Below are 72089 nucleotides of genomic sequence, written 5' to 3'. Positions count from 1 at the left end.
AAATTATTAAAAAAGCGCGTTAATCGAAGCGTATTATCCGAACAATTAAGTCGGATCGTTGATTTACCGATGATCAACAATGCACCCGCAAAGAGTGTAAAAGGAGTGATTAGTGAGTCAATACACTTAATTAAAATTAAAGCAAATTCGTCAGATGAAGTTGACGTACTATTCGCTCAACACATACTTCAAAAATTTAACTGAGAGACTCTACAAATATAGGGTGGTCCATCTAGTGTTTGGAATTTGAATCACGTATTGTATGACAGTCAAACGTCAAATGTCATCCGTGACGCCATTAATAGTTAGTTATATGTTTGATATTTACGAAATGAGACGTTATTCGCTTTTATTATACCCTTGCAAAAGCGGTATATTAATTTTGGTCAGAAGTGTGCAACGCATAGAAGGAAGCATCTCCGACCATATAAAGTATATATATTCTTGATCAGCATGATGAGACGAGTTCATATAGCCATGTCCGTCCGTCCGTCCGTCCGTCCGTTCGTCTGTCCGTCTGTCCGTCCGTCTGGATCAACGCAAACTCCTCCTAGACCGTAAGAGCTACAGAGCTGAAATTTTGCATGTAGGCTTGTATATACTGCAGGCGTTGTATATCTCGGATTCAGCCGGATCGGATCACTATATCATATAGCTCCCATACAAATGACAAAGTCACGAACAGTGACTTTTCTTAATAACTTCGTTATTTTCTGAGCTATTGTCGTGAACAACGGAATCAACTGCAATCTAATATTCAAAGTTTAAGAGCTAGAATCGATCTTGAAAATGACCCTATTATATTAGATTGTCAGTCTCAAATTGTTGAGTCGCATAACAAGTTCTAATTAATATTGAGAAGCTAGATCCAGCAGACGCGAATCGGGCAGAGATAGAAAATCTTTTTATCGAAACAAAGGCAATCATATTACAGCGCATTGGCGCAAGTAAAAAGGAAAAACCAGAAGAACTTAGTTTCTTTAATTCATCGACTTATCATGGGGGACATCATAATCGGCTTCCATCCCTCAAATTACCTAAATTCGACGGCAAATATGGGGAATTCAAAAAATTTATTACTTCATTTACAAATATGGTACATGAAGACAACTCATTGTCCAATGTTGACAAACTTAACTATCTAATAAGTTGTCTATCTGGCCAAGCTCTAAGCGTAGTCTCGCCATTTCAAGTATCAGACGAAAATTATCCCAAGGCCCTAGATCGCCTCAACGAGCGATATGATAAGAAAGTTCTTATTTTCGTAGAACATATTTCAAGTTTATTTAACATTGCTAACATAAAAAAGGCAGACGCTGTTACCCTACGTACAATTTTGGATACGGTTTCAGCTCTACGCGGATCATTGTTGTCTCTTGGGTCTAAAGCTGATGTATTAAACGGAGTACTTATTGTCAAAAATTGATCTTGAATCCAAACAAGCATACGATCGGGTTCAAGAATACGATAAATTGCCAGACTGGGCCGACTGTTATCAAATTCTCAGTCGACACTGTCTGTATATGGAAGGGTATCTGCGAAACCGACAAAAGGAAAGACCCATCAGAGACAAAATTCATAGTACTTCAAAAGTATTTGTTGCTGCCCAAAGTAGATGCATTCAATGTCAGTCAACTGAGCATAGGTTAGCATTCTGTCCAGTTTTTAATTCGCTACCTTTTATTGAGCGATTTAAGATTGTTAAAACAGCGTCACTTTGTTTGAATTGCCTCAATAAGGGTCATCCAGCCTCAAAGTGTCCTTCATTGAATAGATGTCGTCATTGTGGAGGTCTACATCACACAAACATGCAAAAGGATTCAAATGTCCAGGGAAATTATCAACTAGATGGACCTACTATTCATAATCAATCGCAACAAATCATTCATAATACACATGACGAAAGTAAAACATTTGCAACATCAATGTTGACTCGCCACGCTCGGCGGGGATTACTTCCAACAGCAATAGTTCTTATTCAAGACAAACTTGGTGGGTTTCAGCTCGCAAGAGCATTACTTGATTCGTGCTCTGAGCTTACCTTTATAACTGAAGAATTAGCCAAAAGGCTTCAGCTTCTGTTTCGTTACGATCATTATGAGATTGCTGGAATCGGTGAAATACGTACACATATAAAACATTCCGTATCTACCAAAATTCGTTTAAAAATTTTTCCAGACGAATGGAATATGGAGGTTATCTTGACTAAATCTATATCTTTACGCCAACCTTAAAAGAGACTAGATTTATCGAATTGGTGTAAAATTCCAATTCCCAAAGAAATTGAGTTAGCCGACCCATTCTTTTATGAGCCCGGAAAAGTAGATTTATTGCTGGAGTTTGTTGATCTACTTAAGAAGGGTAAAATTAGTTTAGTTAAGGTTGGTCTTCCTCTTAGTGGAATCTTCATTAGGATGGATCCTCGGGGGTAAGATTGCTGAACCTCAATCAACTCAACAATACACTTGTAATTTAACGCAACACCAGGACCTTAACATATTATTAGAAAGGTTTTGGAAAATGGATGAAATACATGGAATTCAAAATGAAGATATTTCGTTAACCTCAGAAGAACAAGCATGTGAAACTCACTTTCAGGTGCACACACAATTTCTGGATTTAGGGCGCATGCAGGTTCGGTTGCCTTTCAAGGAATCTCCTGACCAACTTGAAGACTCGTTGCCCTGTGCAAAAAGACGTTTTCTTCAACTCAAAAGACGGCTTGCATCCTTAACACCAATTAAAGGAAATGTACATCGATTTTTTAGATGAATATCTTAAGTTGAATTACATGGAGGTAGCTTCGTTAGATAATTTGCAATCGGGAAATCGGGAATTAAATACTCAATGCTACAACAATTATCTCGTTCGCTGTAAGGCTGAATTTTATAATAACCCCAACAGATTTTACAACTTTGTCAATTCCAAAAGACGCTCTAATGTCCTGCCTTCCACCTTCAGACTTAACGACCAGTCTGCTAATAATGATTTAGATATTGCAGATCTGTTTGCTAAATTTTTTCAGTCGACATATTCTACTACTGTTTCGGATCCCACACCCTATCCCTTTTCAATCCCACATTTAAATTGTATGTTTTTTCCCAGTATTACTGAAGACTGTATTCTCTCTAGCTTGTCATCTATGAAGTCTTCCTTCGTTCCCGGGCCTGATGATATACCTAGTTGCATCCTTAAAATGTGTTCTATTTCCCTATCTAAGCCTTTAGCTCGGTTATTCTTTATATCGAGTGAGACTTGTAGATTTCCTGATATTTGGAAGGAGTCATTTATTATTCCGCTTTTTAAAAAGGGTAGCAAATCGGATGTTTCCAGCTACCGTGGCATTGCCAAACTTTCGGCAATACCTAAACTGTTTGAGAAAATTATTACGTCTTCTCTTTAACATCTATCCAGATCCACTATTTCTCCTTGTCAGCATGGTTTCATGAAAGGTCGTTCGTCGCTTACCAACCTTTTAGAATTGACTACCCTTGTACACCATGGCTTCCGTAAAAAGTGTCAAACTGATGTTATTTATACTGACTTCAGTAAGGCTTTTGATACGGTTGATCATTCTTTGCTTCTCGCGAAACTTAACATCATGGGTTTTTCACCAAAATTATTGGGTTGGTTAAAGTCGTATCTTATTGGCAGAACCCAAAAGGTGTCTTTTCGTTCCTCGATATCTAAAACTGTTCGAGTTACGTCAGGTGTACCCCAAGGCAGTCATCTGGGCCCACTATTATTTACATTGTTTATAAATGATTTGCCTTTGGCCTTGGCGCATTCACGCGTGCTCATGTTTGCGGATGACGTCAAGATTTGTTATTCCTATAATGATCCTTCTTTCCAACAGTACTTGCAATCAGATCTCGATGCGTTCTGTGATTGGTGCCACGTTAATAAATTACACCTTAATGCCTCTAAGTGTTCTTTTATGACTTTCAGTCGTTTGTCTCCGCTCCTAGCTCATTACTCTATTAAGTCTGTTCTGTTAGATTGTGTTCCATCATTCAAAGACTTAGGCGTTATGTTTGACCCTAAACTTTCATTTAATGTTCATATTTCTTCAATTGTCAACAGAGCAAGCTGCCTTCTCGGCTTCATTAAACGTTGGGCCAAAGAATTTGATGATCCCTATGTAACAAAGGTTTTATACACTTCGTTAGTTCGCCCTACTCTAGAATATTGCTCGCCAGTGTGGAACCCGCAATATGATGTTCACCAGCGTAGTATTGAATCGGTACAGAAGCAATTCCTTAAGTTTGCGCTACGCGGTCTAAATTGGGACCCGGGTCTTCGCCTACCTTCTTATTCTGATAGACTTCTTCTTATTAATCTTCCTTCACTTTATAACCGTAGGCTTGTTTTTGGCATTCTCTTTCTCCATAAACTAGTCAACGGCGAAGTCATTTCTACCAATTTACTAGATACGCTGTATTTTTGTGTTCCCTCACGTCGGACCAGAAACTTTTTTCCTATTCACCTTAGTAGATGTCTGACTAACTACTCTCTTCACAAACCTCTTCGTGTTCTTTGCCAATCTTTTAACAACCTTTCTCACCTTATCTCTCCTCATCTTTCTGTCACTTCTCTTCGCGCTATACTTTTTAATCATCTACAGCGAAACCAATGAAAATATTCTGGACTTGGATTGGCTGCAACTCATCCCTGGCCACATTGGCTGTGAATCGGGGCATAGCTGGCACCTTGTGCAAATAAAACACCTCCACCGGGCCGGGGATGTTTAGTTGTGTATAAAGCTAAGCTACCTTCTTCATTTAATTACTATCTGTCTTTAGCTTAAGCTTTTTCGTCGACTGCTGTGTTAGTTGACGTAAATAAATAAATAAATAAATAAATAAATCATTACATTATTCCTCACCATTATGTCCTTAGACCGCAGACCTCATCAACTAAACTTTACGTAGTATTTGAAGCTTCGTATAAATCATCATCAAATATATCATTAAATAATATTCTCATGGTTGGTCCTACTATTCAACAAGATCTAACATAACAAAAATGTACAGACAATTTCTCGTCGCACCTGAGGATAGAAGTTTCCAACAAATCTTGTGGAGAAAGTCTCCGCAAGAACCTATTCAATTATTTCAATTGAATACTGCTACCTATGGGATGTCGTGCGCTCCATTTCTCGCAATCAGGTCCTTAAAGTTTTTATCAGAGACGTATAAGGAGTTGTTTCCAATTGGAGCTGCTGTATTAGCTGAGGATATGTACGTCGACGATCTACTTTATGGAGCTGACTCAATCGAAGAACTCAATGCTAAGACGAATGAAGTTACCAAATTGCTCTCCAAGGCAGGCTTAGAATTGACAAAGTGGAATTTTAGTGGGGCACCAACAGATTATGAATATAATATCTCAATATTGACAATAGTGATGTCACCAAGGCTCTTGGCATGTCGTGGCTGCCAACTGAAGATCTTATATTATTTCGATTTGATCTTCCATTAACTGCAATACCAACAAAGCGAAGAAAAGTATCGATCATGGCCAGGCTCTATGATCTGCTTGGATTATTAGCTCCAGTCATAGTACGCTACAAAATCTTGAACCAAGACTTGTGGATCGAGCGCTTGGACTGGGACGACCCAGTTGCCAGAGATCTTACGGACTAGATGGCAACAACTTGAAGCTGATTTATCTAATCTTGACATGGTTCGCGTAAATCGATTTGTTAACACATCACGGATGCCTCAAATCGAGCGTATGGATGTTGCATATACGCAAGGGTCTTGGACCAAAAGCATTTTAAGGTGTTGGTGTTATAACCATAGATTGCTTTGTGTGTCGTTGTGATTTATATAGCTGGCAATGTTTGAAAATTTTGTAATTTTGCTAAGAATACACGTTATTGCAAGCTTTTCGTCGTCATTAATAATGGTTTTCAATATGGGAGTGCAATTTTTTATTTTGGATCCTTTAATTTTGAATTCCGTAATGCTGCAGCTGCTAAATAAACTAGCGACAATTGGTACCTTCTCAGACCAGTGCTATCAGCTACGCTGTGAAAAAAATGATCCAAGTCGATTCTTTCATTAATAGCATGGTCAAACGTGTTTGCCTTGTTCTTTATTATACCCTTGCAAAAAGGGTATATTAATTTTGGTCAGAAGTGTGCAACGCATAGAAGGAAGCATCTCCGACCATATAAAGTATATATATTCTTGATCAGCAGGACGAGACGAGTTCATATAGCCATGTCCGTCCGTCCGTCCGTCCGTCTGTCCGTTCGTCTGAGTTGAAATTTTGCATGGCTTTCATATACTGTAGGCGTTGTGTATCTCTGATTCAGCCGGATCGGATCACTATATCATATAGCTCCCATACAAACCGCAAAGTCACGAACAGTGACTTTTCTCAATAACTTCGTTATTTTCTGAGCTATTGTCGTGAAATTTAATATTGGTGAGTTAATTACACATATAAACACCTATGCCAAATTTGATCAAGATCGGGTGACTATATCATATAGCTCCCATAGGAACGATCGGTCGAAAACAGTGACTTTCTTCAATAACTTCGTTACTTTTGACGCGATTGCTTTCAAATTAAACATTTGTTAGTTTAATATATCTGTTAATGACTGTGCCGAATTTGATGAATATCGGGTTACTATATCATATAGCTCGCATACGAACGATCGGTGGAAAACAGTGATTTTGATCAATATCTTCGTTATTTCCTATGCTAAGATTGTTGGCCGTTCTTTTGCAAACATTAGCCTGTTTAGATAAAACGTTTTTCCACTTTGAAAAGGAAAGAATTACCTAAAAAGTTGCAAGGGTATACAAACTTTGACGCGGTCGAAGTTAGCCTCGGCCCTCTGGTTTTTTAATTAGTGCTATTTTTAGATGCTGAAATACAAAAGCACAGTCATCAGTCCAAATGAATTCGACATTTTTTTTACATAAATTTGTCAATACGCGTCCGTGTTGGGCAAAGTTTGGTACAAAACGTCTATAATAGTTACAAAATGCAACAAATCTCTTTACTTCATTTGGATCTTTTGGAGTTGGACAGTCTTGGATAATTTTATACTTGCTATCATCGGGAAGAATACACTTTGCCTGTACATTTGTGACCTAAGTATGAAATGAGAGCATTGAGAGAGAAGCAATCCAAAGTGATAGAAGAGAAGAGACAAACGCGTAGTGGCCGAACATTCTAGTAGTAGTAGAGAGAGCAGGGCATAGGATCACTATTAGATCAGAGGATGTAAGCCTCAAAGAACTACTCGATGATCTTCCCTTCCGCCTGTCCAACTTTCTCTACTTCATATCTTCCATGATTTTTAATTGCCGTTACTTTATAGGGTCCTAAATACTTTCCTTTAAGTTTCAGATGGCTGAAAAATGTACATTTGTCTGGATGAAGTTTTAGATCATATTTTCGGCATATATCGAAAACATCAGTCAAGTTTTTGAACATACGTTTTTTCGAACAGCGTAATATAACTAAATCATCCATGTATAAAAAGGCTTGGGATGGTTGTAGTCCGAAGAGAGCTAAGGTCATCATTCGTTGGAATTAATCCAGGGCTATTTTTTATACCGTATGGTAATCTTTTAAATCGATATGAGCCTTTATCTGTGGAAAAGGACGTTTAGTCTCTAGAGTCTTCATCTAATTCAATTTGGTGAAAACTTGAAGTAATGGCTAATTGATCAAAAATATCATCTATTCTTGGCATGGGAAGTTTGTCTGCAATTAATTTTTTATTCAAGCTTCTGTAATCTACCATCCATCTTTTATCATTTGTCCCCGGAAGAGATTTCTTTTGTACTACCAGTATACTATGGGTTGTGGAGCCATTTTTTGAGCATTTTATTCAAAAATGTATGTTAAACAATAATTTTCAGTCTCATTGCATTGCGTGAGGTAATAAAGATATTTTGCAATTATTTTTAGAGAAAATGGGCGTGGCATCTCGCCTCCACAGCCAAAAAACCGTATTTTGCCCAAAAAAGTATGCTAAGTATCTTATTCAACATAATACTTTTCATACAACCGTTGTGATTTTAATATTTTCTTAAAATTTAGGGCCAAGATTCAAAGAAAAATCTTGAAAATGTTCTTAAAGTTGATCAATATCACTATCAGCATAAGTAATTTAGACACTTTAAGCAAGCAACTGCTTCTGTCGGTCGTTGAATTAGAGAAATGCTTTTTTCTAGGCTTAAAGCGAAAATCAAGGGATCTGAACAACCACTTTTATACGGAAAGTGTTTTTAAAATATGCGATTCTGTTCTTCTTGGCGTGACGATTCGCCTTATATGTATAGTAACTAGGAACTGTGTATAACTCCTTACCACTTTCGGTAGCTAACCTTTTTTTCTGATTCGTTCTCCTCTTTGTGTATGCACAAATGAGACATTAAAGACGCGCAAACGTTTTTCGTGTTGTTATTGGAGCTATTTCCCATTATTCAAAAGGTCGTTTGCATCTGCCATCTAAAAAACTGAACTTAAAAACATTCGAATTGGTCCTAAATGTTTTGGTGCAAAAAAAAAAAAAAACGCCCACTATTCACTTATAATTTTGCATCCAATGCACCTGGAGCAATCTACACTATATGCGCCTGCAACTTATAAATATTAACTCCAAATACTTAATTCCTAATTCGTTGTTTTCTGATATATTAAAATCTCGTCCATATGCAGGAATATGAGGTTATGCACTAAAAAGTTAAATTGCAAAAAAAATGGTTGCTTGTGGATATTGAGACTTTTATATTTTACAAAGAATAATAAATTCTATCTAATAGTAAAAGTTTTAGACTGGACACTAGTAGACATTTTTTTAAAACTCTTCCTAAAGTTGAGATTTCGTAACAAGTTTTGTCTTTGAGAGTCGCTCAGAATTAGCCAGATTTTAAGAAACACACCTACATTTATAACAAAACAAATCTACTAACACATAGTACAAATCCGACTTTTTCAATTGCATCTTCAGTTTTATCCATAACATCTTTCTTTTAAAAGTTATATACACTCAAAGTTAAGCAACAATTTGCACCAAATGAAAACAGTTTTGTTTTGTTCCCAACACTTGTTTTCGACAGCGTTATTCTCACCAGTGTTGAACAATTTTGAAAAACCTAGTATGCAGAAATGTGATTTGATATTTTATCTATAAATTGGCATCAAAAAGTATGGGTTTCAGAAACTTTTTAAAATTGACTTAAGTGCTCAAAAAATGCCTCCACAACCCATAGTGGAGTGGTGCTATCTGAAGTCGGTCAAATATGGTAAGAGTGGTAGTGGTAAGAGCGAAAATGTTTCTTCAACATGTTGCTACCGAACGAATTGAGATGGATGGTGACCTACCGCCGTATTTGGAGAAGCAATGGGCTTTACCGAGAGGATGTACAGACACTAAACCACATGAAAATTCCAATGCATATTTTTGATGGCAAGGTCCCCACTACAAAGGAACTGCATACATTTGTTGATGCATCAGAAAAGGCGTATGGAGCAGCAGTTTATGTCCCAACCTATAAAAATGGCCAAATTTCGGTCAGATTATTGTGCGCCAAGCCGAGAGTGGCTCCCCTTGAAAAACAGACACTGCTGACTGGACCCGGCTGGAACTACATACATATGTGCAGCTGTACTTGGAGCTGAACTCACGGATATAGTTCGACAGGATCTCCAATTAGGATCAGAATGTGTGGAATCATTCCTCTGGTCAGACTCAACAGTAGTACTCTCGTGGATTAATTCACGGTCATCACATTTTCACACGTTTGTGGCTAATCGGTTGACCAAAATACATGTAATGTTGATTTAGCGATCGTTACTATATTTATTTATTTATTAATATTTGGATTGTTTGATGACAATCGAGTTCAATATATTGTTAGAATTTAAGCATACTTATATAAATAACACTGGACTAATTATGGACCTTGACGTGCGACTCAGTTGACAGTCTCTTTGCGAATAATCCACGGCCTCTTTAACTTGCTCTCTCACAACTTATATAGTGATCCTATGCCCTGCTCTCTCTACTACTACTAGAATGTTCGGCCACTACGCGTTTGTCTCTTCTCTTCTATCACTTTGGATTGCTTCTCTCTCAATGCTCTCATTTCCCACATTCGGCCCTCCTGACTGTACATTCGACCCGAATGACGGTCCCCACAATTTCATATATTCCGATACAGTTGATGTCCTATTAGGCCCTTCCGCCTGTCCAACTTTCTCTACTTCATATCTTCCATGATTTTTAATTGCCGTTACTTTATAGGGTCCTAAATACTTTCCTTTAAGTTTCAGACCAACGCCATATTGGGTACGCTTAATAGCAACCAAATTATTTATTTTGAATCGTTTTCCCTCTTTTCTCTTTAGATTAGCTGACTTCTTGTTCTCCTCCTGAATTTGTTTTATATTTTCAACTGCCTCCATTCGTATTTTCTTTCTGTGTTCTTCTAGTTCTTCGATTAGAAGATCATCGAGTAGTTCTTTGAGGCTTACATCCTCTGATCTAAGCATGTCATAACCGGTTAGGATCTTAAAAGGAGCTATCTTAGTACTTCTAGGTGCCGTATCGTTGATGATTTGCTGAACTTTCCCTACGTATTTATACCATGAAGCTGGATTATCTAAACTCATTTTAGCTAGCATTGGAATAACAATCTTGTGAATCCTTTCAACCTGCCCATTTCCTCGCGGTACTCCGGTGGTAATCAATAAATGCACGATGTCGTGATCCTCGCAATTCTTTTTGAAAATATGCGATGTAAAAGCCGCGCCTCTATCAGATATCAATCGTACTGGGTTCCCAAAATTTGTTGCTTGAACTTCTAAACACCGTATCACTTCATCTACGCCTGTGCTCCTAGTGGGATACAACCAAACGTACTTAGAAAAACCATCTATAATAACCAACAAGTAATTATACCTTTTATTTGTAAGTTCCATTGGTCCGACGTGATCAATATGGTAAGAACAAAGTGGTTTGTCACCCTTTTCTATTGAAGTTAGATATCCCTTTTTTCTCTCTCTCTCCAGCCTTTGCGTTAACAACAATACACTCCACACAACTATGTACCACACGAATAACCTTATCTCTCAATTCGGGAATATAGTATGATTTCTCGATCAAATCTTGCGTTTTCTTGACGGAAAAGTGACCCTGGGTATGTGCAAGTCTAATAATCTCATGTTCCATTGCCGAAGGCACTACAATCAACTCACAATTAGGGTCTTTAAAGAGAATCTCGTTCTCTATATAGAAGTCTTTATAACTTTCTTTTTCGACTAAGACAACTGGCGACGCGTACTCAGAAGTACTGGTTTTAATTATCTTATCTGCTAGCCATTCCTGAATTTGTTTATCAACAATTTCCTGATCACAAAGGGCTAAACGTCTCGGGTGCTGATGTACAGGTATTTCGTCGCTCAATATAATTTTCATGCTTGCTGGTGCGTTTGCATTTCTTTTTGGCTGGTAGTTTCGAATTAATTTCTCTACTTCCCCTTTTATCAAATGGCTCAAATGCGAAAGATTTATCTCTGGACTCTTATCCCTGTCTTCAATATTTGTGATGAAGATATTTCCAATATCTCCTGCCCACTGAATATCTGACTCATTTTGTTCTCTCTTTGGCATACTATGGGTGTGACAAACTTCTATATCGTTGCGCATAGCGAACTTAGATCCATTTGCTGTTACATTTATATTGACAGTGTTCAATATCGTTCGACCCAGTATAGCATCAAAACTTATGTCCTGATCTGGCACTACATGGAATTCTATGTTCATAACTAAACCATCCACTTTCACTGGTATTATAAAACTACCGAAAGTCAACACTTTACTGTTCCTGTTAAGTGTCTAGCTCCGCCTAATAACGGTTTCGATCCAATCATAAAATAAATATTTCTTCGCATAAGACATAAACCAGCGCCAGTATCTACGAGTCCTTCAAATATAACTTTAGAATATACGATGTCTTTAAGTTCTAACCCTGACGGAGTAAATTCGCTTGACGGCTGTATTACTACATCTTCATTTTCTACCACGTTTGTATTTCTCTCGTATTTAATTGGATTTTCTAGTTTGCACTGTGCCATTCGATGTCCTACTTTACCACATTTGAAACACTTTTGGTCGTTCTTTGGACAGTCTCGTCTGATATGTGTTGTATCACCGCAACCATAACATTTCCGATTCTTAGATGTATCAATTATTTTACCCTGATTAATCTTTCCTCCTGACTGAGCCTCAAACTTGTTTAACGACTTGTGTGAAGCACGAACTTTCTGATACGTTTCTATTTGAAACTTCAGTTCTTGTAGATTCCTGGCTTGAAATAGAATAGCTTTATTTACTTGTGAGTCTGGAAAGCCCTTTACAAAGTATTTTATCGAGCTCTCATCGTCCAAATTCGCTGGTTTGGCAATTTCCATTAAAGCATACAAATATTCATGTAAAGTCTCCTCTCTTTTCTGAGAACGTTGCGATAATATTATATGAATCTCAGCTGCTGATCGTTTCGAACCAAATTCTTTGCGCAGTGCTGCTTTTAATATCTCCCAATTGTTTATACCATGTTGACTCCGAATAAATGATTTAGCTGCCGCAGCTAACAACTGTTTGGCGTATATAAAGGTCTGTAACTTGTCCCATTGTACTGTAATAGCACACTCTTCTATCTCTTGTACCCACGAATCAATGTCGGGACTACCTGAGCCGGAAAAATAGGATACACTGCCCTCAACATCTTTTAAGGTGTACCAAGATCGACTACAATTGTTTATGGGCAATTCGCCTCTAGCTGTAACTACTGATTCTACTTCTTCATCCTCGCTATCTTGGTCTTGAATATCGTAATGAGTAAGAAGTCTATTCTGTAGATCACGTTTTCTTCCCACTGTGCTTAGGTTCAATTCGGCCAACTTTTTTCGCAAATCTGTGACTCGCAATGCCATAACCTCGTCAAGCTCCATATTACAATATTTTCTTTGTTCAATACCAATAATTAATGCTAAGGTTAGTTTTAGTAAATCCAATTTAGGTTAGAACTATCTACATATAGTCCCCAAAAAATTTACCCAAGTCCGCTCCTGTCCCACGAAGTCTTCGTTTAATTTCTGCCAGCTGGTTGTCTGTCCTCTTCTAACGTTTTGTCTCTTGTCGCGTTCAGCTTCTGCCTCTGCCGAGGTTTCACCTCGCGCTACGCCCAGCTTTGCCTCTGCCAACGGGTTGCCTCTGCCAACAGTTCGCCTCTGCCAACGGGTTGCCTCTGCCTCTGCTGACGTTTTGCCTCACGCTACGTCCAGCTTTGCCTCTGCCAACGGGTTGCCTCTGCCAACGGGTTGCCTCTGCCTCTGCTGACGTTTTATCAGACACTACGCCCAGGTTTGCCTCTGCCAACGGGTTGCCTCTGCCAACGGTTCGCCTCTGCCAACGGGTTCCCTCTGCCAACGGTTCGCCTCTGCCAACGGGTTGCCTCTGCCTCTGCTGACGTTTTGCCTCACGCTACGTCCAGCTTTGCCTCTGCCAACGGGTTGCCTCTGCCAACGGTTCGCCTCTGCCAACGGGTTGCCTCTGCCAACGGTTCGCCTCTGCCAACGGGTTGCCTCTGCCAACGGTTCGCCTCTCGCTACGTCCAGCTTTTCCTCTGCCAACGGGTTGCCTCTGCCAACGATTCGCTGACGTTTTGATTCACTCTGTCCAAATATTTCTAGACTGTTCTAGAAAAATTCACTGATCGCTATCCGTTACTAAACATGCTCGTGCGTGTAGTGTCTGCGTCGTAACGTATTTGGGCACCAACGATTTTATGCAACAAATTTAGCACAGCCTATCTCGCTTGCTCTTACACAATGATGCCGACACAAAAGTTTTTGCTTTGTAACTTCGAAGAACTTTATTTGTTGTCTCTTTCACTCACGCAGTGTTATATGCATGTATGTTAATTTCTTTAAACAATATTTCGGGCGAGCCCCCAAAAATGTGGCGTTGATTTAGCGATCGTTACTATATCTATTTATTTATTAATATTTGAATTGTTTGATGACAATCGAGTTCAATATATTGTTAGAATTTAAACATACTTAGCGCTCAACGCAGCTGATGTTCTGTCTCGAGGCATATCAGCAGCCCAGCTTAGCACACATACATTATGGTTGTATGGACTACTATTTCTGCATGGACCACAACGTGGCTGGCCAGCACCATTTAAGCCTTCAGAGCACACGATGGATACCGCTGATAAGAAAACCAAAGTATTCAGCATGGTGACTGTCACTGCAAACAACAAGAGTGAATGGATATATACGGTAAATCACAGAAATTCGTTTTACCGGCTACAGCGAATAGTGGCGTATGTGCTACGGTTTGGTCACAAGCCGAACAGGAAACCAACGGCTCAGTTAGAGTTGGAAGAGTTGGACCAAGCACGTAGAGTAATCATTAAGCAGATTCAAGAAACAGGATTTCCATATGAATTACGGCACTTAAAGAAACGACCTGATCAACCGCTAGATCGCAAAAGCACGGTGGCAACATTGCCACTAATACTGGATGAACATTCAATCATACGAATAGCAACTCGGCTACAACAACCACAAGTATCAACAGAAACAAGCCATCCATATCTCTTGCCGTATAATGATCCGGTGGTAAAAATGATACTACGGAAACTTCATGAAGAGAATCTTCATTGTGGATTTTAGGCACTACGCGGAATAGCTCGGCAAGAGTACCACCAGTCAAAATAAGCCATGAAGCAAGCGAGCACCTTTTGAATTCATGGGTTCACTGTACCATATAGTATTTGGCATCATGGATGCAGATGACAGAGTTCAGATGGAAGAGAACATGAGAAGTTTACTGACAAATCAGAAAATTTGAAACACCTAGAAGAAAAGCAGACATCGATAAGACAACTATAGATGAAATAAATAATAACTTTCGCAACATGAACAACCGGATTGAAAATATGACAAAAGTACTAAAATAAAGCTATTATGTATATAGAGAATCCATTCAGTTCTTCATGATTGTAAGGCAACTGAGTTCCGTGGTTGATGAATGATAAAAAATTCAGACAGGAATTATAAATCTTTTAATTGACATTAACCATGTTAGTTTAAACCCTAATATTTTAAAACCAAGCCAGATGAAGTTAGAAATAACGAAAAATAGGGACAAGTTGTCCGAAGCATTAGTACTACCAGGTAAAAGGACGGGCCAGTACCTGTCAACAGAGTATATATATAACTACTGAGTTAAAATATATCTTACTTTACTTAAAATATATCTTTTAACTCAGTAGTTATATATATACTCTGTTAACGGCCAAGGGTATTTTTATTGACAGAAAACTAATTATAAATGCAAAAATACCCCTTTTTGGTAGGTATCCGTCTTTTCTTATAGATAGTCAGTACTTATTATATAATTTTAAAATAGGGTCGTATCCTTTAATGTCTGAATCAGCTATGCAAAGATGTCGGAACTGGCAGTCGAACAGGAGAACATGTGAAGGAAGTTGGCCATGGAGTGATGCCAATCATAATGTCTGTAAGCTGACACCTTTTAAACAGAATACCAAATCTAACTGCTTATACACAACGATTGTGGAGACAAGATCTTACTGGATAGAATTAGATAGCAGCAGTAGTTGGTTGTTCAAGGTTCCACCTAAAACCAAGGCCAGAGTACAGAGTGCGGTATCGAGCAGCAGGAGGTAGTAGATATACCAGAACAAGGAATATTGAGCCTTATTAGGGCAGAAGATAAAATTTTAGTGGCTCATTAATGCGTCCAGTCAGAGTTGTACGTAGATATTAAATCGTCGCACGTAGGCGATATTACTAACATGGCAAGTATAGTATGGAATCCAGTAGAAGCAAACATAGTAAACCATTCGGCAGGAAGCCAGTTACAATCATTAAAGGAACATCATATTGAATAACTAGGTTTAAACTTCCATCATGTGACCAGTCATGCTTCCTTAATATTAGTATCTTACTAATTTTACTATTAAAATTAATTTGTATAAGACAACTTAAGCTTAAACGCAAATTTCTAAACATTTGGCCCTTTGCAGATGCACCAAAGAAATATACAAAACATATATAAACAAAATTAAGTAATAAAGATACATATGACAAGTGTTGCTTAAAACCAAAAAAAAAAATGTATCCACACTCTGTGGAAAACACTCAAGAATATAAGAACGGCGCAAGTAACCAACGCTGAGCATGAAATATAAATAATGTTCAACCTCTAAAAAACGTCGGTCATTAGAATAAGTATTTTTAATAACAATTGCCGCCTCCTAGATTCTACGAGTTCATTTATATACACAACCCTTTTTTTAAATAAAATTAGTTCATATTTCGAATTTAACGAATGAAGAGCGGGTTTTTTAGTTTTTATAGGAAATAATTTCTTAAATCATTAATACTTTTTTGATTATCTTCATAATATTCATTCTTAATTCCGTATTTATGTCTGTAGTAAATTGCTGTATTTGCTGCGATTTATTGTCCATAGTATTTTCTTAATGCTTTTTGGATTGAGCTATCGCATTTTAAAAAACATTTTGTGATTAAGAAGCTAAACATTTATAAATACTTATGCTTGAGCTTGTGTTTCCAAACTTATCAACAATCATATTTGATCTTGACTTTTTAAAATTGGATGTAAATAATTAAAATTACTTTCACTCGTTGCGAAGGACGGACGTGTTTTTTTATTGCGCTTATTAAATTTTATTTTTTTACAACTTATAACTTAATTTGACTTTTTATAACTTATAAACCCAATTTCTGCTTAACTAAAATTTTATCATCCGAATTTTATTTTTATTTCGCGATCGCTTACACTATTTTTTTAATACTTGCGAAATAAAATCTTCAACAATTCTAACATAAATTTAATTTTACTAAATTTATGTAATAGTTGCAAGAAATGGCGGTTAAAATTACGTGAAATTTATTTAAAAGATCTTCGCTGAAGATGGTAATAGGTGCTAGTAGTTTAGTATTAGCAAAAGCTCTCCTCGCAGTATTACCATCATTGCTATTGCCGCTTCCATTCTGCTTTGGCATGCTTACACGTGGACTCATTTCTTTCCAAAACTTTTCTTGAACATATTTTTTCCATTTGCTTATTTCACCTTTTATATGCCATTTTTTTATTTCTATTTTATATGATTCATTCAAGACAAATTCGAAAAACCGGATCCAGGCATGCAGTGGACCTACTCCAAACTGCAACGCTCCAGGCTTTGGTATAAAAAATTCCGAACTAAAATCTTTTATTTCTAATATTTTTGTTGGAGTGACACCACAGATTAGATAAACAAAACGTTTAGCACTTTGCCATCAATAAGTGTCATGTGCATTTCATAGGTTACTGTTATATCACGACTTTCGTTCAATTTGTAAACAAAAGGTTTAAGATTATTAATTTGAGAATCCAAACTGTCTTTTTCCATCATTATGTGGGCCGTAGTTTCATTTACTACTTCTATTTTCAGATGTCTGCAAAGTCGAATAGACTGCCGTGTTCTATTGTTCCTTATGTTGTGATTAAAAGTGTCTATAATTCTTATCGGTATAACAGAAGTTACAAAAACTCCATCTAAAAGATGTTCGCCAGGTGTTTCAGTAGCGAACATATTAGTTTGATTTCAGTGTGATCCAAAAGGTTTCCGTTCGGCTGCCGTTTCCGTTACTTTTATATCCACAGGACGGCATTGTAGTTTAGATTCCATTACTTCACTATAGGTTGGATAAATGTTACTGTGGAGACTTTTATTCATAAGTATATTGTTCACGTATTAGTTAGTGGAATGGGTCTTTGTATATCAAACAGTTTTCAAACTTGTCCAAAAACTTTAAAAAATATTTAAAACATGTAAAACCAGAGGGCCGGGGCTAACTTCGACCGCGTCAAAGTTTGTTTGCGAAAGAACGGCCTACAATCTTGGCATAGGAAATATCGAAGATATTGATCAAAGTCACTGTTTTCAACCGATCGTTCCTATGGGAGCTATATGATATAGTAACCCGATATTCATCAAATTCGGCACAGTCATTAACAGATATATTAAACTAACAAATGTTTAATTTGAAAGCAATCGCGTCAAAAGTAACGAAGTTATTGACAAAAGTCACTGTTTTCGAAAGTTCGTTCCTATGGGAGCTATATGATATAGTAACCCGATCTTGATCAAATTTGGCACAGTCGTTTTATGTGTAATTAACTCACCAATATTAAATTTCACGACAATAGCTCAGAAAATAACGAAGTTATTAAGAAAAGTCACTGTTCGTGACTTTGTCATTTGTATGGGAGCTATATGATATAGTGATCCGATCCGGCTGAATCCGAGATATACAACGCCTGCAGTATATACAAGCCTACATGCAAAAGCTCTGTAGCTCTTACGGTCTAGGAGGAGTTTGCGTTGATCCAGACGGACGGACAGATGGACAGACGGACAGACGGACGGACGGACGGACGGACGGACGGACATGGCTATATGAACTCGTCTCATCATGCTGATCAAGAATATATATACTTTATATGGTCGGAGATGCTTCCTTCTATGCGTTGCACACTTCTGACCAAAATTAATATACCGTTTTTGCAAGGGTATAAAAAGAATTGGGCAGATCAGACTACTATATCATATAGCTCCCATATGAGCAATCGGTCGAAAAAAAGTACTTTATATGAAAATTTTGTTTGTTTGTTGAGATATCTCAACCAAACTCACACGGCATGTGTATGATGTGGATTTAGAAACCCTGACCAAATTGAAATGCGACTACTATAACATATAGCTTGAATCAGTGATTTGTATGGAAATTGTTCGAGTTTTTAGAAATATTGCAAACAAACTCGCGCATTTGGCGTAAGTACGACGTTCGAGCCGGAATCGGATAACTATATTATATAGCCGTCATAGGAACAATCAGAAAAAAAACCAACATGGCTCTAGAAAGTGTACGGGATCTTCTCTTTAGCCGTTCTTACTTGCTTTTTATAAAAGAGGAAAGAAATGTTGGAAGAAAATATGTATTTTCATGAATTAAAGAACAATATACATATAAAAAAAAAAAAAACTAAAAAGAATCTTCTAATAAATCAAAAACAGATTTTAACATGGTTGATTGTATTTTTTTAGGTAGTTGTCCTTACCCTTTAATAAATGGATTTGATCTTTAAATTAAATTAAAATTTAAATCAATAACATCTGTATTTGATAGATTGCGTGAAATTTTCCTACTATGTTGAAGTCTACATTTTTATACCCTTGCAGAGGGTATTATAAAATTGGTCAGATGTTTGTAACGCACAGTAAACTTAACGTTTCCGACCCCATAAAGTATATATATTCTTGATCAGCATGAGAAGCTGAGTCGATATAGCCATGTCCGTCTGTGCAAATCAATCGGATAAATATAACATAAGTTACAGTCAATATAAATCGGTTCTACTACGTCATTGCTTGAAATCCACAGAGCAGCTAAGCACACGCATACGCACACAGACGCACCGCTACGTAAACTGTATGTGTATGCATGTCAATCGCAGCATGCAGCATGAGGAAGAAGAAGAAAAAGAAATGGAAATAATATTTGAAAAGTTTTGTATGTGCATTAATGAATTGATGATACTGACAATGAGTTTGGAACATGTAAACATATTATGGCCAAGGACTGCAAAGGTATATAAACTTCGGCACAGGCGAAGTTAGCTTCTTTGATATTTTTATATCTTTGTTATTGAACTCGGCAGCTTCCTCTGATAGCTCTCCAATCGACACTAATGCGTACTGTATTACAGTAGAACCATGTACTAACACCTTATGCACGGTCGCCGGTAAATAATACCATGGATATGCAGTTATTAAATACTCAAAATGGGGGGTGTTGCAGTATCCAGTGCGTAATTTTGAAACTTTTCTGCATTGATTTTACATCCGGATCCAATGGCTTGTAATATAGTCGCACATTTATGAATTAATTTGACATCAATACCAGTGATTTCGGAGCTCAATGCTGCATTTGCAAAGAATTTCCTAGCGATATTTCCATCGTTGGATGATCCCCTGCCTCCATCTCTGGGTTTGTCCACAATTATTCCCATCTTCTTTCTAAACTCTTTTTGAATTTTTTTTCTTGCTAATACAGAGATCTCCATTTCTGCATCTCTCACTTGCCACTTTTTAACCTCTAGTTTATATAAAAAATGCAAGAAGTATTTAAAGAAGCGTATGTAAGAGTGTCGTGGAGACAGGCCAAAATAAAACAAATTTTGTTTAACTTCTTTACTTAAGCATTGTCCGACGTCGTTCATTTCCTTTGGCTTTGCTCCGAAAATATAGCACTTTGCCGACGATGATTCAGATAGGGCGCTGCAAACTTTCCCATCTACCATAGTAAGATGCAAGCTATGTGTAATCAGAATTTTACTATTGCAAATTGATATTGGTTGGTCTTAATTGGGTTATTTTTTCCCTAAAATATTCTTTTTCTTTAATCGACAGTTCGGTCGTTTCTTTTTTGAGCTGGAACCGGATCGGACGACAGTATCGAGTAGAGGACGGTCTAGGCTTTTTCTAAATAGTTTAACCATCTATTTGCGTAACAAGCTGCAGAGGAACAAACGATGTTACAAACAAGCTCCTGTCGTCCAACTCAGCGTTTGAAAACTTTTGCTTGTATTCGCTGTGCCCGATGCTTCCATCAAATCCCCATTTGCCGATTAAAAGTAAATTTTTAATGGAGTCTTCAGTGACCGTTGCAACCACATCATCTTGAAGCTCTAATATGCTCGAGACTGTGCTATCCAATAAACTTTGAAGATCGACTTCTGCGGAGGATTCGTCCACAGATATGTTGTCAGGATATCTAGCTTTTTTGGAGCTTAAAATGCATTGATAGCTCGGAAAAAAATGCAATAACACTTTGCTGTTCACGAAATTCCGTATCAGCATATATTGATGCTTTTTCATTCCGGTCTCCATTAATAGAGAATTTACTTCTGTCGGATGCGCTGGCAATACATTCCGGCTTTGATTTTCATTGAGTAATGCAGAAACAGCGGTCTCATCAACTTCTACCAGCTGAGCTAAACGCCGACGCTTTGTTCTCGTGGAAGATTCCATAAAATTTAGTTTTTTACGGCCACGTGGAGCACTTTCCGTATTTTTCTGGTTTACATTTTTCGTATTCAATAAAATTGATTCCCTTGTACTCAGCCAATCAGATTCATATTGTAAAAGGGAAGATTTCTTACGTTTATAACGCATCCATAAAACAACAATTTTTTTTTACAAATGTTCTCAATAGGTTGAATAAGCGCATTAAATTCTTCTAGTAAACCGTTGTTTTCAAAATTTCGTTCTACATCAGAAATTACTTCTCGTAATTTTTCAGCGTTTGTGCCTTTTTTGGAGCACCAAAAATTAAGAATATGTAGGCGTGCCAACACACACTGACATATGTTGCCTACCAAATTCTTAAATAAAAACTTGGATTAATACAATGAATATAGATTCAACCGGGGAATCGCGGGGGAACACAACTAAAACTTTAAGTAAACATAAAAGTTATGCACAAAAAAGGAACAAAAACTAAGGTTTCATAAAACATTAATTTTAAAAGGACAAACACAAAATAGTTTTTAGTTATTTACAAAAATAAAATAAACACCTTTAACTTCGAAATCCATTGATAAATTTTTAAATATTGACCACAACAGGAATATGCGAATCACTTCAAATTGACTTTCGCATTGAATGTTTTTGCGTTTACTTAGCTTTACTTTAAAAATGAACACGTGTTTATGCGTTTCGTTCTATTTTTAGAAAGTTAGGTATATAAACTTCGGCACAGGCGAAGTTAGCTTCTTTGATATTTTTATATCTTTGTTATTGAACTCGGCAGCTTTCTCTGATAGCTCTCCAATCGACACTAATGCGTACTGTATTACAGTAGAACCATGTACTAACACCTTATGCACGGTCGCCGGTAAATAATACCATGGATATGCAGTTATTAAATACTCAAAATGGGGGGTGTTGCAGTATCCAGTGCGTAATTTTGAAACTTTTCTGCATTGATTTTACATCCGGATCCAATGGCTTGTAATATAGTCGTACATTTATGAATTAATTTGACATCAATACCAGTGATTTCGGAGCTCAATGCTGCATTTGCAAAGAATTTCCTAGCGATATTTCCATCGTTGGATGATCCCCTGCCTCCATCTCTGGGTTTGTCCACAATTATTCCCATCTTCTTTCTAAACTCTTTTTGAATTTTTTTTTCTTGCTAATACAGAGATCTCCATTTCTGCATCTCTCACTTGCCACTTTTTAACCTCTAGTTTATATAAAAAATGCAAGAAGTATTTAAAGAAGCGTATGTAAGAGTGTCGTGGAGACAGGCCAAAATCATACAAATTTTGTTTAACTTCTTTACTTAAGCATTGTCCGACGTCGTTCATTTCCTTTGGCTTTGCTCCGCAAATATAGCACTTTGCCGACGATGATTCAGATAGGGCGCTGCAAACTTTCCCATCTACCATAGTAAGATGCAAGCTATGTGTAATCAGAATTTTACTATTGCAAATTGATATTGGTTGGTCTTAATTGGGTTATTTTTTCCCTAAAATATTCTTTTTCTTTAATCGACAGTTCGGTCGTTTCTTTTTTGAGCTGGAACCGGATCGGACGACAGTATCGAGTAGAGGACGGTCTAGGCTTTTTCTAAATAGTTTAACCATCTATTTGCGTAACAAGCTGCAGAGGAACAAACGATGTTACAAACAAGCTCCTGTCGTCCAACTCAGCGTTTGAAAACTTTTGCTTGTATTCGCTGTGCCCGATACTTCCATCAAATCCCCATTTGCCGATTAAAAGTAAATTTTTAATGGAGTCTTCAGTGACCGTTGCAACCACATCATCTTGAAGCTCTAATATGCTCGAGACTGTGCTATCCAATAAACTTTGAAGATCGACTTCTGCGGAGGATTCGTCCACAGATATGTTGTCAGGATATCTAGCTTTTTTGGAGCTTAAAATGCATTGATAGCTCGGCTTGAAGCTCTAATATGCTCGAGACTGTGCTATCCAATAAACTTTGAAGATCGACTTCTGCGGAGGATTCGTCCACAGATATGTTGTCAGGATATCTAGCTTTTTTGGAGCTTAAAATGCATTGATAGCTCGGAAAAAAATGCAATAACACTTTGCTGTTCACGAAATTCCGTATCAGCATATATTGATGCTTTTTCATTCCGGTCTCCATTAATAGAGAATTTACTTCTGTCGGATGCGCTGGCAATACATTCCGGCTTTGATTTTCATTGAGTAATGTAGAAACAGCGGTCTCATCAACTTCTACCAGCTGAGCTAAACGCCGACGCTTTGTTCTTGTGGAAGATTCCATAAAATTTAGTTTTTTACGGCCACGTGGAGCACTTTCCGTATTTTTCTGGTTTACATTTTTCGTATTCAATAAAATTGATTCCTTTGTACTCAGCCAATCAGATTCATATTGTAAAAGGGAAGATTTCTTACGTTTATAACGCATCCATAAAACAACAATTTTTTTTACAAATGTTCTCAATAGGTTGAATAAGCGCATTAAATTCTTCTAGTAAACCGTTGTTTTCAAAATTTCGTTCTAGTTTTTTACGGCCACGTGGAGCACTTTCCGTATTTTTCTGGTTTACATTTTTCGTATTCAATAAAATTGATTCCTTTGTACTCAGCCAATCAGATTCATATTGTAAAAGGGAAGATTTCTTACGTTTATAACGCATCCATAAAACAAAAATTTTTTTTACAAATGTTCTCAATAGGTTGAATAAGCGCATTAAATTCTTCTAGTAAACCGTTGTTTTCAAAATTTCGTTCTACATCAGAAATTACTTCTCGTAATTTTTCAGCGTTTGTGCCTTTTTTGGAGCACCAAAAATTAAGAATATGTAGGCGTGCCAACACACACTGACATATGTTGCCTACCAAATTCTTAAATAAAAACTTGGATTAATACAATGAATATAGATTCAACCGGGGAATCGCGGGGGAACACAACTAAAACTTTAAGTAAACATAAAAGTTATGCACAAAAAAGGAACAAAAACTAAGGTTTCATAAAACATTAATTTTAAAAGGACAAACACAAAATAGTTTTTAGTTATTTACAAAAATAAAATAAACACCTTTAACTTCGAAATCCATTGATAAATTTTTAAATATTGACCACAACAGGAATATGCGAATCACTTCAAATTGACTTTCGCATTGAATGTTTTTGCGTTTACTTAGCTTTACTTTAAAAATGAACACGTGTTTATGCGTTTCGTTCTATTTTTAGAAAGTCCCGTTATGTTTCTAGAAAAATCCGGGTTGCCATTGTGAAGTATGAACATTTGGAGACAATTTGCATCAAAATTTTTTTTCTACGTTGTTATGACTTTTTTTGATTTTTGGCTTTTGGCGGAACCACTATCAGCACGGATCAGCACGTGGAAGATGAAGCAATGCCGGAAGACCAGCAAATACTTTTGTAACAATTAGAGGACGAAATGTGCCTCGAAAGAGAATACCTGCGCCGTAAGTACGCCCTACTCAACCCGAGAGTACAGCCAAACGGAGAAGCGAATGACTGAATCCACAACATGCTGCCGGAATAATCCGACACATAATGATGACGGATGATAGTGCCACCAGCACTCCACAGGCGACGAGTACCAGAGCGCAGATCCAAGAGAATGGCCACTCCTTATAAGCACCTATAAAACTAGCAACCGGATCGGTGGATACAGCAACGAGGAGAACGCAATCCGCCTGCAGAGATGTCTAAAAGGTAGGGCACTTAAAGCCGGGCGAGACAGCTTACTGCTCCCAGAAATGCTGCTGAACGTAATAAGTACTTTGAGAGTGCACTTTGGACGCCCGGAACACAAATTAAACTGTTGATGGAGAATGTGCAAAATTTGCCTCCTCCAAAGGGCAAGCTAGAACCGCTGATGGAGTTTTCATTTGCGATGAAAAATATGTGCGCTAGCATTAGGGCAAGCAAGCTAGATGAGCACCTGAACAACATCGAGAAGATGGGACCGTATATGATGCTTAACTGGGCCCTACTTTCAAAATCCATACCCTACCCGAACATGCAGCACCTAGCGGATTGGTTGTTTGAGTTGGCTGAAGCGGCGAGTCGCGTATCCACGCCAAACATATTACTAGAAAGTGAAAAGAATAGAATCAACAGAGCAGTGATGCATACACATACCGCAACGCACACTGAGAACCATAAACACACCTTCTTTGCAATATGCAAAGGACACCACAAACCAGTGTCTTGCGAAAAGTTGTTATGGATGTCAGTCGAAGCCAGATGGAACGCGATAAATAACCATCACCTATGTACTAAGTGCCTCAAAAACTACAAGGGAGCCTGTTGGAGTCGCGTAGCTTGCGACATAAATGGCTGCAAAGTGAAACATCATCGTCTTCTTCATAAGGGGGTGACGGAAAGCGCCCTGCACCATTATCATGGGTCACTAACCAACCAGCCAGAATGCTTTGTTCGAATAGTTCCAGTCACCTTACACTCTAATTCGAAATATGTCTATACCTGTGATGACGGGTCGACTCTAACACTTGTAGAATTAGTTGGACTGGCTATTTTAGTCGGCAGAAGCCAGAATCCAAGCAGCTGAACTTGAGAATCTCAAAACAAGGACAGGCAAATAAATTATTTAAAGTAAATTAAGTCTGTACAGTTAATTTCATTGCACTTTCAGCCGAGAAGATGATAGCAGAAAGGATTCACAAAGATATCCGCATTTAAAAAACCTGCCTATCCCGAGCTTCATTAACGCTATGCCTTAAATGATAAGTGGCAGTAATCGAATCTCATAGCTTCGCTAAAGGTGCGCGAAGGAAAATGGCAGCAACCAATTGCTGCAAAAACGAGTTTAGGATGGACTATATATGGCGGATCGGGACGATCTAGTGGAAGACTCAACCTGCATCGGCGTCAATGCGATCTGGATTTGCATGGTTAAGAAACATTTGCTAACGGAGGAAAAATCAACGCCGATGTTTACCAAGTCTCCAGATAAAGAGCGATCACTACAGATTCTGGAGGACACTGATAGTTGGAAAGACGGGTCAGTAGCAAAACGATGACTGTTATGCATGCAAAAGAAAATGGCAGCAGACCCTCCTTTTGCAAATGAGCTACACAGTCAATACAAAACCTTGTCCATTTTTACCGTACGAAATCGACATAAGCCGGACAGGGACAGGGACAATCATCGGGAGTAGCCCTAAATGATTCTCTTCTAAAGGAAACCGATTTACTCGTGCCCTTGCTGCAAATTATGTATAACTTTAGAATGAGAGCAATTGGCGTGAGCAATGAGATCACCAAAATGTTCCATCGAATAACAGAAAGAGACGAAGATCCTAAAGCACAACGAGCCCACATCAAGATGGCACCTACGCACTAACGTTTGTACGCCCTAAGCGCAAAATAATAGCGACAAAACTCGTACCAACCAAGGGGGAAATTTTACAAGTTTAGATGTCAGTTTTTGAGCCCACGCGCTTTGTATCCTGTATAATAACGTATCTTGAAATACTGCTCCAACAAGTTTGGCGATTGAAGATTGATTGCCACCCAATCTGCAGGATATGTGGCATGAGTGTCCTTCTCACTGATGAGAAACATAATATCGCAACATGAAATCGACTTTGAGAAATGTTACTTATGGACTGACTCGAAAACGGTACTAGCGTGGCTCAATGGAGACCCTCGACGATGTCAACAATATGTGATGTTTAGGATAGCCGAGATATGTAAGCTCACAGAGGCCAAAAACTGGAGATGGGTACCAAGCAAACTAAATGTTGCAGACATCGCCACCAAACAACAACACAAGCCTGAAACATACACACAATGGTTCAAAGGACCCAATTTTCTGAAACTACCACCGGCAGATTGGCCGCCGGAAACTACCAATGAAAAGACAGTCACTGTCACAGCCTCTTTTCCTTCACATGCGAAAGGAATCAGCAAGAATCAATTACGAGTACTTTTCAAAATGGAATCGATGACAAGGGCAATTGCATGCTGGCTTGCCTATAAGAGGAAATTGATGAAGAAAATACGTAAATCAAGTCAACTGGCATCCCAAATTAATGAAGCCAGAATGTTTCTATCCCGAAACATACAACAAGAATGTTACAACGAAGAGTACACAGCCATCGAAAAAGGCCACCACGTTTGCCGGCTTCGGACTGCTTAGTCCGCTATGGAAGTTATAACTCTTCTTTAATGACCATGGAAAATTGTGTGTATGCGATCGAGCCAGTCGCTTTGCTGAAGGACGTATCGCTATACCCACCCAACACTGGGCTACAAAGCTGAAAGTCCGGCACTACCACGAAAAGTATTATCACACTAATCATGAGACAACAGTAAATGAGGTGAGGCAAAAATATTTTATTCCAAAACTAAGACCTCTCCTTAAAGGGATTCGTCGAAATTTCCAGCAATGTAAGCTCAGTAGTGCCCGACCCATTGCACCGTTAATGGCGCCCCTACCGTGGGCTAGAATGGTTGCTTTCAAGCCAGTGGATTATTTTGGGCTGCTAACAGTTATCGACGGAAGAAAGTCATTGAAAAAAGTCACAATGCGAGCCATAAGCATTGAGATCGTGCATAGTCTAACCACAAACTCATGCCTAATGGGTTTAAGACGCCATATATTTCGACGAGGTACACCAAAGGAAATATATTGCGATAACAAAACTAACAGGAAATATCGTGGTCCTTCAATCCACCATCAGCTCCTCACATGGAAAGAGCCTGGGAGCGCCTGGTGCGTTCCGTCAAAACCGTGCTATACCATATAACACTAAATCAAAAATTCTCAGATGAAAGTCTGCTTAACGCCATGACAGAGGTGGAAATAAAGGTCAACGTAAGGCCCCTGATATACGTGTCCCTGGACGACGAATATCAAGAAGCTCTTACGCCAAATCATCTGTTGCTTGGCTCATCAAATGGAGAAAAACCGATTTGCGATCCTGAACAAATGGACAAATCCTTGACTATAAATTGTCGCTCAGCCAGAGTGAAATGTTCGCCAACCTATTTTGGAAACGCTGGGTCAAAGAGATGCTACCAAACATACCACGAAGGTGTAAGTGGCACAAAAAGGTAAAGCCAATTGGAGTAGGCGACATCGTACTTATAGTGGACGAAAATCAGCGTCGAAATACCGCAGTGGATGGTCAAGTCCGCCAGGCGAAGGTACAGACACAACTAGGTGTCCTCTCCAGACCAGCAGTCAAGTTAGCAGTCCTCGATGTCGGAAAAGATGAAGCAAGCTCCAGTGACTCGCTTGCTGGGAGGGGAATGTTGCCGAAATTCGGGCCTGCAAAACTTTGTACCACTGTAAGACAAAACGGAACTCTGTCCGAACAAACAAAATGACGCCCTTTAAAAACTTTAAAACTCTCCTCATCTTACTGTTGCGGTACTTTATTATATATAAATAGACACATAAGCGCGAAAAATACACAGCTGCATTGATCTAAGTACATATGTACATAAGAACCGTGTGTTCAGTTGTTTTTTCATAGCCAAGAGGCCAAGACTAGAGTAAGTGACATGAGATTGTAAAATTATTAGTTATAAGAAATCTGTAAAACACCCTGAAATTACTTGCAGAATTAAAAAGTTTACCGCTGACCTTATCGCTTACCGCTTAGGTTATATGGAATTAAATATATTAAATTGACAATTACTTTCACTCGTTGCAGAGGAAGGACGTGTTTTTTTTTGCGCTTATCAAATTTTATTTTTTTCTCGCGATTAAATACTTTTCTATAACTTTTAAATTCATTATCGGTTTAATAAAAATTTCAGCATCCGAATTTTATTTTCATTTCACGAATTCTTGCTGTCCCTTTTGTGTTTTTGTTTAAATTTAAATAAAATCAAAACTTACAAGAATACTTGCATTAGCGGTGTTGTTGTTTTACTTATATCTTTTGCTTTTGTGTCTTTACCGTTTTAACTAACTCTCGCGCTCTTGCGTACAAATTGTTTTTGCATGTGTTCAATTTGACGCGCTCTCCCGCAATTTCCTATTATTGTTTGATTTGCGCTCTCGTCTTTTGCCTACCCGCGACTCTGTGATACGTGTTTTTGTTTTTGTGCAATCTTTCTCTTTTAATTCTTTAGTTGTGAAGGCTTACTCTGCACATTAACCCTTGTGTCAGAACTGGTCAGTATATTCCTATACACAGATTTTTTACCTTTAGAATTTTAATTTTTTATTTTTTTGTATTTCCTTTTTTTATTAAATTAAACTTTTTGATAAAATGGTTGTCTGCTAAAAAAATAATTGCATAGTTGCCACTAATGCGGATGACTCCCATGATTATATTTTCTGTTGGTTGCGTGACAATGCGGTTCACATTAAGTGTGCAGGTTACACAGGCAGAATCAAGGAGTTTATTGCTAAACGTGGTGGCTTAAAATATGGATGTGATGCTTGCCGGGAGGTCGAGAATGAGATGCGCTCTTTCATGAGGCGGACTATAGAGAGTTTTGACACTTTAAGGACAGGTTTTAACAAACTCCAAGCGGAGTTTACTGCGGTGGAGACTCAGTTCAGAAGTTTATCGCTTATGAATGAGTCTCCGAAACGTAAAAGGACCAGTCCTTGGGGTGTTTCTGTATCTGTAGATCCGCCAGCGTCTCTTATCGTCCCCGACCGGTCTCATGCACCGTCCACTCCTAATGTAGCCCGGTTGTGAATGCTATTAGTAAGGAATTACCGGTATCACCTGGGAATGATCTTTTAAAAACGATGCCTATTGTAGTGTCCGATGTGTCCGGGCATTACCCATTCCTATGGAAATTGCCGATAGTTCTAAAAGTATCGAGGGCCCCGTAAACAAGTTGACTGCTGCAGTGGGTGACTTGTCCAGCGTTACTGCTGCGGCTGACCGCGGCCTCTCGTTGGCATACCACCAAAGAAACATATATTTGTTACTAGGGTAGACCCTGTTGTCACATCTGATGATGTAATATCATCTCGAATATTGCGATGGAGAAGTTTTAATTTTCTTATTCTCGGGACATTACGTCCTTTAAAGTTAGTGTTTCTGCCAATATCTTCGACACTATATGAGGAGAAGATTTTTGGCCGAAACATATAATAGTTAAGGAATATACTGTAAAAAAGAAAAATCGGCAACCGATTCGTCAACCAACAACAACCAACAACAACAACTAATACTATTCCTGACACATCAGCATCTCTTGGTGTGTCAAAAAACTAGCTTCGTCCCTTAACTTGGGTTACCAGAACGTTAGAGGACTGAAATCTAAACTTCCTAATCTCTATGTGGATAGTCTTTTTTTTGATCATAACATTCTAGCTTTTACAGAGACGTGGCTAAAACATGATATTGCTGATGCATCGGTTTTTTCCACAAACTTTTCTATATTCAGACGTGACCGGATTTCGCGCATAGGTGGTGGCGTTCTGATAGCTGTAGCAGGTCACCAACAGATGAATGTACCATGTTGCTGCCCTCTTTGTCACATGACTTTATTGATGGCCTTCTAGGCTTATCTTTATCCCAAGTCAATCCTGTCTTAAATTCTAATGGAAAATCGTTAGATCTTATTTTTATATTGGATTCTTCTTATTGTGATCGAACCATTTGTTCTTCCAGAAGAAAAATTTCATCCTCCATTAAATTTAAAAATTTATCTGCCCTTGCTTTCACCATTACTTGGTTCAAATGAGTTACCTCTAACTAGGTGCTTTCGTAAGACTGACTTCGCCAGCTTTAAAGAAAACATTACAACTACCGATTGGTCTTATCTGTACAATTGTAGAGATATAAAGCTGTTCGTTTTTTCTATGATGCTCTGAATTCACTCTTTGATATTTGTGTGCCTCTTGGTAGGCTGGAGCGGCTTAACAAACCTCCCTGGTTCTCTCGTGAGTTATCCAATTTGAAAAATGTGAAGAACCGATATTATAAAAAGTTTCAAAAAACACGTCGTACATCAGATTATGCTCTGTATACAGTCGCTCATTCAAAATTCATGATGCTTAATACACAATGCTATAAGAATTATCTTCAGCGGTGTAAGCTTCAGTTTTCTTCTGACCCTAAACAATTTTATAATTTTGTTAATTCTAAACGTAAGACCTCTGTGCACTCATCTTTTTTGTCTTTTCAAAATAAAAAAGCAAACACTGATCAGGCAATTGCCGATATGTTTGCGAGTTTTTTCAAAACAACTTATTCCTCAACGGAATATCGAGCAAGTCCGTATCCTTATCATTTAAAAAAGGCTAATTGCATTTTCAATCCAGCGATTGATGAAAGTTATATTTTTAGCGAACTTAAATTAGTTAAACCTGTTTATTCTCCGGGGCCAGATGGTCTTCCTGGATGTGTACTCAGGTTCTGTGCAAACGCATTATGTAAACCCATTTTAAAATTGTTTCTATTGTCTGTAGAATCTTCCTCTTTTCCATCTATTTGGAAGGAGTCGTATATTATTCCTCTGCATAAAAATGGCAAAAAGTCCGAAGCCTCTTACTATAGGGGTATCTCAAAATCGTCCGCTATTCCGAAAGCTTTTGAGAAAATTATAACTTCTCAATTGCAACATTTTTGCAGCTCTATTATTTCGCCATCCCAACATGGGTTTGTGAAACGTAGATCTACAACCACTAACCTTTTAGAATTTACATCAATAATTATCAAGGGGTTCAAAAATGGTAAACAAACTGATGTCATATACACTGACTTCAGCAAAGCTTTTGATTCCGTTAATCATATCTTATTACTTTTCTGCTTTTCTTACTATTCATTAACTATCTTCCATGAGTCATTGTTCATTCGCGTGTGCTTATGTATGCTGATGATGTCAAGCTTTGTCTAACTTATAAAGATACAGATTCATTTAGTCGGCTACAAGCTGATCTTAAAAACTTTCAATCCTTGTGCCAGTTTAATCTACTAAATCTTAACACTACCAAATGTAAGGTAATGACTTTTTTCGTAACTCTCCTCAACTGGTCACTTATTTTCTAAACAATAGTCCTTTAGAACGTCTAAATAATATGAATGATTTGGGCGTACTTATGGACCATAAGTTAAATTTTAACACCCATATTTCCACCACTTCGCAAGGGCCATGAGTGTCCTGGGTTTCAATTAAAGATGGTCAAAACAATTTGATGACCCCTGTCGTAGCTTATTTGTATCGTAGTAAGAGGCCTGGATTAATATCGATACATCTAGTATTTTAAGTTTCGATGATTTCAATGTATTCTCAGTTTAACAAGATACGGCCACACTCGAAAAAAGACCACGCCGACAATAAGAACATGGTAAAGCATACTATTAAGAAAAAATCAAAATAATGTTTATAAGCGTCTAAAATATAATTAACATAGTGGTCCTTCGAGCCAAAATCCAGTCCATAATCAAAACAAAAACCATCTAATCAAAAATGTGGCAGTGGAGCAAACAGCAGCTTGGCCGCATTGATTCGTGGAAATCGCAAACACTACGAGATGTACATTTTGCAATCTACCTGAAATTTGTTACGGAAACATTGATAAAACGACAGCTTCGTACATTCAAAGTTTTAAATTTTAACAATGCTGAAAAGGTAGAACATGAGCAGGCAATCTCAAAGAAACTTGGCGCAAATGCTTTATTGCGCGTCTGTGAGTTTCTTGACATCGGCGTCGATGAGAAAGAGACAAAAAATGATTTGGCGGCAAAAATTGTTGACGCCATATCATTTGTCAGCACCGGAGACTCTGATGGGTCTAATGCACCAGTTCTGGAGCAGCGACTAGTTATACTGGAACAAAACAAAATGTGGATACAGCATACGTAGACGTCAAGCGTAAAATGTGCGAAAAGGAGACAAAGCTTATAAACAACAAACGGATACTGTCAGAGGCAGATAACAACCCAACTGCAAACTAAGAGATAGATTTAACTAGTATGCACAATGAAATACTTATAGTTTAAAGGGAACTAGAACTTCTTCAAGCGGAAAAAGAAGCACGGGTAAGTAAGAAAAATGTTCTGAAAACCAAAGTCTCACTAAAAGATTGTTCTTCCCGCATGTCCGAACGATTTGAAACATCTCTGCGAAGTCAGCGAACTTCAATGTAGGTTAGTTAGTCATAGTCAGATGCTGGTTCGGCAGAGCTTTAACAGCAAACACCTGGAGTTTGATGGTTTATCAGCATTGAATTGGACACACTTTATACAAGAGTTCAATGCTACGAGCAAACATTGAGGATTCTCCAAAGAGAAAGATGTTCAACGACTATCAAAAGCTCTAAAGGGAGTGGCTAAGGAAAAGGTTTCATTGCTACCAATCTCTGCAAAAGATCCGGATAAAATCATATCGATCTTAGATAAAGCGTATGGTGGAGCCGAAAATATTGCAATAGTCTTGATGTCAAGAGCGTGCCAAGTAAAGCTGGTCAATAATATTGACAATTTCAAAGAATTTAATAATACTGTTCAAAACATAAGTTCTGATTTGGAATATACTGACAACTGGTTAATCGACACACAACGATTACTAGCTATGATGATCGGAAAACTGTCCGAAAACTATCTACGAGAATGGGGCTCGTATCTACGAGATGCAAACGAGCGCGCTTCATTCTTCATTTGACAAGCTAGCTGATTGGGCACAAAGACAAGCAGATCTAATCCAAGATGTCTCATTGTTCAAAAAGGTTACATCAATTAAGCAGCAGTTGTAATTCGCAGAGCAATTTAAAGTGAGCCAATCCCAACAACTGGAAATAGAGGCGGTAACCAACCAAAGCCAAAACCAAAAGCATTTTGCTTTATTTGCAGCGAGGAAAAACACCCTCTAAGCAAGTGCAACGTATTCTTAAAAGCAGATATTAAAAAGAGATGGGATTTAGCTAATCGTAATCGTGTTACAGCTGTCTAAAATTCCATAAAAGCCAATGCAGTGAAAGACAAGCCTGCAAAATTGACAATTGTGAAAAGTTTCACAACCCATTACTGCACAAGAGACCCATACAAGTAAATCTAGCAGACACCACAAACGTCACAGGATGCGTATCTGATTCACCAAAATCTGCATTACTCAATGTTTATGCCCAACCGGGCAACACAAGGGTTAAAGGAGGCGGAAGCTTTCACCTCGCGCCGCTCTCCCGATGGTGCCCATCGCTCTCCCCACGAAAGAACTCCCCACACTCCGCTCCAAGCGGGGCTTGGTGCCCTGCTCTTAAGCTAAGCTAGAGTTAGTTGAAGTTTATACCTGAATACATCAAGTGAAGTGAAATTTATCTCTGCGTGTCAGAATTTACTGGGAGGAAAAACAGGGAAAAGGAAAAGTTCACCTAGCTGCCATCAACCAGAAGGAAGTTCGACCCCCCTACATAAACATTTGGTCCTTCGAGCCGGATATTAAGATCCTCTCGAACCACTAGCATCGGTGGAATTTCATCCATATTTCAAGCTAAGTAATTTTTTTTGCAAATTATAGGTATATGAGTACATGTACATGCCTCCAGCATCCGTACCCATACTCACATACATATAATTGTTGCCATTGATTCTCCTAATCCAAGTAAAAATTACTTTCGCGCAAATTTTTCCTCCTCAAAGGAGAGAAAATTTTGGTCCCCAAATTTTCATACATATATATGTGTCCAGTACATAAGGCGCCATATTGGTTCGCCCACTTCAAGTTTTTTTTTCTCGCACTTTGGCATATATAGGCCAAGTATATAAGGCGCCATATTTTATTTGCCTATTTCCAATATATATTTTTTCGCAATTTCAAAAAAATATTAACACATATGTATGTATGCAGTGAATCAAACCTACGGAAAAAGTGATCTCCTACATATAAAATATATATGTATATATGCAAGCAGAGTGTGTGAATGTGACAAAAATTACAAACATATCCAGTGCTACATTAAATCCAAAAATAAAGGTTTTGTGCAAATACAGTCCACTCCTGGGAAAAGTGTGCGCGCAGTGAAAGGTGGTTCCAACGAAGAGAAGAAAATTTTGAATACGAATAATAAAGATTTTTAAAAAAAAAAAAAAAAAAAACGAAAGTGAACCACCCTCTCACATATAAAAGCCACACTTAGACATTTCTGGTGACCAGACACCCTATAAAGTTGGGGGCATATCGGTTAGACACAGCAAAAAAATCATATTAAAAAAAAAAAAAAAAAAAAAAAACATTAATTTATATAAAGAAATCCGATCCATTCACACCTCTGCATATCGCCATTCCATATTTTCATATTTAAAAAAAAAAAAAGAAAAAGAAATTTTTAAATACATATATATATACTCCAACATTTGACATATCCATACACATACATATATATACATATTTTTCCATACATAAAATTTTACATATATATATTCACATACATATATATACATATTTTTCCATACATAAAATTTTACATATATATATTCATATCCATATACATATACATATTTTTTTTCCATACATAAAATTTTACATATTGATTCTCATATACATATCCATACATACATATATTCCACAAAAATTTCTAATTTTTTCGCACACAAATATATTTTTCCATCACCGCGAACAAATCCCGCTATCCCTTGCAGCCTATATACATACATACATACGTGCATACATAAGTACCGCTTAACTGCAGTATACCAGCACAGCTGCAAGCTCATGTGCCAAAGACCGGCACAAAGCAAACGACCAAAAGTAGCTGTGCTGTATACCCTAGGTTGGCAGGCACTTTGTGGGGTATATATGTTGAAGGGTCACGTTGAGGAAAAAATCGAATAATATTTAATTGGTAAAAATTTGTGTTCCGCGTTTTTTGTTTATTCTATTCCCACGCGTTCCAAGTCGTATCTTTGGAGTTAGATTCCAATTCCAAAGTGTTTCCACGCGTTCCAAGTCGCATTTTTTGGAGTTATATTTCAATTCCAAAATATTCCCACGTGTTCCAAGTCATATTTTTGGAGTTATATTTCAAGTCCAAAATATTCCCACGTGTTCCAAGTCGTATTTTTGGAGTTATATTTCAATTCCAAAGTATTCCCACGTGTTCCAAGTCGTATTTTTGGAGTTATATTTCAAGTCCAAAATATTCCCACGTGTTACAAGTCGTATTTTTGGAGTTATATTTCAATTTCAAAGTATTCCCACGTGTTCCAAGTCGTATTTTTGGAGTTATATTTCAAGTCCAAAATATTCCCACGTGTTCCAAGTCGTATTTTTGGAGTTATATTTCAAGTCCAAAATATTCCCACGTGTTCCAAGTCGTATTTTTGGAGTTATATTTCAATTCCAAAGTATTCCCACGTGTTCCAAGTCGTATTTTTGGAGTTATATTTCAAGTCCAAAATATTCCCACGTGTTCCAAGTCGTATTTTTGGAGTTATATTTCAATTCCAAAGTATTCCCACGTGTTCCAAGTCGTATCTTTGGAGTTAGATTCCAATTCCAAAGTGTTTCCAAGCGTTTCAAGTCGTATCTTTGGTTCTATTGCAATTCCAAAGTATTCCCACACGTTCCAAGTCGCATCTTTGGAGTTATATTGCAATTCCAAAGTATTCCCACACGTTCCAAGTCGTATCTTTGGAGTTAGATTCCAATTACAAAGTGTTTCCAAGCGTTTCAAGTCTTATCTTTGGTTCTATTTCAATTCCAAAGTGTTTCCACCCGCTCCAAGTCGCATCTTTGTAGTTATATTTGAATTCCAAGGTGTTCCAAGCCGTTCCTAGGGGTTTTTGGCAGTGTTCCAAGTCATTCCAAACGTACCAGCTCGTTTTCTGGTTTTTTCAATCTATTTCAAGGCGTTTCAAAGCCGTTCTTCAAGTGGTTTGGTAGTGTTCCAGTTTTTCCCAAACGTTCCAGTTCGTCTTTTTGGCCAATTTTCAAGCCGTGCCAAGCCAGCTCACCACTTTATAACCGCCACTCTCTGGGGTTATGAGCACGAGCCCGTCAAAAGACGAGAAAGCAGCTGAGAACACTGCAGCCCCGAGCAAATCCTCAATTGCTGCTCCAGGTCAGCGCCAGAGGAGTACCAGCCCTACTACTCCTCCTTCCCGAGCATTTCAGACCCTCTCTAGTCCACTAACTCTCAAGTCCGCACCATCGAGCACGACCTTTCAGCAAGCCACGTCAGAGCCACGACGAGCAAGTCAAAAAGAGGTCAAATCATTGGTACCACTTCCACAGATTTTGGTAACCGCCCCAAGAGTCACTCGGTCCGAGACCAAAAGGGTTTTAGCTGCTTCCACCATGGCTTTGAAGAAGTTTGGTTCCATTTGCGATAAACTAAGTCAGTTTGAAGTCGACACCCACGTCACGTCACTGTCCGAGGTCAGCGTATTTACGCTCCAAGTCCGTCGTGATCGAGTTCAAGCGTTGTGGGAGAAGGTCGAGCAGGAATATGAGAAATGCGAGGCACTCATAGATGGTAAAGACGATAACTCTGAAGATTTAGCCATCCAAGCTAAATATGACAAATGCTATCAAGTTTACGAGCGATGCACGGCTCGATTAAACGAGCTTATCCATGAAGGGTCTGCTCCGACTCCTCCGAACCGTCATGCGCCTATCTGCACCAGCAGAACGAGGCTGTCGATTGCCACCCATTGACACAGAAGTCTTTACGGGAGATTATTTAAAATGGCCCACGTTCCGTGACTTGTTTACAGCCATCTACATAAGCGATTCGCGAATTTCCCCTGTTGAAAAGCTGTACCATCTCCTAGCGAAAACGAGGGGTGAAGCCAACCTCATTGTAGCAAAATTCCCGCTTACAAATGATGGTTTTGAAACGGCATGGAATGCACTTAAACAGCGTTTCGAAAATAAGCGACTTATCGTGAACAGCCAATTCCGAGCACTTCTTGACCTGCCTCAAATTTCCCATGAGTCCGGAAAAGCATTACAGGATCATCAGAATGCTCTGCAGGCATCCATTCGCGCTTTTGAGCACTGTGGCCTGCCAGTAACCACTTGGGGAGGCATGTTCGTATTTTTCTGTTCCATCAAATTGCCAAAGAATACCCTTTCATTATGGGAGCAATCTCTGGGAGACAAGACTGCCATTCCAGAGTGGCAAATGATGGACGATTTCCTCACTGAGCGGTTCCGTACGCTCGAAGCGGTGGAAAATACAACTGCAATGGCTATTTCGGTTCCCACATCGAAACCTCCACGAAATCCGATTCCAGCCACCCGAAAGGCTAATACATTTGAAGCCAAGGTGACCACCAAACCAAAATCCTGTGATCTCTGTATGAAGGAGAATCACCCGGATACATAAAGAAAAAGTCCCTTTGTCTGAACTGTTTCGCAAGAGGACATCAAGTAAAAGATTGTCCGAGTCAGCACAATTGCTTCACGTGCAAGGGGCGTCACAATACGCTCTTGCACAAGGACGCCCGACCGGAGAATAATCCAACGTCGGTCCCAGCTCAGCCCAGTTCGCACAATATTGTCCGGACTTACTTTACCTCTGAGGCAAGGTCCTCACGAGATAAGTTGCTAGGTACAGCGATCGTGGACTTTTGGCACAAGGGCACTACTTATGCTTCACGGGCGCTATTAGACCCGGCTTCTGAAGCCAATTTCATATCCGAAAGAATGTTCCGACTCATGAAGTTACCATTCCAAACTGTCAGGGCCGAAGTGACAGGCATTAACGGAAAGGTCAATAGAACCTTGAAGGTCTGTCACATAAGCATTCGGTCATCGCATGGACCTCCAGTCCAGATCGAGATAGAAGCGTTTGTCTTGTCCCAAGTTGCTGATGATTTGCCGTTATGTACGATAGCCCAAGCCACACTGGAAGGAATGCCCAATATTCCTCTAGCCGACCCCTCCTTCAGATTAAAGGCAAAGATCGATCTACTCCTTGGCATTGATGTAATACCAGCGGTGACTCTTTCCGGCATCCAGACCGAAGTGTGCGGATCTTTAATGGCTCAAGAGACGAGATTCGGTTGGGTCATTTCAGGCCCGTTGCAAGGGGTCCCCGTCAGTTCATGTGCCGCGTTCACCACGAGGGTCGCAGTTAGCAGAGAGGAGGGACTTGAAACTCTTCTCACAAGGTTTTGGGAGGTGGAGGATCTACCGGGCAAACCGGTAGAAGATTCTGACTCTGTTTGCGAGGTCAATTTCCAGAAGACCACAAGAAGAGATGTTTCGGGGAGATATACGGTCTCACTTCCGTTTCGAGATCCAACCAACATCAACCTTGGTCATTCCAGACCAGGGGCATTGGCTCAGTTCCTAAAAAACGAAAGCCGACTCCTTAAAAATAAGCCGGCAAAAACTGAGTATGACGCCGTCATCCAAGAATATTTGGACTTGGGCCACATGCGTCAGGTTCCATTTGACGGCACTAATAACAATTTTTATTTGCCACACCATGCGGTTTTCAAGCCCGACAGCACCACAACAAAGGTACGGGTAGTTTTTAACGCCTCTAGCAAGTCCACCAACGGAGTAAGTCTCAACGACATACTTTACCCTGGTCCGGTACTTCAGTCCGATCTCACTACTCAGATTCTCAAGTGGCGTTTTTTCCGAGTAGTTTTCAATGCCGACATCACAAAAATGTACCGCCAAATTATTATTATATTCATGACCCAAATTCCGACATCCAATTCCATTGTTTTTGCGATGCGTCACAGCGGGCTTATGGTGCCGCAATTTACGTGCGCGTTAGCAATGACCAAGGCATATCATGCTGCCTTCTTGCAGCGAAATCTAGAGTCGCCCCGGTTAAAACGGTTTCATTGCCCCGCCTTGAATTATGCGGAGCTACACTTTTAGCGGAACTGGCAGCTGCAGTTCTTCCGCAACTTCCAGTTGATAATGCGGAGGCTTTTTATTGGTCAGATTCCACCGTCGTACTGTCGTGGTTAAATAAGCCACCCTGCACATGGACAACGTTTGTCGCAAATCGGGTAGCAAAGATTGTGACGGCAACAAATGACGCCCCATGGAATCACGTTCGTTCAGAGGACAACCCAGCAGATCTCCCTAGCCGCGGCCTGAGTGCGCAGGAATTGGTACACAAGGATTTGTGGTGGCACGGACCACCATGGCTACGGGAACCACAAGAGTCCTGGCAGCGAGCGACACCACTCCCACTAGACACTGCCTTGGAGAAGCGGGTAGTGAAGGTCCACGTCGCGATCGCTAAGCCAGCCAACGAGATATTATCTCGTTTTTCCAATCTGGCACGTGCCTTACGAGTGATAGCATATGTGATCCGTTTCGGCAGAAGGTGTCGTAAACTTCCAAACGATTACTCCGGGGAGGTGACCTCTAGCGAGATCAATCAAGTACTCCAGGCGTTGATCCAAGTCACTCAGCGTGATTACTTTCCGACGGAACATCGGTGTCTACAGCAGAAGAAATCTCTGCCCACGTCTAGCACCATTCTCAATTTGAATCCTTTCATTGACGCATCAGGTGTGATCCGAGCATGTGGGCGCGTGCAACAAGCAGCGGCCCTTAGTTACGATGAGCGTAACCCCATTCTGTTGCCAGTAGTAAGTCCGTTGTCCCGGCTGTTGGTGCTTTTCACGCATCAGATCTCTCTCCATGGGGGCAGCCAACTGGTAGTCCGTCTCATCCGACAGAGATACTGGATTCCAAGACTGCGGAATCTAGTAAAATCGGTGGTCAATTCATGCAAAGTCTGTGTGATTTATAAAAGAAGGCTGCAATCACAGCTAATGGGCACCCTTCCGGCCCAGCGAACTACTTTCGCACGACCTTTCACGACCACCGGGATAGATTTCGCAGGTCCTTTCGACATCAAGAGTTTCACCGGCCGCGCTTGCCGCATATCAAAGGGATATGTGTGTGTCTTTGTTTGCTTTTCCACCAAAGCCATTCACCTTGAGGCAACTTCGGATTTGAGTACCGAAGCATTTCTGGCAGCATTCGCTCGCTTTGTATCGAGGCGAGGGTGTCCCCAGCAAGTGCAGTCCGACAACGGAAAAAACTTCGTAGGTGCATCCAGAGTGCTTGAAAAAGATTTCCTAAGTTCTACCCAGCAGAAAATATTATCCCACTACAGCCATCAGAATCTGTCCTGGCATTTCATCCCTCCCGGGGCACCACACATGGGAGGGTTGTGGGAGGCTGGAGTTAAGAGCTTTAAAACTCTGTTCTACAAGGCCACTTCCAACCAAAGGTATACTTTTGAAGAGTTCTCTACGCTGCTGGCTAAGGTAGAGGCGTGTTTGAACTCGCGGCCGATTTCTCCTATGTCTGAAGACCCCACCGACTCTTTAGCTTTGACCCCAGGCCATTTCCTAGTTGGCGGTCCATTGCTATCCGTGACGGAACCTGAAATCAAGGATCAGGTACCGTCTATCATTAACCGGTGGCAGCGTCTGAAGGCCGTGAGTCAGCATTTCTGCACCCGATGGAAAGACGAGTATCTGAAGGAGCTACATAAGCGCAATAAGTGGCGATTCCCTTCTAAAAATCTTGAAGTGGGCGATCTGGTGGTACTCAAAGACGACAATCTTCCATTTAATGAATGGCGTCTCGGGCGAATCCACCAGACACACCCTGGCAGTGACGGCAATGTCCGCGTCGTCGAACTGCTTACCGCTCGCGGTATTGTGAAGCGTCCCGTCGCAAAGTTGATCTTTCTTCCTCCAGAAGAAAGAATTCAAACCCATTACGTAAAACTACAGTAGCGTCCAGCATTTGGTCCTTCCTCCCAAGTAAGAACGGCCGAGCTGCCAGTAGTAATATGTGTTCTATCGTCCTACATTAATCCGCTTTCTTCATTATTTGTCCCGGCAGCTTCCTGATATTCGTCAACCTAGATCCCGTGTCCATGGCTCCGAGACCGCGTTCAGTACAGGCATCGAAAGAGGAGCGCAGATGTTCGCGAGGAACTGAGTCCTTCCGTTGCCGAGTCTGTCGCGGAATCCATCCTCTGAAGCGATGCCGTCGCTTCCTGCGGCTGAACGTGGAGAAGAGGATGAGGGCAGTGCTGGCGAATAAGTACTGCGCCAATTGCCTGGCCCACCAACATTCCGGAGGAAGCTGCTTAAGCGGTGATAAGTGCCGAATCTGTGAGGAGGATCACCACACGCTGCTTCACTTCCATGAACAGCCACGTCGACGCACTCCAAGCTCCGTCGTACGCCGAGTCACCCCCGAGTCCTCCAGACGAAGGGTCGCGCCAACGCCAGCCTCCGATCCGAAACTGACCTTGACCACACTGCTGCAGCACCGCAATCCGCATCTGATGCCCACGGCGATGGTGCGTATTGAGACGGAGGGAAAAACCTTCGACGTGAAGGCCCTGGTGGACCCTTGTTCTGCGGTATCGTCGATGGCGACGTCATTGGCCACGGCCTTCAAGTTGACAGCCGTCAATATAGGGGCAGAGAAAGCGGTGGCAGCAGTGATCCGGTCCCCAATCAGTGAAGGATGGCGATTGGAGGCGATCCTGAAGGTGGTCGATGGCTTGTGCTGCCGCACTCCAAGCGCTCCGGTGGACCCACAGATCGCCAAAAAGTTTGAGGGCGTCGTCCTGGCGGATGAGACGTTCTACCGACCGTCGTCAGTGTCTCTGGTCCTGGGCGCGGATGTGATCACGGAGGTCATGCTAGAAGGGAGTCTACCTGGGGTTGGCGGGCGGCCGATTGCGATGCGCACAGTTTTTGGCTGGACCCTGTCCGGAGCGTGCCATTAAACTGCCTGGGTCTTGCACTCCTGCAAGGGGGGGAGCATGTTTATGCCCAACCGGGCAACACAAGGGTTAAAGGAGGCGGAAGCTTTCACCTCGCGCCGCTCTCCCGATGGTGCCCATCGCTCTCCCCACGAAAGAACTCCCCACACTCCGCTCCAAGCGGGGCTTGGTGCCCTGCTCTTAAGCTAAGCTAGAGTTAGTTGAAGTTTATACCTGAATACATCAAGTGAAGTGAAATTAATCTCTGCGTGTCAGAATTTACTGGGAGGAAAAACAGGGAAAAGGAAAAGTTCACCTAGCTGCCATCAACCAGAAGGAAGTTCGACCCCCCTACATAAACACTCAAAATGATACCAATCACGGTACACGGCGAAAAAGGCTCGAAAGAAACTGTCGCATTTTTGGATGACGGTAGTACCTCGACAATCATGGAAATGAGCTTGGCAAAAGAAGTTGGCATAAAGGGTGACGCAAAACCATTTTGTTTTACTTGGACAGGTGGTGTCTACAGATATGAGGCAGATGCGGAATCGGCAACCATTAATAAAAGTGGAAAAAACGGTCCGAAACATCAGCTAAATGGAATTTGGTTAGTCAACGATCTAAAAATACCAACACAACAACTTGACTATAAGAAGCTAACAGAATTTGTACCAAAAAATATGGTAGACTACATGAAGTTGCAGGATAGGCAACCCATGGTATTGATAGGACAACGCCATGCTAAATTAATTACCGCACGAGCCGTTATAGATGGCAATGAGCATCGGCCAATGTTATCTAAAACCAAATTAGGCTGGGTAGTACATGGACCAGCACAAACCAATCTACAAGCATCACATTTTACAACAAATGATTAAGCAACAATTCAGTATTGAAAAAATTTCGGTGCCTGTACAATAAAGATCGACAAAACACGGTCTGTGGATGAGCGGTTAGCAATAGCAAAGGCAGAAAGTTCAATTAAACAAAAGGGTTACTTCTACGAAATTGGATTGGTATGGAAATCGGATGACATAAAACTACCGACAGACATTAACGTTCTCAAGTCTCCAAAACTGTTGTTTTTACCACATTTTGCTGTTATCAACCAACAAAATAAGCCCGCCAAGGTTCGACTTGTGTTCGACGCTGCGGCTACTTGCAACGGTACGTCCCTCAATAGCAACCTGCTTACTTGCCCAGACTGGTCAACGTCTATAATAGGAATTTTGATACGATTTCGGCTACATGAGGTAGCAGTCGTAGCAGACATTCGCGAAATGTTCAATCATGTGAGCATTACAGAATGTGATACTGCAGCACAATGTTTCTTATGGAGAGATCTTGACCAAAAAAGAAAGCCATCAATATTTTAAATGCAAGCAATATTGTTTGGAACTACTTGCTCACAATTTCTGGCTTAATTTGTTAAAAATTACAAGGCTAGCAAATTTATAGATGAGCAACGAAGTGATGCAATCCATTTCCAAAACTCTCAGAGCGAACAAGTCTACAGCAATGATAGGGGAAAAAATGCACGTACAACAAAAGGTACTAGGAGTATTGTGGGACGCAAAAGGCGACTTCTTCACGTACTCCACTACGGCAATGCATAAAGTTACAGATGATCTGCTTTCTGGCAAAGTTACACCAACAAAGAGGAATGTATTGTCAGTAGTTAATTCGCTATATGACCCATTGGGACTCATGACACCAGTCACAATTAAAGGACGAATCATTATGCGAGATGTATGGGAGTCTGGAATCGGCTGGGATGACCAAATCATGGGAGATCTAATAAACAAATAGCGAAATTGGATAAAGGCATTAATAGCAATTGACGGCACCAAAATTCCAAGGTATTATAGCTCTAATCTGAACAATGCCGACCGCGTTGAAATGCACATATTTAATGACGCAAGTGCAAAAGCATATTCTTCAGTTGCCTATATCAGATGCAGCTATGTTAAGGAGGATAAATGTCAATTTGATGTGTCACTAATTGCATCTAAGGCAAGGGTTTCTCCAATCAAACATATAACTATTCAGAAACTGGAAACGATGGCCGCCGTAGTGGTATGCCGTCTGGCTGAAATGATAAGCCACGAATTACAAATCAATATAGATCAACGTTATTTTTGGACTGATTCACGTACGGTTCTTACCTGAATTAACAGCGATAAACGTATGGACGTTTTTGTCGCAAATCGAATAGGTTAGATTTGTGAAAAATCTGTAAGATCAGAGTGGCGCTGGCTATCAACAAATGAAAACATCGCTGACGTCATAACGCGTGACAACATATCAGAGCATAAACTTCATTGGTGGTTGACGGGACCCGATTTTTTTCAAAGACCCGAATCCATATGGGATCTTCAAAAACCCATTATAGAAGATACGACCAAACAGGGGTCGTAATGGTACTTCAAGAGATGGAACATCCAATGGATATACTCATACAAAGAATTTCCGGATACAATATATTGATTCGCAGTACTGCCTGGATTGGGAGATACATAAATAACTTAACGAAACGGTTAAAAGGTAATCGAAAATTGAATGAGTTAACTGTCGGCGAAATTGAATGGGCGGAAACTGTCTGGTGGACGGTTGTACAGCAACAACTATTTCAGGACGATCTAATCAGCCTAAAAACCGGAAAGCCTTCTTTAATATTGAGGTTGTCAAAATATTGTGTATACCTGGATGACAATGGCATAATGCTAGTGGATAGCAGAATAGAACGTGCAAAAGAGGTATCGACATATACCAAAAGCCCAGCTGTTCTCGATGGCAAACATATCTTTACTCGGATGCTGATCAATAAAATTCATGTCGACGCACAACATGTCGGAACACAGGTAGTAGTACATCAGTTCAGGAAGGCATACTGGATGCCAAAATTAAATAGAATCATCAGAACGACGATCAATGCTTGTGTTTGGTGTAAACGCAAAAAGGCAAAACCACAAACACCAAAAATGGGATTTCTGCCCGAAGAAAGGTTTTTCACCCACAAAAAACCATTTACAGCAACAGGCGTCGATTACTTCGGTCCATTTTACACCAAAGCAGAAAGAGGAACTCGAGCCTCAAAACACCTCCTCAAGCGGTACGGAGTAATATTCACATGCCTGACTACCACAGCAATCAACGTGGAGATAGCCCACTCCCTAGTTCGTAGCATGATGGCTCGACGTGGACCTATACAAATCATATGGTCAGACAATGGCACAAATTTTCGCGGAGCAGCACGAGAGTTACAAGAAGCCCTAGAGGACCTGGATGAGTGTGCCGTGAAAGAGTATTTGGCAAGTATTAAAATAATTTGGAATTTCATTCCAGCAAATGCACCAAATTTCGGAGGCTACTGGGAGCGACTAGTAGGCTGTTTTAAACGGGCAATTGAAGCAATTTTAACAGTAAACGCAAATCCCAGCGATGAAACGTTGCAAACAATTTTTATGCAGGCAGAATATCTGGTCAACAGCAGACCATATATACTGGAATCTGATGACCCCGATAACGAACTTGGTCTGTGTCCAAACGATATTTGTATCCCGCAAAGCTGCATACTCCATGGCCCAGGCAACTTTACTTCTAATATGATGGAAAAACGAGCTTGGAGAATCTCGCAGTACGAGATAGACTCTTTCTGGAAACGTTTCATTAAAGAATATCTTCCCACACTTATACATCGGGAGAAATGGCATAAAGATATGCCAAACTTGGAGGTCGACGACATACTTGTTATGAAAGACAACACCCCGTGTGGCGAATTGCCGCTCGGTCGAGTTATGAAAGTTTTTCCAGGTGAAGATGGAATGGTACGCGTAGTCGAATTGAAGACGGCTAAAAACCCGTATCGTCGCCCGGTCAACGTCTATGCAAAATACGAGTCAACCGCTACGATGAGAAGGATCGAGCTCAAAAAAGGGATTCCGCACTAGGGGCCGCTATGTCGATCAATATCGATACATCTAGTATTTTAAGTTTCGATGATTTCGATGTATTCTCAGTTTAACAAGATACGGCCACACTCGAAAAAAGACCACGCCGACAATAAGAACATAGTAAAACATACTATTAAGAAAAAGTCAAAATAAAGTTTATAAGCGTCTAAAATATAATTAACAACCCCTATACAACTAAAGTTCATTTTACTTCGCTTGTCCGTCCTATTTTAGAGTATGGATCTTGCATTTGGTCACCTCAATATGAGTCGCACCATCCGTTCAAACGCAGTTGTTGCTATTTGCTCTTCGTGGCTTAAGCTGGGATCGCAATGTCAATTTGCCTTCGTATTCTAGTAGACTTCTCTTGATTAACCTTTCTTCCCTAACTAGCCGTAGAATTATTCTTGGTGTTATTTTTATGCACAAGCCCCTAATTGGTGATATCGACTCGCCTGAGTTATTAGCTCAGGTAAATCTGTCGGTACCATGTAGACGGAGTAGACATCCTTTGATACCTTTATCCCTTAATCCTTGTTCTTCTAACTATGCCAGCATGAACCTTTTAGGGTCCTCTGCTCTGATTACAACCTTCTATACCCTGTAATCGGCTCAGAGTTTTCTATTAATATGCTTAAAACATCTATCCTATCCCATTTAGTTAATAGATAGCTATAGTATTATTTGTTTGTCTGTTTTTTGTATTGTGTATTTGTCCACGCGATTCGTGCCGTGCGTTATACGGCTGCACCCCTCGGTCGGTCGGGTGGGAGGTGGGCAGCTATCTGCTGGGGCTCGCCCATTACAGGCTTTGTCCTGGTGTCGTAGGGGCCACTTGAACGTACTGCGCATAGTATCGTCAACGTCCGCTATAAATTTTATTTTAAAGAGCAACAATTCTTTTTAACTTCTATTGGAAATTAAATTTACTCATTCGTAAAAAATTTTGAGCAAATTCTTCTATTCCTACTGTGTAGTAGAGCTACGAAGACCTAAAGAGGAGGGACTTTCACAAATCCCAAGGAAAGAACAAATTTAAATTTTACCGCGCGTAAAATTACGTAAATACATGGTAGCGATAGAAATATATCTAACCACGAACCGACGATTGACGGAAGCCGAACTGGTGTGAAGGGATTGTGTTCTCCGATGACAGAAATGAGTTTAGTCGGATCTGCAGGACCTTTTCAAAAAGCTTCGACTAAGAATGAGAAAACCTTCTTATCTGTCACTTATGTACCTAAATTATCAGAAAGACTATCACATTCGGAATGTTATGACAAAGATCGAAAATAAATAGCACACAAACCTGACAATACCCTCAAACATATATTCAACAAAACAAAATCCAAGATAGAGATGACAAATAGAACCAATGTAATATTCAAAATTCTATGCAATGGACAAGGAAACATACCGTACAATAAGACGTAAGGACGACCAAATCGATATTAAAAACTAGGATTTCCCAACACAAATCTGACATTTGTGACATTTACTTGACAAGAATTAGTTCTTAACTCCACGTCGAACAGTGCTGCCGTGTTAAACAATATATGTTACAAGATTGTTAAATGTCACATAATTGTTAAATGTTCTTGTATTTTATTGTAGTTGCCGTGAAGACGGTTGCCGCTGCGCAACCGAAATATATCGGAGAAAAAATAAATTAAAAACTACGTTTTATTTTTACTTGAAACAAATGATAAATTCAAAATATTAACTATTATTAAAAAGAGCAATAGATTAGAAATATATCTTTTTGAGTTAGACTTACAACTATTAAAAACAGAATTACAATTGGTTAACAAGATGTTACAAAACTGCATAAAATCCAAGATTAACTCTGAAATTGAAAATAAAATAAACATATAACCCCCAAATACTCAGTAAAAATTTGCTAAGGTTAAGCACAACTTCCTAAAAATAGATGAGATCTCAACCAGCATCATTAGTGTTCATCCAGCGCGCGCTAGCATTATCCAGGAAGCTGGCCTGGTTCTCAATAATCTAAAACTAGATGCCCATAACAATTACCTTATCACAAATGAAAAAGGGATAGGAAACGTCATCGGTTGTCACTTTCAATCCGTTGACTCTGCAAAACAGATTGATACGAACATTGAAATGCACCGCATGGTCGATACGGCGTACAAAGAGTTTTTAGAAATACAAACTTCTTATGTAAATGCCAAATCGACGATTTCCTTTAGTCCTGTAAGAAAAGGGGACAACCTTAACCCATTTTGGACCGGGCTGATTAAGTTGCAAAATGACTTTTGAAAAATAAAACATTAGTTTGGGATGAAACTGGTTCAAAAAATGGATTTGAAGGTTTATTCAATGTAATTTTTGTGGAACTAACTATATAAGAGTATATACTTCCCTTTGATTAAAATATAGTCAAATAAAATACAGAATCTTTGAAAACATACAAAACTTGCTGTTCGAAAAGTCAAACAGTGGTCCAAAATGGGTTAAAGCGGATCAAACGGATTCTTATTTTATTGAGGCTAACGTGCTTAATATTATCTTTGGTAAGCTGCGCGGTAAATTATCTTCAGGTTTAGACGGGATTCCTAATATTATTCTAAAAAATTTGGCAGAAGAGGTTCAACTTGAGTTTTGAACATTATTTAATAATATGTTAAGCAACTCATATTTCCCAAATCAATAGAATACGGCTAAACTAATTGTCATTCAAAAAAAAAAAACAACACAAAAACCACATAGAAAACTTAAGACCCATTAGTTTGCTTCCTAACATATTATAGAGAAACTAAATCTAACCAGTGATAAACAGTTCGGATTCAAGCACGCGCACTCAACAATCCATGCAATAAATCTGCTTACCTCAGAAATTAACTGGGCATGGAATAAATTTGTAACGGGAGCATGTTTTATAGACTTTGAGTTTCAAATTTCCTCTTTATACAATGATTTTAATAGACAATATGTTAAGAAATAAGAAATTCAAGGTTCACATCAACCAGGTACTTAGTGATAAAGAGTTTTCTGTCAAAAACGGCTTACAACAGGGTACGGCAAATGCGCCTACACTATTTAATTTATATATCTTGGACTTAATGAATAGGATTGATAATATTATTGCCTACCCTGATGACATCGTTATATTTCACTCTGGCGATACAATAAATAGGATAAATCAGGATACATCAGGCTGATCAGGCCAATATTAACCTATAGCTGCCCTATATGGTGGAATACATCTCCTTCCTATATGGAAAGAATTCGCAAATTTGAAAGGAAAATACTAAGGGCCTGTACATCCTTGTACAGAACTCCGACAAGTATGTATATTAAATTTTACTCAAACGAAGTACTTTACAAGGCAGCAGCAATTTGCAGAATCGACGTATAGATAATAAATTTGATAAGAAACCATGTCAGAAGATGTTTAGATATTTCGGAAAATACCTTAATAAAAGGCCCTTCTCTAAGCAACGGGTTTACACCCCCAGAAATATTTCTATACCTCGACGAAAACAATTATATTCAAAACAATTTGTGTATACCAATTATTTATCCTATTTTCAGAAGGGCTAATTGTAAAATAGTAGAACATAAGGATATAACACACCAAAATAAAAGATTCGATTGTACTATATCCATTTTAGATAAAAATCTCTCCATGTATACCGCCAGCAAATGTTGGTGGTCTCCTCCGTCCTTTTTCTTCTCCCCTTAGTTAATAATGTTAGTTTTAAGTCTCAAGCAAAGTTTCTCTTTTCTCGATTTCTACTGTACTGTTATACTTATCCTTAGTAAGTAAAGATTAATGAATTCACAAAATGAAATTCAAATTTAAATCAGGACTAGAGAGCTCGAAACAACACAAAAACCACATAGAAAACTTAAGACCCATTAGTTTGCTTCCTAACATATTATAGAGAAACTAAATCTAACCAGTGATAAACAGTTCGGATTCAAGCACGCGCACTCAACAATCCATGCAATAAATCTGCTTACCTCAGAAATTAACTGGGCATGGAATAAATTTGTAACGGGAGCATGTTTTATAGACTTTGAGTTTCAAATTTCCTCTTTATACAATGATTTTAATAGACAATATGTTAAGAAATAAGAAATTCAAGGTTCACATCAACCAGGTACTTAGTGATAAAGAGTTTTCTGTCAAAAACGGCTTACAACAGGGTACGGCAAATGCGCCTACACTATTTAATTTATATATCTTGGACTTAATGAATAGGATTGATAATATTATTGCCTACCCTGATGACATCGTTATATTTCACTCTGGCGATACAATAAATAGGATAAATCAGGATACATCAGGCTGATCAGGCCAATATTAACCTATAGCTGCCCTATATGGTGGAATACATCTCCTTCCTATATGGAAAGAATTCGCAAATTTGAAAGGAAAATACTAAGGGCCTGTACATCCTTGTACAGAACTCCGACAAGTATGTATATTAAATTTTACTCAAACGAAGTACTTTACAAGGCAGCAGCAATTTGCAGAATCGACGTATAGATAATAAATTTGATAAGAAACCATGTCAGAAGATGTTTAGATATTTCGGAAAATACCTTAATAAAAGGCCCTTCTCTAAGCAACGGGTTTACACCCCCAGAAATATTTCTATACCTCGACGAAAACAATTATATTCAAAACAATTTGTGTATACCAATTATTTATCCTATTTTCAGAAGGGCTAATTGTAAAATAGTAGAACATAAGGATATAACACACCAAAATAAAAGATTCGATTGTACTATATCCATTTTAGATAAAAATCTCTCCATGTATACCGCCAGCAAATGTTGGTGGTCTCCTCCGTCCTTTTTCTTCTCCCCTTAGTTAATAATGTTAGTTTTAAGTCTCAAGCAAAGTTTCTCTTTTCTCGATTTCTACTGTACTGTTATACTTATCCTTAGTAAGTAAAGATTAATGAATTCACAAAATGAAATTCAAATTTAAATCAGGACTAGAGAGCTCGATTAGAGACAGTGTCCATAGTGTATAGTAAAATAAGCATATTTGTTTATTTAAGTAAATGCACATACTGTGGCGGCAAATTATTTGGGTACATTTTTTTTTTACCTTAAATTCTGATTTCATTCGATTGTTACTTAATGTTAGTGAAAAGTTTTGATAAGTTAATTTATAACGTTCAATTGGTTATTCTATTGAGATGATGTTCTGTAAATTTCGTGGGCATATCTTTGATGGGTTTTTTTTAAAATGGGTTTTGATAAAAAGTTCCCAAATTCGGAACCGGCAAAAAAAAAAGACACATTTTCAAAACCATTTTTCGTACACCTTTGCACTCAAAGAACAAGTTTTAGATCTAGTAAAACTAAGATAAACTGCATACCACAAATTTTTAATTTGGCCCCAGGGTCCATTTTGGAGCCAATTGAAAAATTCAATTTTGTATGAGTTGGTCTCTCTGCTTGACATCACTTTACGCCACTAACACACACTAAAGTATAACTACACTTGAACTATGAAAGATAGTGAATTAAATTTCCTGTCGAATGAGAGATATTGCTCAAAATCGGATTAAAAATAGATAGACTTTGTTGCCTTGCAAAAAAGGTGTTTTTTTCTGTTTCTGTGTTTTCAACAGCCCAACTATTTCCCTCTCTTTCTTTTGATGCAAAAGGCCGCTAAGTAGGTAAAAGGGACAAAAATTCGCCATCAGGCAAGCAATCAGAAGACGCAGTACGTAAAAAATATTTAAATCTTGAAATAGTTTTTATTAGATAAATTCTCCCTCAACAGTCAGCAGATTTACATGTTTGGACTGTGTCTTCGAAGTTATGTACATATATACATATAGAGGTCTAATTATACTTCTCTCCTCCTCATCATAGCCAGAAACGTTTATAATTATTTCATTTTGCTTCTGAAATTTCTTGATGTTTCTCATTCTAAGTGGGAAGTTTAGATTAGTGAAATTTAGTGTCAGTAAACCATTTATATCAATTACTGAACTTCTTATATCAGTAGTTTTATATAAAGCATCTTCATCTGTTACGATAAAATTATGCAGGCTTCAAAGCAGATATTAAAGCACACTTGAAGCAAAAATCATCAACTCGAAACTTTCAGAGGTTGATACTTATTTAGATTCATTTCAACAAAAAGTATCTTTTTTATGTCCAACTACTATCGTGTTCTTGAAATTCATCCATTTTAGTGGCAATCTTTATAGTCTCATATTTCTTCCAATTCATTTTTGAGTGTAATCACCTTTATTGAAGTCTAATGAGACTTCATCATTACACTCATTTTATCATCTTTTATCTTCATGTATTCGATGAAGAGTTCGAAATTAATTTTGCATGTAGTATTGATGCTTAGCCATCTCTCCAATATTGGCAACAAAGAATCTAATGCTTCCGCAAGAAAGTCTTCAGGTAGTTCTAGTCCTTATCCGCTAGTCTTTATTTATTTATTTATTTATTTACGTCAACCAACACAGCAGTCGACGAAAAAGCTTAAGCTAAAGACAGATAGTAATTAAATGAAGAAGGTAGCTTAGCTTTATACACAACTAAACATCTCCGGCCCGGTGGAGGTGTTTTATTTGCACAAGGTGCCAGCTATGCCCCGATTCACAGCCAATGTGGCCAGGGATGAGTTGCAGCCAATCCAAGTCCAGAATATTTTCATTGGTTTCGCTGTAGATGATTAAAAAGTATAGCGCGAAGAGAAGTGACAGAAAGATGAGGAGAGATAAGGTGAGAAAGGTTGTTAAAAGATTGGCAAAGAACACGAAGAGGTTCGTGAAGAGAGTAGTTAGTCAGACATCTACTAAGGTGAATAGGAAAAAAGTTTCTGGTCCGACGTGAGGGAACACAAAAATACAGCGTATCTAGTAAATTGATAGAAATGACTTCGCCGTTGACTAGTTTATGGAGAAAGAGAATACCAAAAACAAGCCTACGGTTATAAAGTGAAGGAAGATTAATAAGAAGAAGTCTGTCAGAATAAGAAGGTAGGCGAAGACCCGGGTCCCAATTTAGACCGCGTAGCGCAAACTTAAGGAATTGCTTCTGTACCGATTCAATACTACGCTGGTGAACATCATATTGCGGGTTCCACACTGGCGAGCAATATTCTAGAGTAGGGCGAACTAACGAAGTGTATAAAACCTTTGTTACATAGGGATCATCAAATTCTTTGGCCCAACGTTTAATGAAGCCGAGAAGGCAGCTTGCTCTGTTGACAATTGAAGAAATATGAACATTAAATGAAAGTTTAGGGTCAAACATAACGCCTAAGTCCTTGAATGATGGAACACAATCTAACAGAACAGACTTAATAGAGTAATGAGCTAGGAGCGGAGACAAACGACTGAAAGTCATAAAAGAACACTTAGAGGCATTAAGGTGTAATTTATTAACGTGGCACCAATCACAGAACGCATCGAGATCTGATTGCAAGTACTGTTGGAAAGAAGGATCATTATAGGAATAACAAATCTTGACGTCATCCGCAAACATGAGCACGCGTGAATGCGCCAAGGCCAAAGGCAAATCATTTATAAACAATGTAAATAATAGTGGGCCCAGATGACTGCCTTGGGGTACACCTGACGTAACTCGAACAGTTTTAGATATCGAGGAACGAAAAGACACCTTTTGGGTTCTGCCAATAAGATACGACTTTAACCAACCCAATAATTTTGGTGAAAAACCCATGATGTTAAGTTTCGCGAGAAGCAAAGAATGATCAACCGTATCAAAAGCCTTACTGAAGTCAGTATAAATAACATCAGTTTGACACTTTTTACGGAAGCCATGGTGTACAAGGGTAGTCAATTCTAAAAGGTTGGCAAGCGACGAACGACCTTTCATGAAACCATGCTGACAAGGAGAAATAGTGGATCTGGATAGATGTTGAAGAGAAGACGTAATAATTTTCTCAAACAGTTTAGGTATTGCCGAAAGTTTGGCAATGCCACGGTAGTTGGAAACATCCGATTTGCTACCCTTTTTAAAAAGCGGAATAATAAAAGACTCCTTCCAAATATCAGGAAATCTACAAGTCTCACTCGATATAAAGAATAACCGAGCTAAAGGCTTAGATAGGGAAATAGAACACATTTTAAGGATGCAACTAGGTATATCATCAGGCCCGGGAACGAAGGAAGACTTCATAGATGACAAGCTAGAGAGAATACAGTCTTCAGTAATACTGGGAAAAAACATACAATTTAAATGTGGGATTGAAAAGGGATAGGGTGTGGGATCCGAAACAGTAGTAGAATATGTCGACTGAAAAAATTTAGCAAACAGATCTGCAATATATAAATCATTATTAGCAGACTGGTCGTTAAGTCTGAAGGTGGAAGGTAGGACATTAGAGCGTCTTTTGGAATTGACAAAGTTGTAAAATCTTTTGGGGTTATTATAAAATTCAGCCTTACAGCGAACGAGATAATTGTTGTAGCATTGAGTATTTAAGAGACAAAATTGAGATTTGGCTATACAATAATTTGCATAGTCAAGTCGCGAACCAGTTTTTTTAAATCTTTTAAAATATCTCGATTTAATGTTACGAAGATTGGAGAGCCTTCGTGTGAACCAGACTGGCGAGCTGGAGACGGTAGAGACATTCACATAAGGAACGCTTTTATCAATTAGAGAATTAAGAGCAGAATAGAAAAACTTCACTGCACAATCTATATCGCAGGCCTCAAATAGAAACGACCAATCAAAAGAGAAAATAAGGCTGTTAAGAAGATTGAAATTTGTTTTACGAAAACATCTACGACGAGAATTTGAGATGTTTTTAAATAAATTAGTAACGGAATTGTAAGAAATAGTAACTTCAATGGTAGGATGATAAGGATCTTCAGGTTTCACTAGTGGCTGTGTTTGCGATACAGCACTAACAGTGGGATCAGAGACAAAAACAAGATCAAGGATTCTTTTAGAACAGTTAAGGAAAGAATTCAACTGATATAGTGGACATTCAAGTAGGCTATCAAGAAAAACATGTTGAGATGAAGGAATTAAGAAAGATAGATTATCATCAACAAGCCAAGAAATATTAGGCAAGTTAAAATCACCTAAAACTATAAGAACATCCCGATCTTTAAGACGACCAAAAATAGTTCGTAAAGCATCAGCATGGTGCACGTAGATCATGATATCAGAAGCTGGAGGAATATAAGAACAAGAGATATATAGGCTAAAGTTAGAACATGTAACTTCGACGCAAATAAACTCAACACCTAAGGGGAGATCAATCGGCACAACACTTGAAGACAGATTCGAGTTTACAGCAATGAGTACTCCACCGCCACGACGACCAACACGATCAAGCCTATAAGAAATAAAATTATTAGAAAGAATTTCATTATCTAGAACAGAGGAGTTAAGCCAAGTTTCAGAGAAAGCTAATATGTCAGCTGAAAAGGTTTGGCTATCACAGAAAAGGTTCGACAGCTTGGTAAGAAGTCCTCTTACATTTTGATAATGAATGCAAAGACTAGACGTTATTAGTTTTTTGAAGCAGAAGATAAAGTAGGAAGGTGGACAGGCAACGGACGAGAGCGCTTATTGGGCGCAAACTCGTGTACAACTAGGCCCTCTGGCCAAAAATTAGGGTCAACCATAGCTGAGAAGTACTCATTTGGTACTGTAATTTTAAAAGAGGAGATTTCGCGAGGCCTAGAAAACTTAAACTTTTGAATTAAAACCTTAGCAGGGCAAATATTACCAATGTAAGCTGCCACAGACGACTCAGAAGTATCTGGAGCAAGCCTAGAAATAAATAATTGTTTGCGATGAGGCACTACAGTTAGTGGAGGCGGAGGAGCATTGGGATCCGCAAGTGATTGAGAGCCGGCATGATCCTGTGATTGATCAGAGTTCCCGTGAGGGATAGATTGAGGTACACCAGGGCTTGTAATGGGTACTTCAATCTGAAAAGAAGAGCATAAAGAGGGACAAGAAGATGGTGTAGGCGAAAGTAAAATCGGAGAGGAAGTAATAGAGAGAGCTGGCGACTGCTTACGAGGCAACTCAAGGGTACATTTCTTGCGCAATTTCTCAGAAGGTGGAACAAATTTGAATTGCGACAATAATTGAACGCTAGAGTCACACTCGTTTGACAGCAGTTTGGCCAGTTTGTTTAAAGAAAGAAACCTTAAACGAAGATCCCTATACATACGGTTAAAATCAAGCTGCTGGCTGGCACAAGATGGGCAAGTCCATCGCATTAAGCCAAGCTCAGGCTTAGACACAGACAAACCAGAAAATTTGTCGTAGTCGCGGCCATTGAGGCCAGCACATTTTAAGTGAATAAGATTATCGCAGAGCCAACAAGATATTGCTCTATACTGATCATCAAAACGATCAGAATGTTTGCAATTAGGTAGACAACAAGCCATTGAAAAGCCGAAAGAAAGGCAAAAAAATTGTATATATATAAGAATATATAGAAAAATTAAATTCACAGCACAAAGATAATTATTGATAAATAATCAATAATTACAAATAAAACAAAGAGACAGCTAGAGTGCACAGCACAAGAGAGAGTGCAAGAACAGTTATAAGCCGAGCTTTGAGAGGCGTCCTTACAAAAATGCTTACGCGGGAGAGAAGCTAAGCACAAGCACAAAGCAGAGAGAACAACAAAGCCACTAGCACTGATGGTATGATGGGGGCGATGAGGGGAGCAACTGCAGAAGCAATGACGAAAGAGAAAAAAAAAAGAAAAAAAAAAATATGTAATTGCACCAAACACTAATCACGAAAAAGAAAAAACTGTTTAAACTGATTAATTTGGCGAATTATGGAAATAAAACACAAGGGAGTCAAGCGAACAACACCAGCGGAAGTGTAAACAAATTAAGCACAATTAAAAATTGAGAAAAAACAATAAATATTAATAAAAACTCAGGAGCTATGCAAAAACACGACCGTCACGTCAGAGAGCAGAAAGCTAAATTTGAATCTTAGTTTTATTAACACTCTCATAATAAATGCGGTTTTGAAAAACGCTGAAGATTTGCTTTACTCGTGAATCCAAGGGCTTACACGCGTTTGTTCTATGCGCATTTGTTCTTGGGTTATAGTTCAGTCTTGCGCTATTCACATTAATTTCACACACATCACAATACTTTTCCATTTTTTAATTACTGTATTTTCTTCTGAACTCCGAAAATCGCGTTGGGAGACTGCATAGGACATCTGCAAAAATTATTTTAATTCGAACTTAATCTTGGGTTTATTTGTGTTGTATACATAAATTTTTACAACACCGTAAGTGAGGTTTGTTGTTTTACTGACGATTTTGTTGTTGACCGCAAGTTTAATTTTCCCATTCACATATATACACAAATTATACACAACACACACAACGCCCACGACCCCCTGACCCCACGACTACAGACCCTGATAACAACGTCGTCATCATTCAAGTGACCTTATCTTATGACGTCATCATACTGATAACACACCCGACGATCTACTATCTCAGACCGGAAACCGTATTGCCCCACGCTATCTAAGATTTTTGGACTAGACTGACTCCGTTCAAATTTGTTCAAATATTCGCACACTGTTTGCCCAGCTTATAAGCTCTTCGGCTATATTACGGTGCACATAATAGCACTTAATCTAAAATAATCTTCCTCGATCAAGTGATTTAACTCCATTAGTTTTTTTTTTGTTGCAATGTGACAATACGAATAAGCCAGCAGCTTTTTAAAACTTAGAAGCAAACATTCAGCGCGAAATAGGCGAAATACGTTTACGTGTGCTTGAAAAAGTGGGAATAAATTGGACTAATCGAATGGTCACACAGCCGAAATTGTGTTCAGAAAAAGATTCCTTTCTTCGGTCGAAAACGCTTCTTCTACTTGTCTCATACCTTCCTTTTACATGCCTCATAAAATATGGTATCTCGGTTACTCTTACTCCAGCGCCTCCACTTCCCTAAGGCCGCTTCTATCCTAATGGACCGCATAGTAAAACACGTATAATAAGTGTATTTTGCGTATTTATAGACCAATTTCAATCGAATTTGGTAGGTTGGTAGAAATTAGTAAGTCTAATAGGTGTGCTTATTTGATTTCGATAATCTAAAACTTGCGAGAGGTTTTTTCTAAATTATGGGGGCCGTGGGGCATGGCAAACATGTTCAATCAACTCGATCACTTCGCATACTAAGCAAATCTACTTACCAAATTTGGTGACCTTTACTTTCTTAGCGATTGAGAAAATCAGTTTTATTAAATTTGCGCTGGCGGAAATCGGCGTGTAAAAATGTTTAAACAATCGAAATCTGCGCACGTATTAAGCCAGTATACAAACTAAAATTAATATCTCTAGCTCTTATGGACTTTTGTAAAATCGATGTTCAAATAAAAAATTTGAAATAAACTTAATCACTTAATTTTAGGGTCCGAGTTATAGATGTTCATGCGGACAGACAGACATGGCTAGATCGAATCGGCTATTGATGTTTATCAAGAAAATAAATACTTTATGATTATATTTTTTTTATCTTATAAGTAATAGCTACGCAAATCACAAACAGGACTTTTACCAAAATTAAAAAAAAAAAAAACCAGCAAAATCTTTTTTTTGTTTTAGTATTTTTTTTAAAATGAAATTTATTTTGCAGGCGCAGCCGGGGTTCTCGTGGGCCATCCGCTTGACACTGTTAAAGTACATTTGCAAACTGATGATCCAAAACATCCGAAGTATAATGGAACATTTCATTGTTTGAAAACCATTTTACTAAAGGATAATATACAAGGACTATATCGAGGAATTAGCAGCCCGATGATGGGAATCGGTTTAGTTAATGCAATTGTTTTTGGTGTTTACGGAAACGTACAACGCTTATCAGAAAAACCAAATGAGTTAATTACCCACTTTTGGGCGGGATCAATTGCTGGCATAGCTCAAGGATTCGTTTGTTCCCCAATGGAGTTGGCAAAAACCAGACTTCAATTAGCATCGCAAATTGACCATGGTATGATGTTCAAAGGGCCTGTTGCGTGCCTCAAGCATATTGTTAAAACAGAAGGTCTAAAAGGAGCATTTAAAGGCCTAACTGCAACGATACTCAGAGATATTCCAGGTAATTCTTAAGATATAAACAGTTTAAATTTAAAGAGCAGAATAGAAAAGCAATAGAGTCTACATGTTACATATTGAAAGTTCATTAAACTATTAAAATAATACAGAACTAAATTTGTTGTTTTTGACTACGGTGTCCGAATAAATAAATGTTGCGCAAAACTCTGACATTGTCATTTCATACAGACAGAGAAAAATTTTGTATACCCTTGCAAAAAGGGGTATTTTTTTTTGGACAGAAGTGTGCAACGCCTAGAAGGAAGCATTTCTGACCATATACAATATATATATTCTTGATCAGCAGACCAAACGAGTTCAAATGGCCATGTCCGACCGTCCGTCTGGATCAGCGAGATCCTGAGATATGCTTGTAAAAAGCATGTGAACAGAATTTTTTAAAAATGCGTAAATGCATTAGTTATTATAAATTTGAAATATTTGTTTTGCTGGTGGATGGTATACCTAAGTCGGCGAGACGACTTACTTACTTCATTTATTTGCGGTTGTTTTTATACCTTTACAAAGGGTATTATGAAATTGATCAAATGTTAATTTTTTTTATACCCTTGCAAAAAGGTTATATTAATTTTGGTCAAAAGTGTGCAACGCATAGAAGGAAGCATCTCCGACCATATAAAGTATATATATTCTTGATCAGCAGGACGAGACTAGTTCAAATAGCCATGTCCGTCCGTCCGTCCGTCCGTTTGTCCGTCGGTCTGGATCAACGCAAACTCCTCCTAGACCGTAAGAGCTACAGAGCTGAAATTTTGCATGTAGGCTTGTATATACTGTAGGCGTTGTATATCTTGGATTCAAGAGGAACGGACCACTTATCATATCGCTGCCATACAAACAGCAAAGTCACGAACTTTGTTATTTTCTAAGCTATTGTCGAGAAATTGAATAGTGGTAAGTTTATTACACCTATAAACAACAATGCCAAATTTGATCAAGATCGAGTGACTATATCATATAGCTCCCATAGGAACGATCGGTCGAAAACACTTTTGACTTTTGTCTTTAACTTTGTTACTTTTTACGCGATTGCTTTTAAACTAAACATTTGTTAGTTTAATATATCTGTTAATAACTGTGCCGAATTTGATAAAGATCGGGTAATTATATCATATAGCTCCCATAGGAACGATCGGTGGAAAAGAATTTCTTTGATCAATATCTTCGTTATATCCTATGCTAAGATTGTAGGCCGTTCATTCGCAAACATTAGCCTTTTTAGATAAACCTTTTTTCCATAATGATGGCTAAAGGTAAGGAAAGAGTTAACAAAAAAGTTAGAAGTTAGCACCGGCCTTCTGTTTTTATTTAGACACTGGCTAGAATTAAGAGTAAGAATGTACAGTTTACAGATCTTCACATAGCAGTAGTTTACACCAAAAGTGAACATTCAAATGAAAGACGTGTGCCCAATAATCTGAAGTCGTCGATTACAACAACTACTACAAAAATATATCTTAAACCTAATTGTCCAGGAACTTTTTTTTGTTATTCAAAAGGTATAGAACTGACCACTAAAATGATACATGTTAAGTTTAAGTCAAGTGCAAGTTTATGAGTAAGCGATTAAGTCGAAAAAATGGGACGTATGTATTAGAGGTCTGCATGAATGTATTCATTTCCAACATCATAGTACTGTACAGTAGTTAAGTGTTCTTAAAAATACTGTACTCATTCTCTGCTGTACAGTATATTCGAGTAGCTATAAGAACCTAGTACAGTAAAAATACTGTACTCACTTAGAGTGAGTGACAGTAATAAATGTACCCTTTGTAAGTGAGTACATAATATGTCACTTTTTTTCATGTTTTTCACCACTGGAACTGGGATTCCTTTTTGTCATTCATTTGTACAGATGAGTATAATATTTTGAACAACGAAGACATGGCTGCCAAAGAAAATGACGCAAACGCAATAAATGCGAACGTAAGCGTAAGTTTTTTTTACTGAATTGGAGAAGGAAAAGACTATTGAAGATCTTGAAGCAATTATGATAAATATTCAGCTTAGAACTCAAACTGAAGAAAGTTATAACATTATTCCATCCAGCCAAGAAATAGATGATATTTTCGCCGATTATGTACAACCCATCCATAATAATAATATTCAATCTATTATAAGTAATGAAATTCGAACATATCAAAATGTAAATATTCCATATAACGCAGAGTTTGATGTTCTGAGTTGGTGGAAAAACAACAATCAGCAATTTCCCTTACTTTTTAAGATTAAGTTATAAAGAAGTTATGCAAGTTATAAAGAAGAGCTTTCTCTGTTGCCAAAAACCTTATTCATTACAAACGCTGTAAAATCGCAATCACGGATGTTAAGGTGAATAAGATTATGTTCTTGCACTCAAATGTTGAAGTTTTATATAAGTAATAAGTTATTTTCTGAAATAAATTTGTAATATTAAAAGTTATATTGGCTAACTTTTCTTGCATATGACATTCTGATTTTTTATTTATTTTCTTTATTTTTATATATTTTTTTTATTTTTTTAAGCAAATAATCTATACTGACTGTACAGTAAGTGAACTGTACACTAATATAGTATACAGTAAAAGTGCTGTACAGCAATTTTAGTGTACTCATTAACTGCTGTACAACATGGAAGTGAGTGTGAAGTCTAGCTGTCAATCAAAAAAATTTGTACAGTATACACTTGCACCAACTAAAAATTGTACAGAAAAAAGGTGTACACGTTTTTAGAATGAATGATTAATTTGCCCTTTTGGATGCATTCATGCAGATGTCTAGTATGTATGTATATGATATAGGATAACAATTAACAAATGTAAAAAACATGTACTGTCGTAGCTTATTAGTATGTTAGTTAGATGCCTCGAACAAGATGGATACATCTAGTAATTTGAGTTTCGGTTATTTGAATGTATTCTCAGTTTAGCAGAATACGGCCACACTTGAAAAAAGACCACGCCGACAATAAGAACATTGTAAAACATACTTTTAAGAAAATATCCAAATAAAGTTAATAACCGTCTGAAAATATAAATAACATTGTGGTCCTTCGAGCCGGATAGCTTAAAAAGCAATCAGCGATAGAATTACAGTCCATAATCAAAACAAAAACCATCTAATCAAAAATGTGGTAGTGGAGCAAACAGCAGCTTGGCCGCATTGATTGGTGGAAATCGCAAACACTACGAGATGTACATTTTGCAATCTACCTGAAATTTTTTACGGAAACATTGATAAAACGACAGCTTCGTACATTCAAAGTTTTAAATTTTAACAATGCTGAAAAGGTAGAACATGAGCAGGCAATCTCAAAGAAACTTGGCGCAAATGCTTTATTGCGCGTCTGTGAGTTTCTTGACATCGGCGTCGGTGAGAAAGAGACAAAAAATGATTTGGCGGCAAAAATTGTTGACGCCATATCATTTGTCAGCACCGAAGACTCTGATGGGTCTAATGCAACAGTTCTGGAGCAGCGACTAGTTATACTGGAACAAAACAAAATGTGGATACAGCATACGTAGACGTCAAGCGTAAAATGTGCGAAAAGGAGACAAAGCTTATAAACAACAAACGGATACTAAGAGATAGATTTAACTAGTATGCACAATGAAATACTTATAGTTTAAAGGGAACTAGAACTTCTTCAAGCGGAAAAAGAAGCACGGGTAATTAAGAAAAATGTTCTGAAAACCAAAGTCTCACTAACAGATTGTTCTTCCCGCATGTCCGAACGATTTGAAACGAGCAAACATTACGGATTCTCCAAAGAGAAAGATGTTCAACGACTATCAAAAGCTCTAAAGGGAGTGGCTAAGGAAAAGGTTTCATTGCTACCAATCTCTGCAAAAGATCCGGATAAAATCATATCGATCTTAGATAAAGCGTATGGTGGAGCCGAAAATATTGCAATAGTCTTGATGTCAAGAGCGTGCCAAGTAAAGCTGGTCAATAATATTGACAATTTCAAAGAATTTAATAATACTGTTCAAAACATAAGTTCTGATTTGGAATATACTGACAACTGGTTAATCGACACACAACGATTACTAGCAATGATGATCGGAAAACTGTCCGAAAACTATCTACGAGAATGGGGCTCGTATCTACAAGATGCAAACGAGCGCGCTTCATTCTTCATTTGACAAGCTAGCTGATTGGGCACAAAGACAAGCAGATCTAATCCAAGATGTCTCATTGTTCAAAAAGGTTACATCAATTAAGCAGCAGTTGTAATTCGTAGAGCAATTTAAAGTGAGCCAATCCCAACAACTGGAAATAGAGGCGGTAACCAACCAAAGCCAAAACCAAAAGCATTTTGCTTTATTTGCAGCGAGGAAAAACACCCTCTAAGCAAGTGCAACGTATTCTTAAAAGCAGATATTAAAAAAAGAAGCGACTTAGCTAACGATAACAAAGTGTGTTGCAGATGTTTAAAATTCCACAAAAGTCAATGCAGCGAAAGACAAGCCTGCAAAATTGTCAATTGTGAGAAGTTTCACAACCCATTACTGCACAAAAGACCCATACAAGTAAATCTTGCAGCCACCATAAACGTCGCAGGATGCGTATCTGATTTACCGAATCTGCATTACTCAAAATGGTACCAATCATAGTACACGGCGAAAACGGCTCGAAAGAACCGGATGCATTCTTAGATGATGGTAGCACCTCCACAATCATGGAAATGAGCTTGGCAAATGAAGTTGGCATAAAGGGTGACGCAAAACCATTTTGTTTTACTTGGACAGGTGGTGTCTACAGATATGAGGCAGATGCGGAATCGGCAACCATTAATAAAAGTGGAAAAAACGGTCCGAAACATCAGCTAAATGGAATTTGGTTAGTCAACGATCTAAAAATACCAACACAACAACTTGACTATAAGAAGCTAACAGAATGTGTACCAAAAAATATGGTAGACTACATGAAGTTGCAGGATAGGCAACCCATGGTATTGATAGGACAACGCCATGCTAAATTAATTACCGCACGAGCCGTTATAGATGGCAATGAGCATCGGCCAATGTTATCTAAAACCAAATTAGGCTGGGTAGTACATGGACCAGCACAAACCAATCTACAAGCATCACATTTTACAACAAATGATTAAGCAACAATTCAGTATTGAAAAAATTTCGGTGCCTGTACAATAAAGATCGACAAAACACGGTCTGTGGATGAGCGGTTAGCAATAGCAAAGGCAGAAAGTTCAATTAAACAAAAGGGTTACTTCTACGAAATTGGATTGGTATGGAAATCGGATGACATAAAACTACCGACAGACATTAACGTTCTCAAGTCTCCAAAACTGTTGTTTTTACCACATTTTGCTGTTATCAACCAACAAAATAAGCCCGCCAAGGTTCGACTTGTGTTCGACGCTGCGGCTACTTGCAACGGTACGTCCCTCAATAGCAACCTGCTTACTTGCCCAGACTGGTCAACGTCTATAATAGGAATTTTGATACGATTTCGGCTACATGAGGTAGCAGTCGTAGCAGACATTCGCGAAATGTTCAATCATGTGAGCATTACAGAATGTGATACTGCAGCACAATGTTTCTTATGGAGAGATCTTGACCAAAAAAGAAAGCCATCAATATTTTAAATGCAAGCAATATTGTTTGGAACTACTTGCTCACAATTTCTGGCTTAATTTGTTAAAAATTACAAGGCTAGCAAATTTATAGATGAGCAACGAAGTGATGCAATCCATTTCCAAAACTCTCAGTGCGAACAAGTCTACAGCAATGATAGGGGAAAACAGAGGGCCGGGGCTAACTTCGACCGCGTCAAAGTTTGTATACCCTTGCAACTTTTTTGGTAACTCTTTCCTTACCTAAAGCCATCAAAGTGGAAAAACGTTTAAGCCAAAAAGGCTAATGTTTGCGAAAGAACGGCCTACAATCTTGGCATAGGAAATATCGAAGATATTGATCAAAGTCACTGTTTTCAACCGATCGTTCCTATGGGAGCTATATGATATAGTAACCCGATATTCATCAAATTCGGCACAGTCATTAACAGATATATTAAACTAACAAATGTTTAATTTGAAAGCAATCGCGTCAAAAGTGACGAAGTTATTGACAAAAGTCACTGTTTTCGAAAGATCGTTCCTATGGGAGCTATATGATATAGACACCCGATCTTGATCAAATTTGGCACAGTCGTTTATATGTGTAATTAACTCACTAATACTAAATTTCATGACAATAGCTCAGAAAATAACGAAGTTATTAAGAAAAGTCACAGTTCGTGACTTTGCCATTTGTATGGGAGCTATATGATATAGTGATCCGATCCGGCTGAATCCGAGATATACAATGCCTGTATATACAAGCCTACATGCAAAATTTCAGCTCTGTAGCTCCAACGGTCTAGGAGGAGTTTGCGTTGATCCAGACGGACGGACAGACGGACGGACGGACGGACGGACGGACGGACGGACGGACATGGCTATTTGAACTCGTCTCGTCGTGCTGATCAAGAATATATATACTTTATATGGTCGGAGATGCTTCCTTCTATGCGTTGCACACTTCTGACCAAAATTAATATACCCTTTTTGCAAGGGTATTAAAATGCACGTACAACAAAAGGTACTAGGAGTATTGTGGGACGCAAAAGGCGACTTCTTCACGTACTCCACTACGGCAATGCATAAAGTTACAGATGATCTGCTTTCTGGCAAAGTTACACCAACAAAGAGAAATGTATTGTCAGTAGTTAATTCGCTATATGACCCATTGGGACTCATGACACCAGTCAAAATTAAAGGACGAATCCTTATGCGAGATGTATGGGAGTTTTGAATAGGCTGGGATGACTAAATCAAGGGAGATCAAATAAACAAATGGCGAAATTGGATAAAGGGATTAATATCAATATCAATGGAGGGCACCAAAATTCCAAGGTGTTATAGCTCTAATCTGAACAACGCCGACCGCGTTGAAATGCACTAATTTAATGACACAAGTGTAGAAGCATATTCTTCAGTTGCCTATATTAGATGCAGCTACGTTTAGGAGGATATGTGTCAATTTGATATGTCAATGATTGCATCTAAGGCAGGGGTTTCTCCAATCAACCATATAACTATTCCTAAGCTGGAAACGTTGGCCGCCGTACTGGCTGTCAACAAATGAAAATATCGCTGACGTCAACGCGTGACAACATATCAGAGCATAAACTTCATTGGTGGTTGACGGGACCCGAATTTCTTGGGATCTTCAAAAACCCATTATAGAAGAATTCGACCAAGCAGGGGTCGTAATGGTACTTCTACAAAGAATTTTCGGGTACAATATATTGATTCGCAGTACTGCCTGGATTGGGAGATAAATAAATGATGTAATCGAAATTGAATGAGTTAAGTGTCGACGAAATTAAATGGGCGGAAACTGTCTGGTGGACGGTTGTACAGCAACAACTATTTCAGGACGATCTAATCAGCCTAAAAACCGGAAAGCCTTCTTCAAAATTGAGGTTGTCCAAATATTGTGTATACCTGGATGACAATGGAATAATGCGAATGGATAGCAGAATAAAACGAGCAAAAGAGGTTTCGACATATGTAAAACAAAAAGTTGTTCTCGATGGCAAACATACCTTTACTCGAATGCTGATCAATAAAATTCATGTCGATGCACAACATATCGGAACACAGGTAGTAGTACATCAGTTCAGGAAAGCATACTGGATTTGGTGTAAACGCAAAAAGGCACAACCACATATGTTTCTGAACGAAAGGCATTATTATTGTTAGCATATAAGAAATTTGACTTGTATTCCATATTGTTAGTGCAGTAAGATAATTATCGAATTGCAGTGTCATATTACCATGAAACTGTAATCGAGTTCGCTGGTATCGATATGTAATCGATATCGGGTAGAAAGCTTAGTTTAGAAAACCCATTGAATTGACCGGTTGTAACTTTATACAAATTGCAAATATATTGAACAATAAATCAAATAGGCGGTATCGCCTTAAACAGTCTAACTAGGCAGTTGGTTTCCGAACATATAAAATTTTTGGTTCTTCGAGCCGGATCCTAGCTGCTGATTTATTTCAATATTTTGCAAGTTGTGTAAAGTTAGACGGTACTTAGTTGGAAGAGACCGTGTCTAACCTCATTCGCGATGCAGACAGTTATGCAAAAACGTGTTTACTGCAAAAGCCAAATCACGCGGGCTTACCACAATGCAAATACATTCATCGAGAAAACCCACGCAGTGGCAAGTTATGACACACGATTGCAACAACTGCAAGAAAACTACCTTCGGTTTCTACAACTCACAGAGGAGTTGCACACATATAAAGACACTGCGGACTGGGAAGATCCAGACGTGGACATTGATCCATATGAGGAAAAGCACTACGCAACTTACTCGATGTTGAGTGTTGCGCGGGAGGAGCTGCAAGTGCAATACGCCAGATCGCTCAACAACCGTTTTTCTGTAACAGAGGCACGTGAAGGTCACGTATCACAAACCCACGTGAACTTGCACTATGAACGGATCAAACTACCAACATTTTCGGGCAATTATGAGTACTGGCAACATTTTTCGGATATGTTTGTTTGTTCTATCGGCAGCGATCCGCATCTCACCAGTTGTCGAAGTTTCACTATCTGAAATCTTATTTGTCTGGCGAAGCGTTTTCGTTGATTAAACACATTGCCGTGACCAACGATAACTATAGTGAGGCTTGGGACAGGCTGGTCCAACGTTACAATAAGAGACATGTAATCATTCGTTCATTCATTGACAGTTTTCTAAATCTCCCAACGGCATCTGTACTCAACTCTGGCGCGATTTGCAAGCTGGCTGACGGAGCCGATGAAGTAATTCGCGGACTAAGAGCATTAGAGTGTGAGAATCGAGATCCCTGGTTAATTCATGTGCTACTGGCAAAGGTGGACAACAACACTCGGCAAGCATGGGCAGAGCACAGTGAATCTGAGGATTACACTGTAACGATCGACAGTTTTATCAAATTTCTGCTCTCCCGAGGTGATACGTTGGAATCGAGCCAACTTTCACGAGCGAATCACAGCCGACGAATAGCTACTACTCATCACGTCAACACGGAAACCCAGCCATTGATCGAGCCATGCACCCTGTGCCAGCACGCTCATCCGCTATCAAGATGTGAACAATTCAGAGCACTTGATGCAGCTGCACGACACGCACACGTGAGGAGTGCCAGCTTGTGCTTTAACTGTTTAAGCCCAAACCACAGGATTGCAACCTGTCCTTCAAAGAATACATGTCGAGTATGTCAAAGAAAGCATAACACCCTGATTCATGCAGCGCAGCAGACGACTGGCCGTGAATTCAGAGATAGCGCGGTGCGAGTTCATCAGCCTGAGAGCCCAGGATCTAACGATGAATCCCCGGCTATTATTAGTCATCATGTTCAAACTACACGAGGTCATCAAATAGCAGTTACAAAGCACAGCAAGAGAGTTTCTCTTTACACCCTGGAGAATATTCCGTATGCAGGTTCGCAAACGCTTTTGCCAACCATTCTTACATCAGTGAAAGACGCTCGGGGCAAGACCTTCACTTGCCGAGCTCTATCTGACACTGGGTCTACAGTCTCATTGGCAACGGAATCATTTGTCCAGCGGATTGGGATGCGACGCACCCATGCAAAAGTTCCAGTTCGTGGTCTCGCGGCTAACAGAGCCGGCGTCACCAGAGGACTCGTAAAGTTTCGAATCTGCTCTTGCAATTCGGATCACAACATTGAGGTCGAGACGTACATCGTCAGCACCCTTACATCAGCTCTCCCAGCTCAAAACGTGGACATGAGCTCAACACAATGGAAGGAAATTTTGAAGTTACCCTTAGCTGATCCATCTTTCGGCACAGTTGGTGCGGTAGATGTCATTTTTGGATCTGATCAGCTCTGGAAATTCTGTACTGGAGAGCAAAGATCTTTTGGTAACAACGTTCCTATCGCACTAAATACAATTTTTGGTTGGACTCTTGCAGGTCCATATAGTACATTCGGGGAAAACCAATCACTGGCAATCACTCATCATGTTCACCTGGACCTCGATTCGCAGGTGCGATCGTTCATGGAGATGGATAGCATTCCATCAAAAACATCGACATTGGAGATATTTGATCCGACTGAGCAACACTTTATCAACACTCACACCCGTTCCCAAACTGGCACGTATGTAGTAGAATACCCATTCAAAGACCCAATGCCACCAATTGGCGAAACCCTTCCACAAGCTGTTAGCCGATTGCAGTCACTAGAACGCAAGTTTAGTCGCGACCCAAGTCTCAAGAGAGAGTATATCGCTTTCATGGACGAGTATCTGAAGAGCGGTCATATGGAATTACTCAACACACAGCAGATCGACGAGCAGCCCGACGGTTGTTTCTATCTGCCGCATCACGCCGTCTTGAAACCGGAAAGCACCACCACCAAATGCCGAGTGGTGTTTGATGGATCTGGAAAAGATAGTAGCGGAGTGTCACTCAATGAGCGTCTTCACATTGGGCCTCCCATTCAACGAGATCTATTTGGTGTCTGCCTTCGATTCAGACAACATCGTTATGTATGCTGTTTGGATATAGAAAAGATGTTCCGCAAAATAGAGGTTGCTCCCCATCATACAAACTATCAACGGATCATCTGGCGCAGTTCCACAATGGACCCTATGCAGCATTATCGATTGCGTACTGTCACCTACGGATTAGCGCCTTCACCCTTCTTAGCTGTACGGGTTTTGAAACAATTGGCCATAGACTATGAAGCGAAATATCCACTAGCCGCGCGAGTCCTAGCGCGCGATGCATACGTGGATGACATTCCAACTGGATGCAATTCAGTTGGCGAACTTATGAAATTAAAAGATCAACTGATTTCTTTATTAGATGAAGGAAAATTCAAGTTGAGAAAATGGAGTTCGAACAGCTGGAGTTTCTTGAAGTCGATACCAAAAGAAGATTGTTTACATGGACATGCGTCGATCGAGGACAACGTTAAAATATTGGGCATTCCTTGGAATCCTGTTCGAGATGAGTTCTTAGTTAGTACACCGATGATTGCAACCAAACAGGCCCCTAGCAAACGGGCGCTATTATCGGATCTGTCAAAAGTCTTCGACCCACTGGGCTTTGTTGCGCCTACCACTGTTTTGTTAAAGCTAATATTCCAAGAATGCTGGTTCAGCGCTATTAGCTGGGATGACCCAATACCGGAAACTCTTCGAAGGCGATGGCAAGCAATCATAAAGGAATTACCCCTGCTATCTCACTGCCGAATTTCACGATACATAGCCGCTTCATCGCCGCACATTGAACTTTGTGGTTTCGCGGATGCATCCACTCAAGCCTATGGCGCTGTCATTTATAGTCGCGTTCGTACAACGAATGGTTACCGGAGTCGGTTGGTGGCTGCCAAGACCCGAGTAGCCCCGCTTAAGCCTATCTCTATTCCCCGTCTTGAACTCAACGCCGCTCTTCTACTTAGCCGATTACTTAAACTTGTAACAGAATCTCTAACTATACCCATTTCCAGCTCACATTGCTGGACTGACTCGGAGATAGTCTTGCACTGGTTATCATCGCCACCCCGTCGTTGGAATACCTATGTTTGTCATAGAGTTGCTGAAATTGTGGAGGACTACCCACGTCGCTGCTGGAACCATGTTCGCTCTGAAGAGAATCCTGCCGACTGCGCATCACGAGGTCTAAGTCTATCTCAGTTGTTGAATCATGAGTAATGGTGGAACGGACCCTCTTGGATTACCAAACCACAATCGGAATGGCCACTATCTGAACCACACGGCCAAAGCTTTACTGACATGACGACTGAGGAACGACGCCAGCCAATTACTGTGCTTCATGGAATGCTTGAGGACAGCATTCACGAGTTATTAATCAACAAGTTATCGTCCTGGAGCCGTCTCTTAAGGGTAACCAGCTACTGTTACCGATTCATTGAGCGACTTAGGTGCAAAGGTGCACACTCCGATAAAACATTCCTTACATCTGTTGAGTTACAATCAGCACGATGCCTACTGCTGCAACACGCACAACGCAAGAGCTTTTCCAAGGACTATGAAAAGCTTAATAAACAAGAGCCGTTATCAATTAAATCTCGATTGATCCGGTACAGCCCATTCCTTGACGAAAGAGAAATTGTACGAGTCGTAGGCCGAATCGAACGA

General features: G+C 39.1%; 2 protein-coding genes across 2 annotated transcripts; both read left to right on the top strand.

Moving 5' to 3' along the window:
- The first annotated feature begins 34538 nt into the window (after positions 1 to 34538).
- On the top strand, positions 34539 to 42935 carry LOC124459831. Its single transcript, XM_047009559.1, has 2 exons — positions 34539 to 34615; positions 41962 to 42935. The coding sequence occupies exon 2, from the start codon at positions 41996 to 41998 to the stop codon at positions 42860 to 42862; it is 867 nt and encodes a 288-aa protein (XP_046865515.1). The 5' UTR covers positions 34539 to 34615; positions 41962 to 41995; the 3' UTR covers positions 42863 to 42935.
- Positions 42936 to 45822: 2887 nt separating this feature from the next.
- LOC124459899 lies at positions 45823 to 71642 on the top strand. The gene is made up of 4 exons (XM_047009679.1): positions 45823 to 46156; positions 68195 to 68468; positions 68666 to 69843; positions 69895 to 71642. The coding sequence occupies exons 1-4, from the start codon at positions 45823 to 45825 to the stop codon at positions 71640 to 71642; spliced, it is 3534 nt and encodes a 1177-aa protein (XP_046865635.1).
- The last annotated feature ends 447 nt before the right edge of the window (positions 71643 to 72089 follow it).

This window comes from Drosophila willistoni, assembly GCF_018902025.1.
Source record: "Drosophila willistoni isolate 14030-0811.24 chromosome 2L unlocalized genomic scaffold, UCI_dwil_1.1 Seg168, whole genome shotgun sequence".
Classification (NCBI taxonomy): Eukaryota; Metazoa; Arthropoda; class Insecta; order Diptera; family Drosophilidae; genus Drosophila; species Drosophila willistoni.
The sequence above is the reverse complement of the archived record's forward strand: the minus strand, read 5'-3'. Positions and strand labels throughout refer to the sequence as shown.

Bases quoted from the DNA above. Each gene is read 5' to 3' on its own strand.
- LOC124459899 (XM_047009679.1), top strand. From the start codon at position 45,823: ATGGGATTTCTGCCCGAAGAAAGGTTTTTCACCCACAAAAAACCATTT. The intron at 46,157-68,194 runs GTATTAAAATAA...TACAACTCACAG, and splicing joins CGTGAAAGAGTATTTGGCAA to AGGAGTTGCACACATATAAA. The intron at 69,844-69,894 runs GTAACAACGTTC...GGACTCTTGCAG, and splicing joins TGGAGAGCAAAGATCTTTTG to GTCCATATAGTACATTCGGG.
- LOC124459831 (XM_047009559.1), top strand. From the start codon at position 41,996: ATGGCTCCGAGACCGCGTTCAGTACAGGCATCGAAAGAGGAGCGCAGA.